Source organism: Trachypithecus francoisi, unplaced genomic scaffold (assembly GCF_009764315.1).
Source record: "Trachypithecus francoisi isolate TF-2019V2 unplaced genomic scaffold, Tfra_2.0 Lachesis_group4, whole genome shotgun sequence".
Lineage (NCBI taxonomy): Eukaryota > Metazoa > Chordata > Mammalia > Primates > Cercopithecidae > Trachypithecus > Trachypithecus francoisi.
In genome coordinates this window covers 137292072-137363514 of record NW_022681469.1, presented here as the reverse complement: position 1 = coordinate 137363514, position 71443 = coordinate 137292072, and the positions used below count along the sequence as shown (strand labels likewise).

Below are 71443 nucleotides of genomic sequence, written 5' to 3'. Positions count from 1 at the left end.
TTACATGTTTCATGGTTTGTAGAACCTTGGGCCGTCCACAGGATAGGAACTAAAAACTCTGAGAACTCCAGGACGGTGTTTTGTGGTTGGCCAAGATCAGGCCTGTTTGATGCACCCTAGCAACAGACAGGTCCCCGGAACTGAGGCACACACAGCAACAGCACAGACAGGGATGATGCAGAGAACAGCGGGGACTCTCCAAACCCCTGGTAACCTGACGACTACTGTGCTGTCAGCAACGTGTGTGAGCACCCAGCTCCCGCACCTATCAATATTAAAAGATTTTTCTTTCCAGTCATGAGACTGAACTCTGCAAGATAAATTTTGGCACTGGTGGAGAGCTATGCTCAGAATTTTTTTTTCCACTGAGGCATTTTATTTATAAATGTGTATTGTATGCTGGCTGGACACAATGGCTCATGCCTGTAATTCCAACACACTAGGAGGCTGAGGCAGGCAGACTGCTGGACTTCAGGAGTTCAAGACCAGCCTAGGCAATGTGGGAGACCTCGTCTCTACTAAAAATACAAAAATTAGCTGGGAGAGGTAACACCTTCCTGTAGTCCCAGTTACTCAGCAGGCTGAGGCAGGGGGATCGCTTGAGCCTGGGAGGTCAAGGCTGCAGTGAGCTGAGATCATGCTACTGCACTCCAGCCTGGGTAACAGAGTGAGACTCTGTCTCAAAACAACAACAACAACAACAGCAACAAAAGTTATATTACATCCCTAGAAAAAGAATCCCAGGATTCTCTCTCCTGTGTGTTATCGTCTTGCTTCTTCATGGCCCATGATACCAGCTAAGGTTATTAGTACAAGGAAACCAAACTGGCAGGATGGGAGCAGATTATTAGTCATTTTTCTAGATCTTTGAGTTGCACATCAAATCTGAAACTAATCGCTTCACATTTGTTTAACCTGCCTGTGAGGCTGGTAACAATTTTCCCAGCTCTGTGATCCTCAAGGATTTCAAATTCACAATGTAGCCATGCTTCGTCATCACAGTTAGAAACTGGACGACAACCTGAGAGTATGGCCTAGTAAGAACCTGGTGTTTGCCTCTCTTTTCGGCAGCACTGATGCTCTTGAGAACATCTGCCAGGGCATTCATGCACACCATTGTGGCGGCACTGAAAGATGGCAGGAAGAGTTGCACTCAGGATTCTAATTCCTACATCTCCAGCTAATATGAGAGTATGAGATAAGTAAGTTGCAAGTAAATAATGAAGCCCACCTATCACACAACCATCTGCACAAACTGTAAAAGGATCGCTACAGCGTGAAACAAACAAGTGATAATATATATAGCTGGATCCCTTGCTAATGTAAAATTTTACTGTGGATGAATATCTGTATAACAGTCTCTATCAACAGATCTACATTTAGAAGTATATACAACAGATTGGGTGTGGTGACCCACGCCTGTAGTCCCAGCACTTTGGGAGGCCAAGGTGGGTGGATCACCTCAGGTCAGGAGTTCGAGACCAGCCTGGCCAACATGAAGAAACCCCATCTCTACTAAAAATACAAAAAATTAGTCAGGTGTGGTGGTGCTCACCTGTAGTCCCAGTTACTCAGGAGGTTGAGGCAGGAGAATCATTTGAGCTTGGGAGGCGGAGGTTGCAGTCAGCCAAGATCGTGCTGCTGCACTTCAGCCTGGGCAACAGAACGAGACTCCATCTCAAAGGGAAAAAAAAAAAAAACGAGGTACATACACCAAAATATTAACAATGGTTATTTCTGGGTGATAGGATTATGAAGGACTTATCTTTTGCTTATTTTTTTTTCTAATTTCTCAGTGATAAATACATATTGCTTATTTTATAAAATAGTTCTTTTTCAAGGAAGAAATTCTAGTGACAGCAGAATTAATATGCACTGAAAAGTATGGGTATGTAAGTTATTTATGTTAGAAACTTTAAAATCATTTAAAAACATAATCCAAACAAGGTTTGGAGAGAAAAAAACAGTAAAATACATTTTTGAAGCAATCTGGAAAGTTTCATCATGGACTGGAGATTAGATTGCATTTGTCAAACTAGGGCCTGCTGCCTGTTTCAGTAAATAAAGTTTTGGTAGACTACAGTCATGCTTGTTTGTTTATGAGTAGTCTAAGGCTGCTTTCTTTTTATAACAGCAGAAGTTCAGTAATTTTGACAAAGAACTCAGAGCTCACAAAGCCAAAAGCAGTTATTATTTGGCTTTTTATGGAAAAAAATACTGATACATTAAAGTTATATGAAAAACATTCATAACTTTTGGAGAGTCAAATGGAATAATCTCTACATATTTCACTCTCATATCGAAGATTTGCTTCAATATATTTCAACAAGAAAGACTAAAGTAAAAAGGGATAGATGGAAAGACTCTTGATAATTGTTGAAGCTAAGTGAACACTATCTTAGGATTCATTTTGTTTTCTTCTCTACATTTGTGTGACTTTTTGTACAAGGAAAGAATAAAAAAACTGTTTAAGTCAGTTAATTAGTATACATGATAGATTATTTACCAAAGTGGCTGCAATTACTCTTCTCCATATCCTTCAGTTGGGGAATCCTGTGGTGTATCTGTACAGTGAAATATTACTCAGCAATAAAAAGGAAGAACTATTGATCCACTCAACAACGTGGATGAATTTTAAATGCATATTGCTGAGTGAAAAAAAGCCTGATTCAAAAGGCTGCATATTTGTATTCATCCATTCTTGCACTCCTAAGAAGCTCTACCTGAGACTGGGTAATTTACAAGAAAAGAGGTTTAATTGGCTCACGTTTCTGCAGCTGTTCAGGTAGCATGGCTGGAGAGGTCTCAGGATACTTTCTAAGGGAAGCAGGCACTCTTACACGGCTAAAGAAGGAGAACAAGACAGAAGGGGGAGGGGCTACATGCTTTTAAACAACCAGATCTCATGAGAGCCCACTCACTGGCATGAGAACAGCAAGTGGGAAATCCGCCCCCATGATCCAATCACCTCCTACCAGGCCCCTCTTCTAACATTGGGGATTACAATTTGACATGAGATTTGGGTGGGAACACCAATCCAAACCATATCAGTACTGCACGGCATTCTGGAAAAGGCAAAACTGTAGGGATGGAGAAGAGATCAGTGGTTGTCAGGGGTTGAGGGTTGTGGGAGGGGCTTACTACAAAAAGAAAATTTTGAGGGTATGGGAAGTTCTTAGTATACTGAGTATGGTGATGGCATGATTTTATGCCCAGTCTTGGGTGATTTTAGTTATTATCAGTTAATCACCAGTGATCTGAACAACTCTGCGTTAGAAAGAATATCCAACTTCTGAGAGGCTAACACTGTACCCCTCACTCTCTAATGAGGTGCTGGCCCTGAGAAGTTCCTAGCTCTTTACTATATTCCCTTTGATCTGGACTCCCCACACCATGAAAACTGTCCACGCCAGCTCCTCTTATAACTCTCTCTCATCGGAATGCCTTACTTCCCTTTGCTTTAGCCTCATAAACCTTTGTCTAAGGAATAGAGAGTGGTGTGTGCAGAACCTCAGATTGTCACTTAGCTATCTCCTGGCCAGTCCCTGAGGGACTTGAACCTAGTTCTTAAGGAGAAGGTGATTGAAATAAGCTGAATGAGTCAAAAAAAGATGTCACCTCAGAGGATGATGCCAGAAAGCTAAAGCAAAATCTGTTCTGTCTCATAACCTAATAACAACAACAAAAATTATGTCAACACAAGGTTGGAGTGTAAGAGAGACTAGTTCCACACTGGAAAAAGTTCTGACAAATGAACAACCAGGAGCATATACATGGTGACCAACGTGAGGCCACCAGTGACCTTTATGGTCCCAGGATCTGTGACTCATAGAAGCACAGGTGGGTCTACAGAGCACAGAGTGGGTCACAAGGGCACAGAAGAGTGGCCATATTGACTCCATGGAAGACATGCAATCTGCCCTAAGATCTTGTGACAAAAGAAGAAAGAGAGAGCTAGGAGACACTCAAGGAAAGGAATCTGTGACTGTGAAAAGTGCCTCTCAATGGTACCCTGCATTAGAGACCTGGGAAATGTGGCTGATGGATACTTTCTTTCCTGGACACCATTGTGACACTGAGTGTCACAACGATCCTCTAAGATTGAGACATTCTTATCCTTGCTGTGTGATATACTTTGGCTGTGTGTTTCCACCCAAATCTCATCTCAAATTGTAATCCTTCTTGTGTCAAAGGAGGAGCCTGGTGGGAGGTGATGGGATCATGAGGGTGGTTCCCCCCTACTGTTCTCATGATAGTGAGGGAATTCTCATGAGATCTTATGGTTTTGAAAGTGGCAGGTTCCCCTGCACACTCTCCTGCCGCCTTGTGAAAACATGCCTTACTTCCTTTTCAGCTTCTGCCATGATTGTAAGCTTCCTGAGGCCTCCCCGTCATGCAGAACTGTGAGTTAATTAAATCTCTTTCCTTTATAAATTACCCAGTCTCAGGTAGTATTTTTATAACAGTATAAGAAAGGACTAATACAGAGAATTGGTACTGAGAGTGGGGTACTGCTATAAAGATAACCTGAAAATGTGGAATTGACTTTGGGACTGGGTAACAGGTAGAGTTTGGAACAGTTTGGAGGGCTCAGGAGAAGACAGGAAGATGTAGGAAAATTTGGTGCTTCCTAGAGACTTGCTGAATGGTTTTGACCAAAATGCTGATCGTGGTGTGGACAATGAAGTCCAGGCTGAGGTGGTCTTAGATGGAAATGAGGAATTTACGGGGAACTGGAGTAAAGGTCACTCTTGGTATGCTTTAGCAAAGAGGCTGGTGGCATTTTGCCCCTGCCCTAGAGATCTGTGGAACTTTGAACTTGAGAGAGATGATTTAGTGTATCTGGCAGAAGAAATTTCTAAGCAGCAAAGCATTCAAGAAGCGACCTGGCTTATTCTGAAAGCATTCAGTTATATGGGCTCACAAAGAGATGGTTTGAAATTGGAACTTATGTTTAAAAGGGAAGCAGAGCATTCAAGTTTGGAAAATTTGTAGCCTGACCATGTGGTAGGCGCTCTCTCTCTCCTGCTGCCTTGTGAAGATGTGCCTTTCTTCCCCTTCGCCTTCCACCGTGACTGTAAGTTTCCTGAGGCCTCCCCAGTTATGTGGAATAGGGAGTAAATTAAACCTCTTTCCTTTATAAATTACCCAGTCTAAGGGAATATCTTTATAGCAGTGTGAGAATGGACTAATGCACAATGTAAGAAGGGGAGGAGAGGCTCCTGACCACCACAGGCAGCCTAAGATGCTAGCTCCTCAGGGAACAAATCCTTGCCACATTCCCTGAAAGAAGACATAGAGTTCTACCTGCACCTGTTCAGAATCCCTCTCATCTTTGGCTACTAGTGGCCCACAATGCAAAGCTCTCTTATCATCTAATTTTGAGTTTACTGTTCTGTATCTTCTTACATAATTCTTTTTAATTCTGCACTATTCTTTCTCCATCATCTTCTGGAATCCCTTACTTCATTCTAATGAATCTTCCTCTATCCTATCTTCTTAAAAGAACCCTCTCTCCCTGTCCATGTCTGGGCAACATCTCCTTCTCCTAGTCCTGCATTTTGCTTTCTTTTCTTCCACATGCTTAACCCCCTCCACCTTTGGTTATCTAACCCTATGTCTGTGCTGTAGATCCCCTGGCCACTTTTCCTCATTCACTGAGGACATTGGCACCTGAACAACAGTCTACCAGTCAAGTCCTATTATACCACCAGAACAGCCCAGTGCTCATGTCTTGAGGCCTACAAACACCCTAGGCTCGTAACATTTGTCCTCTGAACTCTTTGTTTTCTTCACCACTGTAAGAATTAAAGAAAGAGGAAAGAAATATGAAAGGTGGCTTGCCAGTCAAGACAGCTTTATTTTAGAGAAAATAAACCTGAGAGGAGCCTACTGGCCAAGTTAAGTCAGAAGCACACTCTCTTACAGACTAAGAATTTTTAACGATTCAGGTTGGGAGAGTTTGTTAGAGGCTTGGACTGCTTCTGTGTTTTTTTGTTTTTTGCTTTTTTGTTGTGCTTTTCCCCAGCCTCCTTCTGTGCCCACGCTGTCTTATCTGTGTTTTACTATCTGCTCTTTCTGGCTGCTTGTAGTTAGAAGAGAAGTGATTTTCTTGAAATGCATGAGGCTAGAAAGGGAGCTGGAATTTAAAGTGGTGGTGTTTGTCCGAGATGACGGTGCTCCTGCTCCATCAACCACCACTTCTCATTACCCACCCTTTTGTGACCACACTTAACATCAGTAATGGCAAACATGTGGCACTACTGCCAAAATGCCTGCATCCTGAGATCCTTGCAAATTGGTTGTGCCATTTTATTTATTTTTTATAGATAGGGTCTTGCTATGTTGCCGAAGTTGGAGTGCAGTGGCTATTCACAGGTATAATAATAGCACCTTATAGCCTCAAATTTCTGCCTTAAAGCAGTCCTCCCATCTCAGCCTCCTGCATAGGTGGGACTACAGGTGCATGCTACCATGCCCAATGGTCATGTCATATTTTCCCCAACCTGGATGGGGCATTAGAACCATCCCCACACAGTGCAAACTGGGTGGATATTATCCATGTTTCTACATTATGTCATTACCCAGAACTTCACAGTGCCTGCAATCTTAAATTCCCATGAACTATTCTCTGTCATTACCACTTGCTCTTCAAATTCATGGAGAACTCTATCACTCCATTTACCTCTTTCAGACCTACTTGGCATCCTTGTACCCTTACCTTTCTTCTGTGACTATCCCAGCATCCTAAACTCAGGATCCAAACTAACAATTCCTTTTCTCTGTTCCTTTCTGGTGTTGCCTGGCACAGCTGGGAGAGATTTATACAATCATACTAAAACAAAAGCATGATTGCCAACATCAAATGGCCCTTCAGTACCATTTGGAAATCTTTCTATCTGCCATATTTTCTGCCTGCCCCACACATTTTAAAACACCCTTTTGGGAAATTTGAAAATATGCATTCCCCTCTTTTCTGGCCTCCTGTACAACTAAACCACAGGCTTATGATCTATGTATTCCCAGGTAACTCACCCTTGCGAGATCTTGACTTGGAAGTCAGCAATGTAAAGAAACAGGCATCGGTTTGTGAGGCATCAGTTTGACTGGTGAGGGCAGCAGCAGAAGCCTCCAGCTGTTGGAATAGGCAGTGGCTACAATGTGGACAGGAGTCCTTTCCACCAAGGGCCAAGACAGACACATAGGGAAAGTGAGAGAACATGTCCCATATTGTATTATAGTAAGTTATTTGACTTCCTGCAATTTATTTTTACAACTTCTGTCCCTATGTACTTGGCTTATAGTAGGTGCTTAATGTATTTTTAGCATCAAAGACTTGCCCAAGATCACTCAATGGGTAGAGGAACCAGATGTCAAGCTCATGTTTTCTGACTTTAAAGCCACGAATCTTTCCCAGATGTAATTAGCAAAGCTATGTCCTCTGTCTGACTCCCATTGGGCCTGGGATAAATAGAGATGGTTGCTTGCAATAAATTACTCAGTCTCTGGCTTTCCTGCTTTTGGCGCAGCAGCAGACATAGTGGGACCATTTGCAGAGGTCACAGGGAATTCTATATTTGCTAAAAGGGATGATTCACTGCGCCCTCTAAGAGGAGCAGCTGAACTTATGTTCCTCTAAGAGACTCGACCTTGAGGAAACTGTGAGCAGGCACTGCGGGAAGCCTGGCTGTTGAAAAATGATGAGGGGCTTGGAGGACTTCCAAATGCCAGAGAACGTTGCAAGGGAAATGTTCAGGGTTAAAGTAAAACAGTTATCTCCCATTCCTAAAACAGAGAATAACAACAGCTTGAAATGAATGCAACTCTTCAGTCATTTCAAAAGTCTTTTTATAGCACTGTTCCTCAAGACTTTCCACAAATGTACTATGAAACTGTTGGCAGAGACAGTGCTCTGTGTTGACCTATTCCTTTCTTTTTTATCTTAGTATAGCAAAACTGCATTTCCCAAGCTCCTCTTCTCTCAATGGGTCACATGACTTGTTCTAGCCAGTAGAATGAGGATGGAAGTGAAGTGACCAGTTTCAGCTGGCCCCTAAAGTCTCCTGTGAGATACTCCACTCTTACTCTCCTCTCTCTGCATGGCTGGAAGTGAATACTCTGATATCTAAAACCACATGATAAAGGAGCCAGGACACCAGGATGCTTGAACCCAGGAGGCAGAGGTTGCAGTGAGCTGAGATCACTCCACTGCACTCCAGCCTGCGCAACATAAGTAAATAAATGTTTGAATAAATAAGCAAATGAAAATAAGAGATAAATCTCACATGTAGAAGAATCCAAATAGTTGATGTAGGTAATTTCCCTTCAAGGACATGGAGTCTACTTCTTTACCCCTTGAGTGAGTGTGTGCTTAGTGACTTGCTTTCAAAGAGCAAAGTGTGAAAAGATGGTGCAGGGGGAAGTAAGTTTACTGTAGAGAAGTCTGGAAAAAACTACCTTGGCCAAGTGATTGAGGCTAACATTATTAATAATAACTCATACTGAAAAATGTGTACTCTTATAGTAAGAGTACTATATGAGGGAAAGGCATTTCACCTCTGAGGTTTCCCTCCCAAAGACATATAACGCTGGTGTAATAATAAGAAAAGACATTAAACAAACCCAGCTTGAGGGGTATCTCTTCCTCAAAGATCATCAGAAACCAGGAAAGCCTGAGAAACCATTTTAGCTAAGAGAAGCCTGTATTAGAATTCTCCAGAGAAACTTGTGATTACGAAGGCTGGCAAGGCCGAAGTCTGCAGAACCGATAGCCCAGTTCAAGTCTGAAGGCTAGGAGGTTGCCTGGAAAATGAGGAAGAGACAACGTCCAGTTTGAAGGCTGTCAGGCAGGGGAAATTCTCTTACTTGGTGGAGGGTTAGTCTTTTGGTCCATTCAGGTCTTTGATTGATTGGATGATGCTTACCTGTATTATGTAGACCATCTGCTTTACTCAGTTTTCCAATTTAAATGTTTATCTCATTCAAAAACACCCTCATAGAAACATTCAGAATAATGGGCACTCCATGGCCCAGTCAAGCTGACACAAAGTTAACCATTACAGAGCCTAAGGAGACATAACAACTAAACATAATGTGATATCCTAAATCAGATCTTGGAACAGAAAAAGGACATCGAAACCAGGTATGGTGGCACATGCCTGTAGTCCTAGCTACTCAGGAGGCTGAGGTGGGATAACTACCCGAGGCCAGGAGTTCAGAGTTGTAGTGCATTATGATCGTGCCTGTTAACAGCCACTACACTCTAGCCTGGGAACCATAAAGAGACCTCATCTCTCAGAAACAACAGCAACAGAACGTTACACAAAACTAAAGAAATCCAAACAAAATATAAATTTTTAGCAATAATAATGTACCAATATTGGTTCAAAGGTAAAAAATGCACTGTACTAATGTAAGTTGTTAATAGTAGAAGGAACTGGATGAGGGGTCTGTGGGAACTCTCTGTACTCTCTTTTCAACTTCTCTGCAATCTGAAACCATTATAAAATGTTAAAAGTGTACTTGTTTTAAAAAGTGATATAGTTTTGTATACAGGAAACACCACATCAGTTGATGAGTGGCATCAAGAATGGCTTATGGAAGAGGTGGCTTTTGAAATACTCATTTTAAATGCAGGTGGGTGTCATATTATAAAAGCCTTTGGCTGGGTGTCATATTATAAAAGCCTTTGGCTGGGTGTGGTGGCTCACTCCTGTAATCCCAGCACTTTGGGAGGCTGAGGCGGGTGGATCACCTGAGGTCAGGAGTTCAAGAACAGCCTGGCCAACATGGCGAAACCCTATCTCTATTAAAAATACAAAAATTAGCCAGGTGTGGTGGTATGTGCCTGTAATCCCAGCTACTTGAGAGACTGAGCAGGAGAATTGCTTGATCCCGGGAGGCGAAGGGTGCAGTGAGCTGAGGTTGAACCACGGCACTCCAGCCTGGGCAACAGAGTGAGACTCTGTCTCAAAATAAATAAATAAAGACTTTGAATGCCAGATTGTCGAGTATTTATGCCTGATGGTCTTAGTCAGAACTCTAGATATTAAACATTAGATCAGTAAATGAGTGAGGAAAGGGAACCTAAATTGAGAAATGATTTCTGGGTAAAGGCAGATCCAGTGTGGAGCCAACTATGGGAATGGAAAGAAGGCAGTGGCATTGGACACTATATTTTCATACTGCTATGAAGAAATACCCAAGACTGGGTAATTTATGAAGAAAAAGAGGTTTGATGGACTCACAGTTCCACATGGCTGGGGAGGCCTCACAATGATGGCGGAAGGCGAAGGAGGAGCAAAGGCATGTTTTATCTGGTGGCAAGCAAGAAAACACGTGCAAGGGAACCACCTTTTATAAAACCATCAGATTTCGTGAGCCTTATTCACTATCATGAGAGCAGCATGGGAAAGACCTGCCTCTGTGATTCAATTACCTCCTGCCCGTCCCTCCCACAACGCATGGGGATTATGGGAGCTACAATTCAAGGTGAGATTTGGGTGGGGACACAGCCAAACCATATCAGACACCAAGGAGTGGCTTGACAGGATTTAGGAACTTATTGCACAGGACATGTTAGGGAAGAATTCAGAGGATTTTAAATAATTTTATGGGACTTTAACTTGCATAACTTGAAAGATGGTGATGATCTAAAGGAAGATGTGAACGTTAATTTTGCAAATTGAGTCATTCTTGTCATACCCAAGCAAATCAGAGTCGAGGGACCAGGGAAAAAAGCACTCACGGCACATGACACGGCTCCAATAATTAAATTTTCCACAAGCCCAGCAGCTGAAACCATGTGCTGTGTCTCTGACTGGCGTTACCACCACCATCTCTCACCAATCAGAGCTGGCCAGCTCCCTAAAGCTTCTCTAGTGCCTACGAGCTTTCTTTAGGCTGGGCGCGGTGGCTCAAGCCTGTAATCCCAGCACTTTGGGAGGCCGAGATGGGCGGATCACGAGGTCAGGAGTTCGAGACCATCCTGGCTAACACGGTGAAACCCCGTCCCTACTAAAAAATATAAAAAGCTAGCCGGGCGAGGTGGCTGGCGCCTGTAGTCCCAGCTACTTGGGAGGCTGAGGCAGGAGAATGGCGTAAACCCGGGAGGCGGAGCTTGTAGTGAGCTGAGATCTGGCCACTGCACTCCAGCTCGGGCGACAGAGCGAGACTCCGTCTCAAAAAAAAAAAAGCCTGACATTTCTGTTTCTAATGAAACTCCCAGCCTTCTCTTTGTTCTTTGAGCATACGTAAGATCACATTGTCTGTGTGTTTGCCCTGAATCTCAATTCTTGCTTCTCAAATAAAATGTTTTAACTGTTGAGATTCATTTCTATATTTTATTTGACTTCAACGAGGGTAAAACAGGAGCAAGGGCAGATTTAGGAAAGAATGAAATGTTGAATTTGCACTATTCTCAACTCTCCAGACAAGAAAGTCTGGAAGGACTTGGGAAACACATATGGGGTACTTGGGAGGACATGTCTGTTTAGAGATACAGGTCCCTGGGTCCTCATCAGAGTTGGGAAGTAGCTGCAGCCCTGAGTGTAGAAAAGACTTCCCAAAGGAGGAGGAAGGAAGAGCGTTAAGGCCAGTGTGCCAGAGGACACCAACCTTTTGGGGGAAGTACGGGGAAACAGAGTGTTTAAAGAGGTCAGAGTAGAACCAGAAAATGGTGTGCAACCAAAGCTTGAGATTACCCTCCTGCCCCCTACTTGAAGAAACAAAGTAAAAGAAAAAAAGAAAAAACAACAAAACCCTGTAAGATGCACTGTAGATAGATGATTCTAAACCAAAAATTCAGGAAAGGAGAAGATGCAACCTATTCAGAAGTCCTTTAATATTGAGAAAAAGACCATTGTAGGTATGGTTAACAAATTGAAGACAAAGACAAAAATGGTTTAGGGGGTGTGTGTTGGGGGGTGGTTGTTGATATAATGGAGGGAATATTACAATAATAATCTATAACTATAAATTCCAAATACAATGAGCAAAGATTGAATCACAGAATTAAAGACATATTTATATTTAAAGAATACTTTGTGATAAAACAATAAAAGTTATTGTTTCAAAGGTATCACAATACTGTTTTATCCTGATATACGTTTGTTATTACTGGATACATTTGAAAGCAAATGGTTTCAAACTAATGATTTAAAGCATGATTTCTAACATCTATGTTACTTCAAAAAAGAAAATAAATGAAACATAGCCTATGTAAGATGAAAACATAGTATACAACAACAAAAAAGTAAACAACAAAGAAGAATAAAAAGCAGGACACCTTAAAGGTATCAGAAATATAGAAAAATATACCAATTTCACTATGAGTGTAAGCAATTTAATCAAAACTATTAAAATGCAAAAATATTAGATTAGGCTAAAAACACAAGAAAAATTTAGAAACAGACAAAGATACATTCATGAAAATGCAAAATGAAGGCTGGGGGTGGTGGCTCACGCCTGTAATCCCAACACTTTGAGAGGCCAAGGCAGGAGGATCACCTGAGGTTGGGAGTTTGAGATCAGCCTGACCAACAGGGGGAAACCCTGTCTCTACTAAAAATACAAAATTAGCCTGGCATGGTGGTGCATGCCTGTAATCCCAGCTACCTGGGAGGTTGACGCAGGAGAATCGCTTGAACCAGGGAGGCAGAGGTTGCTGTGAGCTGAGATCGCGCCATTGCCCTCCAGCCTGGACAACAAGAGTGAAACTCCGTCTCAAAAAAAGAAAATGCAAAATGATTTATGCCTAACGCCCATCATTTGGACACTGGTTGGATAAACATTCACACAATGGAGTGCTACCCTCTCTTCTGCCTTTAACAGGAATAACGATGATCTCTATGCCCTGCTATGGAGATGTTCCCAGAGCAGATCCCTGCAGTCGCCATTTAGATTATTCTCTCCCTCCAGACAATGGCAAGAGTTTGCTTCTCTGCTATAGGATAGAGAAATAACGAAGTGTTTTCCCTACTCTCTATTCTCAGTCACTCGATGCAACACTTCTGCCACCGATTGTACAGGGGTTTTCCCCACACGAAGCAATTCTTTCCCCACATGAAGCAATTTCATGTCCTCTCTGTCTCCTCCAGGCACCTCCATGTGTTCAGCTGTGTGGAAGCTCCCTAAACCCAGTCGTTCTGGGTTTTTATGGAGGCTTCATTACATAGGCATGATTGATTACATTAATGCCCGGCCGGGCGCGGTGGCTCAAGCCTGTAATCCCAGCACTTTGGGAGGCCGAGACGGGCGGATCACGAGGTCAGGAGATCGAGACCATCCTGGCTAACCGGTGAAACCCCGTCTCTACTAAAAAATACAAAAAACTAGCCCGGCGAGATGGCGGGCGCCTGTAGTCCCAGCTACTCGGGAGGCTGAGGCAGGAGAATGGCGTGAACCCGGGAGGCGGAGCTTGCAGTGAGCGGAGATTGGCCACTGTACCCCAGCCTGGGCGACAGAGCGAGACTCCGTCTCAAAAAAATAAATAAATAAATAAATACATTAATGCCCATAGGTGTCAACTCCACCTTCAGCCCTTCTGCCCTCCCAGGAGGCTACAGGATGGGACTGAAAGTCCCAACTCTCTAGTCAGGCCTAGGTCTCTCCTATGACCAGTCACTGTACCGAAGCTATTTAGGGGCTGCTAGACACTAGTCATCATTAGCATATAAAAGACATTCTTATCACTCCAGGAGCTAGCTCTTATCACTTTTAGGAGCTGTATGCCAGGAAATGGGGACAAAAACCAAATATATAATTCACAATATCACATCCACCCACTTGAATTTTGTCTTGCCAATAAAATGTAAGTGATGTGCACCACTTCTCTGTGAAGTTGCTAAAAGGAAGCATGATTCACCTTTCTCTCTTTTCCCTTTGCCAAGGCTGCACAATGTTCTAGATGGTGGCTGCTCCTTTAGCATGGATCCAAGTCAGGATGACAGGGACACTAAACAGAGCTCCTGGCTGACTGGCAAAGGGCATGGAACATGAGCCAGACATAGACCTTTGTTGTATAAAGTCGCTGAGACCTTGTGTTAGTTTGTTGCCGTAGCTTAACGGAGTCTTCTGACAGATACATAAACAGACACCCAGAAATAGAAAGCATTTGGGATATAGAAAATGATTCCCCCAAATATGGCACTTGGGCGTACTGCGTGCTCTTGAAAATTGAGGCCCCATGCAGTGGCTCACACCTATAGTCCTGGCACTTTGGGAGGCCGAGGTGGGAGGACTGCTGGAGCCCAGGAGTTTGAGACCAGCCTGGGCAACATAGTGAGACTCCCCATCTCAATAAAAAGGAAAAGAAAGAAAATTGAAAGGGCTCAGAAATAAGCCTCAGAATCAAGGTCCCTCTAACCTTGTCTTTTCTCCTCCTTCCTCTCCCCAGCAAAGAGAGGGACTGTCTCTGAAATTTCCTTATATAACCAAGAAAGCTTCTTGCCAAAAGAAATACAATTGCCTGTTCCCTCCCTGTTACCTCATTATCTACAGTAGAAAAGAAGATTGAAGAACGTAACCATACCTGGATAAACTTTTCCACAAGATAATACCTGCCTCTCCACCTCACATTCTAAAGATAATCATCATTTACAAGCTAATTTCTGTATCCTTGGTCCCTTCATTTTCCCTAATAATCATTTACCAACCCTTAAAAGAACTGGCTACATTCCCTGTATCCTTCCTCCCTTATGAAAAAGGTATAGAAGCTTCTGTATCCCATTAGGAGATTGGGGTAATCACTGTTTGATTCCCTCACCCACATGTTAATAAATTTTTATGCTTTTTCTCCTATTAATCTGCCTTTTGTCAGTTGATTTTCAGTGAACTTGTAGAGAATGCAGGGGAAGTTTCCCTTGGCCCCTACAGTTTGCACCGTGAGCAGGATAACAAAACTGCTCTGCTCTTCTGGAAGCCACAGTCAAGGGAGCCCAGGACTCAACAAACCAGTAGGATAAGAAATTCTTACCAGCCAGTCTCCAAGCCTCTCTGTGCAATCTGGTCTAGTAGACAGTAAAAGTCACTGTCCTTTTTCCTCTTCAAAGTCTTCCTTTTTTTTTTTTTTTTTTTTTTTTGAGACAGAGTCTCACTCTGTTGCCAAGGCTGGAGTGCAGTGGTGTGATCTCGGCTCACTGCAACCTCTGCCTCCCAGGTTTAAGCAATTCATGTGCCTCAGCCTCCCAAGTAGCTGAGATTACAGCCATGCACCACCATTACGTAGTGGTGGTGCTAATTTTTGTGGTTTTAGTAGAGATGGGATTTTGCCATGTTGGCCAGGCTGGTCTCAAACTCCTGACCTCAGGCGATACACCCGCCTGAGCTTCCCAAAGTGCTGGCATTATAGGAGTGAGCCACCGTACCTAGCTGAAAGTCTTGATTAATGGAGGAAAAGGATTTGTGAGCCTAGTCTTAGGTGTAGCAACTCTGGTATACTTTTTGGTATGAAAATTCATCTTGACTTTTTCCTCCCAGAAATAGTCTTTTCTTTTGTCTTTGTCTTTCTGTGTTGTTCTGTCACAAAGAGCGATTGTGTCAATATGAAATAATAAGAAGGGTCAGAATCTAGTTTTAAAGAGTTTAGTCAAGAGAAAAGCTGGGAATGGCCATTTTGGGACACACAGATTTCAGAGATATAGGATCAGTGCTCTGAAGTTAAAAGTTAAGTTTTTGCTTATATAGGAAGAAGACAAAGAAATTTAACAGGATTTTATTTCCTATATACTGGTTTAAGAGTTATAACAAATTAATTAGTTACAGTTTGTTTTCTTTTCTGTACGGCTTGTTTTGTTCATAGCTGATTTTCATTTCCTTTCCAGTGTAAAAGAGTGTGTTTAACATTCCATCTTAAGACAATGTGATAGTCATGAAGTCTTTGTGTGAGAAAGGTGAGAGGGAGGTTAATCTATAATGAAGATCAACAGAGGAGAAGGAAGGGGTCTTCCTTGGTGCCCTTCTGTCATTCCTGTCATTTTATTAACGCAAAACAATGCAGGTGAGGAAGGAGGCTTAACCTATAATTAGAGAAACAAAGGTTACAGCTGTCTGTTATGTGTGGCAGACCCATAATCCCATTCCTTTAAGGTTCAAAATAATTTTAGAGTTCCAACACCTTCAATTTGGATTATTTATTTTTACATTTTTCTTCTTTTTGGAGGAAAGTTCTTCAAGAACTTTTTGAAGAAACCATCATAGATGAATTTAATGGTTGGACTCCTTTTATGTTGAGAAATTTTTTTTTTTTTTTTTTTGAGACGGAGTCTTGCTCTGCCGCCCAGGCTGGAGTGCAGTGGCTGGATTCAGCTCACTGCAAGCTCCACCTCCCAGATTGACACCATTCTCCTGCCTCAGCCTCCCGAGTAGCTGGGACTACAGGTGTCCGCCACCTCGCCCGGCTAGTTTTTTGTATTTTTTAGTAGAGACAGGGTTTCACCATGTTAGCCAAGATGGTCTCGATCTCCTGACCTCGTGATCCACCTGTCTCGGCCTCCCAAAGTGCTGGGATTACAGGCTTGAGCCACCGCGCCCGGCCTATGTTGAGAAATTTTGATCCCACGTCACTAGGAAGGCTCATTCCTAAGATGTCATGTCCCATAGCAAAGGATGATTAAACCAGCTGTAAGCTGATGTAGTATAGGCTGAATTTGAGTCAACATAAAGAAAGTGATTTTGTGTGTCAGGCTAAATAGCTGTATCTTCAATTTATGCAATTATTTGGGTGACCATTATTTTAATCTTTTCAGTCACATGTTGACTCCATTTTAAACAAATGCTGTAACAACAGTGTAGACAAAACCAGAACAAAACACAATATACAATTATAATTCCTAGAATAAGTAACAGCTTTTGCTGTTAAGTTACCCAAGATCCTAACCATCTACTTAGCTAGTCACTTAGAGAAGATTTGGGATCTGAAAATTTGGTTATTGGGGTTTTCATATCAGCCACTAATTTGCTGATGTTACTAGACTCATCTAGGATAGAAACCCAACATTCAGGTTTTATGATGGTACCTTGGGCTGCAGTGAGTGTGTCTAAAGCTTGCTGTGCAGTACAGCCTTTCTTGTAACAGCAACTTCATTGGGTAATAACAAAGTACTGATGTGGCTATCATTTAGAGCCTTTTGTGTATAATTGATCAGGGCCTCTACATGCTAAATGACATTCTCAAATATCCAGTTGTGGGATGAAGATGGAAGCTGAATGAACATACCAATGGAACACAGAACAAGCCCATCAGGATTGTAAATGAGGAACATTTGCAGGTTTTGATAGGATATGAACTATTTGACCTTGTGCCCAAGCATAACCCAAGGAACATTGTCCTATCCATCCTGGGGGTAGCCATGTCCATATATTAGTGCCACATGGCCAAAACTTTCCATTTGAAGCTAACCAAGAATTACTCAGTTGTTGTGTCTACTCAGTGGCAGGTCAGTCAGTATTTTGTAATAAAATGGTATGAAAACACTGTTCTTTGGGTATCCATCCCATATTTCTGGTGCAATTAGGCCAGGTATCGTAAATGTAATTTCTCTGTTCCCAACATAGACAAAGTAGCTGAGTTGACAGGAGGGAATAAGCCAGATAAACCCATCTAAAATTTGTGTTATATGGTACTGAAGTAGAGTTTTCTTATAACTGAGTATCCTATTTTTAAGACTTTTTTCCTTTTCCTTCTTCAGTCCTTTTCTATTAACTTTTTAGTAATAAAATAATGTCCTTTACTCTCCTTCTTTCCACCAGGCACTCCCTTGCATTGCTAGCTTATCTAACTATGTTTACTTAGAAGTTCCAGAGATTGAATCTTGAGACAATCCAGGTGCCTATGGAATTATCCCCCACCAGGAGATTACTTCAAGGCTGCAACTAATTTACAACCTGGTCTAGCCTGAGATGGCACCAGCTTATTCACAAGTTGGGGCAATAACTCAAGATAAGTCATCAGAACAAGTCACCTTGCCACCCCCTACTAGCGCATTTCCTCCATACCAAACTTTCCCTTCTTAAGCTTTAGCATTTTGCCTGAGAATTTTAAAGTGGTTTCATAAGGCAGGAGACTGAACTATTTCCCACTGTCAACAATGGAACATAAAGTCACTTCGCTTTCTTTCTATCGCAGCTTGTCCTTGTTACTTGATTCTGCAAGTGACAAGCGGCCAAATCTGCATTCAGTTACAATTTTTGGTGTCCTGTACAGGGAAGCTGTGCGTTCTGGGTGATCCTAGTCTGTCAGTCCGGCTTCATGCTACCAAATGGGCCAGGGGGCTGCCTGTGAGCACCAGCTGCTTACAACTAGCTGACACTATGGCTGAAACCCTGGGGAATTTCCCCCAAAACTGACAGGACACTTTTGTCCAGGGGAGCCTCCCTGCTCTTTCCACCATGGCACTGGCTGGCTTCTACACTTCACTGGTACAAAGAAAATGACCACTGAGTAAGTTGACAAACTTTGGAAACTGAATGAAGCAGCTGGTGTGCACCCAACTTAGCTCTGTCTTTTTGGGTAGTATTGCTTAGGCTCTGGTCTGCTTAGACTTAGCTGCTCACAACACAGTTTGGGCATGTACACTATTTGTGTTTGTGATGCCACTGGAGCTTTGCTCTGTTTGGACTCTGCTACTCCTGGAGCCATTTGTGATCGGGACGGAGGAGGTTTCCAGACACTTTACCCAGCCCCTTGAGAGGGGACTTGTTTGGGAGAGCACCATTTGAAACTGTGACTGTGTGAGTGTGTACCATTTACATTTGGGGCATTATCTTTCTTTATTTCTTTTCTTTTCTGTCTACTTCGATCTGCTATTATTAAGTTACTAGTACTGAGATTTTGTTTTTCTTATACAGTTCAGCCACTTCTGACTAAAATGTAAACAGTGAAAATTCATTCAAAATTGAAGGAAAAAAATTCAAATGCCAGAAATATTGGCTGCTTTCCTAGCTAAAATCTGGTAATAAAAGATTTGAAAGGATTTTATTTTGAGAGCTTTATAGTTGAAAGTTGACTTACTTAAAACTGATATTTAGGATATATATTGTTTTAAAGACCCTGCTCTCTCTCTTTAAACACTTCTTAGTCAGCAGAATTCTGTCTGATTCTCCATACACTCCTGCCTGTTGTTCCTTCCTCTTTTATCTAATCTTTTTTACTTTGTAGGGGGAGGGGGGACAAGAAATTACTTGGCATTATGAGAAAAGTTTGACCTTGATATGGAATAGCTAGATTTAAAAATATACTTTGTAAAATGACTGACGGCAGTTATAATAAATAATTCTTCTTACAGGGCCATACAACTTTCATTGGGCATTTAAATAAGCAGAGTATGCTCTTGGACAACTGGAAGGTATGGAATGGGGGATGGGCTGATTACAGAATGGGCTGATTGGCTTTGTGTTGCCCACCAGCCTCACAGAAATGTCCTTTTGATGGGATACACTATGAAAGCATTGCACTATCTATCCGGTAGCATTTCCCTCTTTGGGGGACCCAGGATTTGGTGGAAAAATGAGATCCTTGGTTTGGGGAGGTCTGTTGGCCTTCCAGCTGTGCCTGCTTGTTAGGCCTACAAAATGCATGTTTCCTGGCCCTGTTCCTTAAAAGTTTCCACCTTAAAGCCAAAAATCCAATTAAGAAACTTAGATCTTTTAGAAAATTTCCATTTGTAAGAGTGTCTGCCTTCGTCGGCTGTCGTCGGCTGTCTTGACTGAACTTTTACCCACACCATTTTTCCTCACTCTAAATCAAATATGAGTTCTCTATTTTGTTTCACCTAATAAATATTTCTATAAAAATGTAAATTTGAAGCTGTCTGGCTGACAATTGTTTGGGACAGAGAACAGGTAATCAAGAGACTGATCATCTAAAATGAGAAGAAGAAATTTAAAACTGGCAAATGAAAAATCATATCACCTGTCTCTGTCTCTCTGTGTATTTATATGTATTGTATGTGTGATGTTTCACTACCAAAATATAGAAAAGAGCTCTAATTAATTGGCTCAAAAAAAAATAAGCAGCTAAACAAAATATTTTATTAGAAAAATAGAAAAGCTTTAAAATGTCATGTGACTTTAGTAATCTTTGGGAAAGAGAGTGGTAAAGATCATTGGTAAAATAAAATAAAGTTGTCTTCAGAATTTAGACACTTACTCTGAATTAGGCAAGCCAGATACTGTCTTTGCTTGATGTTTTAAGATCACAAACTGCTTCTATGACGTTTTAAAGATTGTTGGACTCACCAGTTTTGGAGCCATTAAATTCTAAGTAAAGCCAGGGGACACATGGATTTAGTTATGCTCCCTGGCTATGCTGGAAAAAGTCAAACATTATCTGAAGTTCTATCCTGTCTCCTAGATTCTACACCTAGTATATAATTAAAATTGCTTACTTCCTATATCTTTCACTAAGAATAAAAGTTGCTAGGAGTTTACATTATACATATGTAATTGGGACTACTAGAAAAACAGTTTTACATACAAGTTGTCTAAAGAAAGTAGAATATGTCTTGGTAAAAAGTTATAAAAAGGTATGGAAACATGGTTTTTTTATTAAAGATAAAGTAATTTTGCCTACTTTAGGTGTTTAAAGATTGTTTTAAGTTTTTTAAAAAAGAATAAAACCAATTTTAAGCAAGTTATAAAAGTTTATAGAAGATTAATTTTTTTTCTTTTGAGATGGAGTCTCATTCTGTCACCCAGGCTGGAGTGCAGTGGTACGATCTTGGCTCACTGCAACCTCCGCCTGCCAGGTTCAAGTGATTTTCCTGCCTTAGCCTCCCTGGTAGCTGGGATCACAGGCACATGCCATCACACCTGGCTAATTTTTGTATTTTTAGTAGAGATGGGGTTTCACCATGTTGGCCAGGCTGGTCTTGTACTGCTGACCTTAAATGATCCACACAACTTAGCCTCCCAAAGTGTTAAGACCACAGGTGTGAGCCACAGTGCCCAGCCTGATTAATCTTATAAAATAAATTCTGTGTGTGAACAAGTTGGCTAAAATTAAAGGATATTATTTTGTATATCCATAAATTGAGCATTAAAATAAAAGGACACTGATGTAGGGCCAGAATCTGTGCCCATGTGTCAAAATAACAGAGGTTTCTTAGAGCATTGATCTGCTCTTTAACAAAAAATTATAAAGAGTTATAAAGGGTTTATAAAAATCTTACCTTATGGTCAAATTAATAGATCGGCTTTCAAGATTTTATAAAAAATTAAGTTTAGGCCAGGGATGGTGGCTCAAGCCTATAATCCCGGCACTTTGGGAGGCCAAGGAAGGTGGATCCCATGAGGCCAGGAGTTCAAGACCAGCCTGGCAAACATGGTGAAACCCTGTCTCTACTAAAAATACAAAAATTAACCACGTGTGGTGGCATGCACCTGTGATCCCAGCTACTGGGGAGGCTGAGACATGAGAATCACTTGAACCTGGGAGGTGGATGTTGCAGTGAGCTGAGATCATGCCACTGCACTCCAGCCTGGGTGACAGAGTGAGACTATGTCTCAAAAAATAAAAAAAGAAAAGAAAAAAAACCCTCAATGTTAGTAATGCAACAATACAATGATGAAATTTGTTTTTCTTTTTTAGACAAAATTTTCATGTAACACTGAGAGATAATGAAAGGGTTTTCTTTGTCTTTTGAGTAAGCTACAGAAAAAAAAAAAAAAGAAGACAGAAAGAGAGAAGAGACAGACTTAGCTGGCCTGGTGATTTCTTTATTTGGTCTTTATATTAGGCTTTTCTTGCTATAAAGAAATACCTGAGACTGGATAAGTTATAAAGAAAAGAGGTTTAATTGGCTCGTGGTTCTGCAAGCTTTATAAAAAGTATGGTGCTGGCATCTGCTGGGCTTCTAGGGAGACCTCAGAAAGCTGACAATCATGGCAGAAAGCAAAGGGGGAGGAGGCATCTCACAGATCAAGAGCAAGAGAGAGTGTGGGTGCCACACACTTTTCAACAGCCAGATCTCATGAAAACTCACTCACTGTTGTGAGAAAAGTATCAAGGGGATGATGCTAAACTATTCATGAGAAATCCACCTCCATAATCTAATCACCTCCCACCAGGCCCCGCCTCCAATGCTGGGAATTACAATTCAACATGGATTTGGGTGGGGACAAATATACAAACTATATAAGTTTGTTGTTTAGAAAACTGAGTATCCCCTCTATCAGTGAGTAAAGGTTTTTGTCTTTTGATATTTTGAGTTGTCATTTCAGCTAAATGAATAACCTGTGATTCCATTTTGTGTTATCAGATGTTTTAAGCCATTGATATTTGACAAACCTTCCAAAATTGAAATTCTAAGTTCTAAATTAAGTCTTTTTAGATCTCATTAACCTTTTTAGATATTACATCTCCTGAAGTCTAAAAGAGACATATTTGGCTTATTTGGAAATTAAAATCATGCAGGAAGCATTGTGAAATATAAAATAATGTTTAACTTTCTTGGATTCATTACACATTCATATAAATGTATTACTAATATCTGTCTCAAAACTGTATAAGGTTCCTATAATTCTGATATGTCTCAGTATATGCTGTCAGTAATAATGATTGCTATGTTAAATTATTGTGTGCCACAGAGATTATGAAATTTCCTTGTCAATTGTGTCTTCAGCCATGGCTGCTCTGAAATTGTTTCATCCATAATTGTTGTTTTATTTTGATTCTTTTCAAAAGGTGGATTTATAATCAGCTATAGGACTCTGATCCTATAGGTAGGTGCTCTTGAATGCAGGTTTCTGATAACTTTTGAGATTATGACATTAGAATAAAGTAAAAAACTTCCAAGACTCCCATGAAGAGCTAATGTGTTCATGAATATCAAGCAGAACAAGAGTTAGTTACACAGACTGAACTAATGGAAGACCAAAATAATCTTTTTATGACTTTTGTTTAAAGTATTGGTAATTCTTTTGTTTTTCAGAGTCCAGAAAATCTTTGTTTTTCTTTTGAGTGATTTACAGAGTATGTTCTTGTGAAAAAAATTTGAAGCATTTCTGTCCTTTACCTGAGATCTCCAGAATTTGAAAACTATTTGTAAGTATACTTAATTTATGGCGGTATAATTATTTGTATAAGTTCAATAAAAATCTGTCTTTTTTTTTTTTTTTTAAACAAGACACCATTGGAGGCACTGGTCATTTTAACAAGGCCTTGACAGGAATGGCATTGTTTCAGTTATAAACAGACTGCTTTAAGGAATCAAAGTTGACTTATAGAACTGATAAAAGAACGCTAAGTAAAACTGGCCTCACCTCTTGTCTATATAGTCCGTATATAGGTTTGCTGACCTGTGGTAAGTAAAAAATGTCACTTTCTGACAGTTCTAGGAGCTCCAAGTTTTTATGGGATCTTGAAAGGAGAAGAATTTACCCAATTCATACAGATATTTGCAGGCAGATAAATCCATGGCTGAACTCGAGGCTTTAAAAAGTCTAATCTGAGATTTCTTATGAAAAAATAGCATTCCAGCAAAGTCAATTTTTTTAAAAGGGCCTAGACGGCAAATAATTATTCTTGCTGCACTTTGTACAAATAATGAGGCTAATCAGGCCAAATATAATAATACTAAAACTTGTTTTACAAATAAATTTGTTCTGTGATTTGTCTGTAGTAAAAATGGGGACTGAAAAAACAAAATTTGTATTTAAAAAAAAAAAAACTGTAGTATACCTATTGTTAGAGTCTAGTCTTGTCCATTGTTTTTGATTTTTTTTTTTTTCTCTGCAATTTGGATTGAATCTTGATTTTTTCCAGGCAACAATTTCCCAAACGAATGCTTTTAAATTTATTTTTCCCTTTTTTTTGACTTGGACTCAATAAAATTGCTGCTACCTTTTTACTGAGGCCCTACAAGCTAAAGCTTATTCCTTGAGACACAAGTGAGAAAAATGTGTCGGATTGCCACTGCCTTCTTTTGAAACTGAAGATAGCTTGTGCCCAATATCAACCTTTGTTTTTCTTCTGTTTCCATAAAAATGCTTCTTATTCACCTTTATCACATATTGAGACCTAGTCCATCTGCAATGGCACCTCCTGGAATGGGAAACAGCTGTTTAACTAAACTGATCTGTTCTTAAGAACTAGACAGGGTTTATCACCATCTTCAATAATATTCATAGTTCCTCCTGTAATCTGTTAAATATACATATATATGTACACATCACATATATACATATATACATAAGACATGCATACAATTCAAGCCATATTAGACCCAGACCCTACATTGTCATTAGATGGTTTACATCCTAGTTTGGATCAGGACCATCCTGATGGGAACAGTTACTGGTAATTCTCACTGTAATTGTGGGAAATAGGGATACTTCTTTGCTGTGGATTTTACTGCTGCTATACCTTTTGCATGGGATACAAGATAGACTTTCCCAGGGACTTTCAAGAGTCTTCACCATAATGCTGCAACAGGTTTCATCTGTGAGCCCACATGAACACTTTCACCTCCAAGTAGATCAGTTCCATTTCAATACCTTTTAACTACACCCCTTTGCAGTAGGAAGTCGCTAGAATGAATATGTCACTTGTGTTCCATAGAAATAGAATGGCATTTGACAGCGAGGTGTTGTAACCAAGGACTCTGTTTTTTTTTCTTTTTCCTTCTGCAGTCCTTTGTACAAATTATTAGTAATAAAATAATAAGCTTTACTCTCCTTCTTTCTACCAGGTACTTCCTTGCATTGCTAGCTTATCTAATTATGTTTGCTTAGAAGTTCCAGGGTTTGAATCTTGAGACAATCCAGGTGCCTATGGAATTATCCCCCACCAGGAGATTACTTCAAGGCAGCAGCTAATGTACAACCTGGTCAAGCCTGAGATGGTGCCAACCCATTATTCTCAAGATGGGACAATAACTCAAGATAAGTCATCAAAACAAGTCATGTAGACCAGCACCGCCTTGCACGCCCCCTAACCTACCCCCACCCACTACATATCCTCCAGAGCAAACTTCCCCTTCTTAAACCCTAGCATTTTGCCCAAGAATTTTGAAGCAGTTTCATTAAGACAGGAGCCTGAACCACTTCCCCACTGTTAGCTTTGGAAAATGAAGTCACTTTCCTTCCACTGAACCTTGTCCTTGTTATTCAGTTTGGGAAGTGGTGAGCAGCTGAACCTACGTTTGGTTACAGTCTTATTTCTTAATTGGGGCAGTGTCTGTTTCATCTCTCAATTGGGGCAGCACAGCATTAAAGCTAGTGAATTAGTTTCTTTTACAGAAAAGTTCTTCCCTTACCCTTTATTTTGTAAGGTATCGGTAATAGACCAGTGATGGTTATTATGTTTAGTCATACTAGTGTTAAGTACCAATAACTGTTCTGGGGAAACACTGATATACAATATTTCTGATATTCTATCCAATCTTGCCCTTGAAGAAGAGATTTCCACCATGGGAAATCCAGAACTACTGGAAAGGGACTTGAGACCACATACCCAATGAGCATCCTTTTGTAACCTATTAGCATAGTGTTGGGCCCACTGCAAAAAGAGGTTGCTTTGTGGGCAAAAAGTGGTATAGTGGTACCAAGGCATGAGAACCAAGGAGAGAAAAAAAGAAGTTTATAGAAGCTTGTAAAATAAAATATTCTCCATCTATTAACGGTTGTTAATATTAAGCATTAATTTACATACAGACCTGGTCCAGGTCTTGGGACACCCAACCACGTCTGCTGCCATCTTCTTCTCAATTGGGCGTCACCTTATCTTAAGTAGAAGATTACTCTCTGGTGAAACAGTCTATTCAGGAGGCTCAGCTTTCCTTAAATATGAGATGTGAATCCAGGAGTCTATGCCTTCTAATTTAGCAGCACAAGGATTAGGAAGAAGTACCTGGTAAGGCCTGTTGTATTCTGGTTGGAGAGAGTCTTTTAAGAAATGTTAGGCCGGGCGCGGTGGCTCAAGCCTGTAATCCCAGCACTTTGGGAGGCCGAGACGGGCGGATCACGAGGTCAGGAGATCGAGACCATCCTGGCTAACATGGTGAAACCCCGTCTCTACTAAAAAATACAAAAAACTAGCCGGGCGAGGTGGCGGGCGCCTGTAGTCCCAGCTACTCGGGAGGCTGAGGCAGGAGAATGGCGTAAACCCGGGAAGCGGAGCTTGCAGTGAGCTGAGATCCGGCCACTGCACTCCAGCCTGGGCGACAGAGCGAGACTCCGTCTCAAAAAAAAAAAAAAAAAAAGAAATGTTTCCAGGCCGGCGCGGTGGCTCAAGCCTGTAATCCCAGCACTTTGGGAGGCCGAGACGGGCGGATCACAAGGTCAGGAGATCAAGACCATCCTGCCGAACACAGTGAAACCCCGTCTCTACTAAAAATACAAAAAACTAGCCGGGCGAGTGGCGGGCGACTGTAGTCCCAGTTACTTGGGAGGCTGAGGCAGGAGAATGGCGGGAACCCGGGAGGCGGAGCTTGCAGTGAGCTGAGATCTGGCCACTGCACTCCAGCCTGGGCGACAGAGCAAGACTCCGCCTCAAAAAAAAAAAAAAAAAAAAAAAAAAAAAAAAAAAAAAAGAAATGTTTCCAATAGACAAAATCTCCAGGTACAATTCTGTGGTTCTTTAGATTTATGTTTCCAAGAAGCTTTCTGTGAAAAGATTATTTTACTAAGTCACAAGGAAGCACAATTTCTAGGAGACATTTTCATAGATTTGCCTGTTATTTTATTTTATTTTATTTATTTTTTATTTTTTTATTTTTTTTTGAGGCGGAGTCTCGCTCTGTCGCCCGGACTGGAGTGCAGTGGCCGGATCTCAGCTCACTGCAAGCTCCGCCTCCCGGGTTTACGCCATTCTCCCGCCTCAGCCTCCCGAGTAGCTGGGACTACAGGCGCCCGCCACCTCGCCCGGCTAGTTTTTTTTTTGTGTGTGTATTTTTAGTAGAGACGGGGTTTCACTGTGTTAGCCAGGATGGTCTCGATCTCCTGACCTTGTGATCCGCCCGTCTCGGCCTCCCAAAGTGCTGGGTTGCCTGTTATTTTAAACGGAGATAACTGGTATTTACCAAAAGGAGTAAATCTTTTGTTTAGCAAAACCAATGGAAGGGATTTTGGCCAAGGAATTTTAAAGGCCTCAGTTAATTTCGTCAGTTGGGTTTTTATTACTCTGTTTGTGCATTCTACTAACCCAGATGATGGTGTGTAATAAACACAATGGAAATACTGAAAAATAGGCCAGATACTACAGGCTGATTGAATTATCTCTCCAATGAAGTGGGTACCTCTGTTGCTATGAAGCTCCAATGAAATACCCAGGTTGGAATAATTTTTTCTACAATAATTTTACTTACTGCTAAGGCGATTGCTCTTCTTCATGAAAATGCCTCTACCCAATAAGAAAACATGCAAATAATTACCAGGACATATCTGTAGCCTTATGAAAGTGGCAATTAGAACAGAATCTAGTTGCTGTATTTCAAAGGGAGTCTCAGATAAAGGAAAGTATCTTTGGGAAGTAAGTAATGCTTTTCCTGGATTATATTTTGGGCAAATATGACCGCTTGTGTACCTTATGGGCTATTGTCGGAAATGGTTTCCGGTAATATTATTTTTCCAAGGCAACCATTTTGGCAGGACTCCGGTAAGTTAGATCATGCACATATGTTAAAAATGATAGCTGTAGGCCAGGTGCAGTGGCTCGCACCTGTAATCCCAACACTTCAGGAGGCTGAGGCAGGAGGATTGCTTGAGGCCAGGAGTTTGAGACCAGGCTGGGCAACATGGTGAGACCCCATATCTACAAAAAATTTAAAAATTAGCCAATCATCATGGTGGCGTGTTCCACCTACTCAGGAGGCTGAGGTGGGAGGATGGCTTGAGCCCAGGAAGTCAAGGCTACAGTGAGCCATGTGCATGACACTGCATTCCATCCTGGGTGACAGACTGAAACCCTGTCTTTAAAAATATGATGGCTGTAATTCAGCAAGAAGTATGGGCGAGTCGTCATTCTTCATCTTTTGGTGAATATTCTCCCCGTTTTGTGTCCCAAACTTTTTGCGCGCATTTTGGGACTCTGGATTGAGTTAATTTTATATCAGTTTCAAGTGCTTCCTTAAAAGTTAATACAGGTAGATTTTCCTGTTTAGATGTGTTTAGAGTAGCGCTCTTTGTGACCTTATCAGATCACTAATTTCCTATGCATTCTGGAGTATCTTTTTTGGAATGACCTGGAATTTTAATAATGGCCAATGATTTGGGCAATAATATGACTTCTAGTAGTTGTGAAATAAGATGTCTTTTTTTAATGGATTGACCTGAAGAAATTGAGAATCCTCTTTGTTTCCATAACATATCAAAATCGTGGGCTACTCCAAAAACATATCTACTGTCTGTGTAAATACTAGTGAATATATTTTTCTGCCAATTGACAGGACCTAATTAATATTATTAATTCTACTTGTTGAGGTGAAGTGGCTTTTGGAAGATAGGCACTTCCTGTTTCTTCAGTTAAAGGCACTATAGTATATCCAGCCCTATAGAATCCAGATTCATCCATTAAGTAAGGTCCATTTATAAGCCAAACAACAACATCAGTATTTGCAAGGGGGATTTCTCATAGATATGACCTGGGAGAAAGACATTGATCAATTAGGGCTATGCTGTTGTGCAGCAGCTCATCTTAAAACAAAGGCAAAAGAGTTGCAGGGTTTACATTGTTACACCTAGATATGGTGATATAAGGAGCTGAAAGAACTAGGACCTCATGTGAGGCCAGTCTGAGAACTGAGTAATACTGAATATGGTGTGAGTTCAGCAGTGCCTCCATAGAATGAGAGATGAAGATGGTAAGGGGTGTTCCCATTGCAATGTCTTCAGTTGTCTTAATTAGCAAAGCATTAGCTGTTAATGGCTTGCATACAAGGTGGCCATCCTCCTGCTACAGGCTCTTTATTAGCTATAATACCCCCAAGTCTATTTCGATCTCCATGTTTTTGAGTTAGAATCCCAAAGCATTTCCATCACTTTAGTGTTTGAATACTGAAAATTGAAGGTTATATAATAATTTGGATGTACCAAAGCTGAGGATTTAGCAAAGTCATTTTTGATAATTTCTAACGTTATTTGATTTTTTTCTGTCCTGTCTAGAAGGTCTGTAATGCCCAGTTATAATAGAGTATATAAGGGCTGGGTGTTTCGAAGAAAAGTTGGGGATCCAATTTCTACAATATCCTGTCAGTCCCCAAAACCCTCTCAATTGCTTCTTGCTTCTCGGTGGTGGAAAAGCTAGAATTCCTTTCAACCTAGCTGGATTCATAGAAAGTCCTTCCTTGACTGTTACATGGTATATTAGACTGTTCTCACATTGCTATAAAGAACTATCTGAGACTGGGTAATTTATGAAGCAAAGAGGTTTAATTGACCCACAGTTCCACAGGCTATATAGAAAGCATGGCTGGGAGGCCTCGGAAGCTTACAATCGTGGTGGAGGGTGAAGGGGAAGCAAGCACGTCTTACCACGGTGGAGCAGAAGAGAGAGAGAGAGAGTGAAGGGGCAAGTGCTGAACACTTTTAAACATTCAAATCTATGAGATCTCACTCACTATCACAAGAACAGGAAGGGGGAAGTCCGTCCCCATGATTCAATCTCCTCCCACCAGGTCCCTCCCCCAACAATGGGGATTACAATTCAACATGAGATTTGGGTGGGGACACTGGGCCAAACCTTATCAGATGGTCTAAGTGTTTTACTTGATTTTGACAGAATTGAAGTTTTTCCTTTATAAACCTTATCACTCTTTAGGGCCAATTGTTGTACATGAAAGCCCATTGTTCTTTAATCAAGGAAGTAAATAATCTATATATTATATTAAGACAGACTTCTCAATGAAGTCAATGTCTGAGTGGTCTGTTTTTAATGTTTGTAAAAAGTAAGTCAGGCTTTTTAGCGTATCCTTGGGGCCTGACTGTCCAGGTATGTTGTCTATCTTCCCATAAGCAGTTAAACAGAAATTAGCTATCTTTATCTAAAGGAATACTGAAGAATGCAACTACATAAATCTATGACTGACCAGGCACAGTGGCTCACACCTGTAATCCCAGCACTTTGGGAGGCCGAGACGGGTGGATCATGAGGTCAAGGGATCGAGACCATCCTGGCCAACATGGTGAAATCCCTTCTCTACTAAAAATACAAAAAATTAGCTGGGCACAGTGGGGCACGCCTGTAATCCCAGCTACTTGGGAGGCTGAGGCAGGAGAATCGCTTGAACCTGGGAGGCAGAGGTTGCAGTGAGCTGTGATCGTGCTACTGCACTCCAGCCTGGTGACAGAGCAAGACTCTGTCTCAAAAAAAAAAAAAAAAAAAAAAATCTATGACTGGAAATTTCTGCATTAGATGGGGTGGCTGTGAGAAGTGTGTGAGGATTAGGCACAACTGGATGCCGTGGAATTACTGTGTTGTTTATTGCTCTCAAATCCTGTACAAACCTCCACCCTCTCCTGGTTTTCTTACCAGGAGAATCGGTGCATTACAAGGACTTGTACAGAGAATGACCAGTACTCTTTCTATATAATCTAAGATTATATGTTGCTTTTTTTTTTTTTCTGGGGCTTCAGTTCTCAAGGGATATTGTCTGCTATTTGGAAACCATTTCCAATGAGTCTAATTAAATTTTTATTGAAGTAGTTAAAACAATATTTTCCTGTATCAATGCAGGACTTTGACCACAATTGATCAGCTATTGCCTTATTGCATTTTGTAATTCATCACTTAGTAAGTCAGTGTCTTTGATGGCAAGATGGATAGCAATTGGATTAGGTTTTGAAAAAAATCTTTTTCTCTTTTTTTTTTTTTTTGAGACGGAGTCTGAGTCTGTTGCCCAGGCTAGAGTGCAGTGGAATTATCTCTGCTCACTGCAATCCCTACCTCTCAGATGCAAGCAGTTCACCTGCCTCAGCCTCCCAGGTAGCTGGGACTACAGGTGCACACCACCATGCCTGGATAATTTTTGTATTTTTAGTGGAGATGGGGTTTCACCATGTTGGCCAGGCTGGTCTCAAACTCCTGACCTCAGGTGATCCACCCACCTCCGCCTCGCGAAGTGCTGGGATGACAGGCGCCCAGCTGAGTTTGAAAAATTTTCTGTCTGTTAATTCTGTTTTATCATGTATAGCATCGAATTCTAAATACATTTCACCTTTCTAACAGAAAGAAATATGGGTACTACATAGTTCTGAGAAGTTTTCTTATTGGATGGAAACTAAAGAAACCAAAAGTAAAACATGTGTCCCTTGTAAGGGACCTAGTCGAAAAGTTACAGGTTGAGACTTACGTGCTCATACAGGAGTATTTATAACACCCACCATTTGGACCAAGTATTTACTCTGAGGAATGGGACCTTGTAATAAGGTGGGATGTATTAAAGATAATGTTTGGAACCCAGGAGGGGCCTTGCCAAGGGCTCCTGCAAACTTTGGCAAAAGTCAGTTGGATAAAAACAGTCCTGCTGGTACCAGGTGTTGATTGGCAAAGCAGCAGCGGTCAAGGCAAGATTCATTTTGGGTCCCTTCTTGGGTAGCCAGATAGATCAACCTGAAATAATATAATTAAAAGGGTCAGAATCTAGTTTTAAAGAGTTTATTCAAGTGAAAAGCTAGGAATGGCCATTCTGGGACTCACAGACTCCAGAGAAATGGGATCAATGCTCTGAAGTTAAAAGTTAAGTTTTTGCTTATATAGGAAGAAGACAAAGAAATGTAATAGGATTAACTTCCACATTTTCTATACAAGTTATAGAGTTATAATAAATTAATTAGGTACAATTCGTTTCTTTTCAGTATGGCTTGTTTTCTTTATAGCTGGTTTTCATTTCCTTTCCAATTGAAAGAGTGAATTTCACCTTCCACTTTAAGACAATGTGATAGCCAAGAGTGAATTTCACCTTCCACCTTAAGACAATGTGATAGCCATGAAGTCTTTGTGTGAAAAAGGTAAGAGGGAGGTTAATCTATCATGAAGATCAACAGAGTAGAGGGAAGGGGTCTTCCTTGGTGCCCTTCTGTCATCTACAACTAAAATGTTGTAAACTAAAATTGTTATAAAACTAGGCAGGTAAGGAAGAAGGCTTAATCTATTATCAGAGAAACAAAGGTTACAGCTGTCTATCATGTGACTCAGGTACCATAATCACATCCCTTTAAGGCTCAAACATAATTTAGAGTTTCAGCAGCTTAGCATTTGAATTATTTATTTTCACAGTACCATAGGGTAGAACATGCGCCTAAAATCTCTATAAGCCTGTTGTTCAAGCTGGCCTTGCAAACTGGACAGTTTTGTGGTTTTGACCAGACTTTTGTCTATTTAGACAAATTTTGCTGTGAGTCTCCAAAATAAAACCGGATGAGGTTCCCCTCTCGTCTTATTTTATATCCTTAAGAGTTTGAGTCGTGACCAAGTGGGAGTGCTCTCTTTTGGTCTCTGCCATCTGAGAGGCATGATGTTCTGGTCACATTCAGTGGCCAGACTAAACAAAATGGAAACCCCAAGACAAGTAATATTTTAAGCAGCACACTCTTTGTTCCAAACCTGTCAGGCTTCACGATAGGTTGTCTTAAGTAGTTCCATCTGTAAGTGGTCTCAACCCTGGTTGCCTGGTTAATCCTGGGGAGATTCAATCCTAGGAGGGACCGTCTGGTGACTGGCAGCCCCACACAAATTTGTGAGATATCCAAAGCAATGAATTAATGGGTTTGTGATGACCGGTGGCCCCCTACAAATTTGTAAGATACCCAGAGCAACATAAGCACAAACACCATTCTTAATTGTCTTTAGCTACAAGAATCTTTTGCCATCTTAGTCTATTCCTGGGAATAAATTCCGGGGGCTCATGGGGACTGCATCTTCTATGCCCTCTCCATGAATATCTCTTACTCCAAAATGGAATCATTAGACTAGACATTTCCTTTCAAGCTATTGTTACCTATTCTGCTGTAAATATCCATATTCCATTAGAGAGACTGACCAATACAGAGTTTTAGAATTTTAAAAGTACAGCTGACCAGGTATAGTGATTCATGCCTGTAATCTCAGCACTTTAGGAAACCAAGGCAGGCGAATCACTTGAGGTCAGGAATTCCAGACAAGCCTGGCCAGCATGGTGAAACTCCGTCTCTACTAAAAATACAAAAATTAGCCGGGTGTGGTGGTGCATGCCTGTAGTCCCAGCTACTTGGGAGGCTAAGGCATGAGAATTGCTTGAACTCAGTAGGCAGAAGTTGCAGTGAGCTGCGATGGCGTCAGTACTCCAGCCTGGGTGACAGAGCAAAACTCTGTCTCCAAAAAAAGAAAAAGAAAAAGAAAAATTGCAGCTTTAAAATTAGTACGTACTAACTCTAAGGAGGCAGTGAGGAATGTGAAGAAAGAGCCAAGACTGAGTTCAGACACCAACTTCCCTCCATGAGCTCTGGATTGTGGGCAAGTGTTTTCATCTTCCCGTGAGTCATGCTTCACCATCTATAAATCCCAAGGCAATCTAGCATAGTGTTAGACTCCCTAGGATTAGAGTCTGGAGTCAGTTTAGGCTCAAATCTCAGCCCCTTTGCTGGTTTGACACTGGCAAAACTTTTTTTTTTTTTTTTTTTTTTTTTTTTTGAGACGGAGTCTCGCTCTGTTGCCCAGGCTGGAGTGCAATGGCCGGATCTCAGCTCACTGCAAGCTCCGCCTCCCGGGTTCACGCCATTCTCCTGCCTCAGCCTCCTGGGTAGCTGGGACTACAGGCGCCCGGCCACCTCGCCCGGCTAGTTTTTTGTATTTTTTAGTAGAGACGGGGTTTCACTGTATTAGCCAGAATGAACACAGTGACCTTGTGATCCGCCCGTCTCGGCCTCCCAAAGTGCTGGGATTACAGGCTTGAGCCACCGCGCCCGGCCGACACTGGCAAAACTTTGCTTCGACACCCAAGTGTACGTCACAGGGTTACTTAATTCCTACTGTGAGGCTCTATTCCACCAGAGGACACAACTGCCAGCTCGGGACAGTGGGTTCCCTTTGTGCCCAACACACACGTACACACATGCACACACACAGCACACTGTCTTTCCCACAGATGCTTTTACTTTTTTTCTTTAATTTTTGGAGGGCTTGCCTAGTGATAAGGGAGAGAGAGAATGGGGACTCTCGGCATCCAATGAGAAGTCATCAAACTTCTGGCCCTTAGTCTTCACATACCTAGAGTCTCAACGGTCATCCTTGGTTCCTGTCTGCATGACCTCATCAGGACCAGAGACTGCTGTGGTCCTTTACTTCTCTGAAACACCGCAAAGGGCTGCACCGGCTTAAAAACACCACACATCCACTTCTTCCTGGGAGTCTTTCTGCCTCCCTGGGGCTCCATCCAAAAAGCTTACAAGCAACCCTCCCTGCAGGGGTGGACTGTGGCTGGGAACTGGGTGAGGTGGACAGGACAGGGATCTTTTTCAGACTCCTGCTCTCTGACAGGGTTGTCCAGGGGAGAGAATACAGTCATGGGTTCTTAGTTTCTGTTTCTGGTTGGGCCAGTAAAGCCCCTTCCTCATCCCTCTTTTCTGCTCATCACTAGAGACAGAAAGTAAAAACCATCGCTTCAGGCTGCTAAAAGCCTAAAACAAAACAAAACTGAACAGCAACAACAAAATAAGGTGGGTTGGACAAGCTTGCTAGCTTCCCTCATACAACCTCCCTCACCCTCCTCTGGCCCAGGGCATTTTTGTCTAGTTCTTGTGGCAGGAAAGCCCAGCTACTAAATAAACATGTGTTTTCCCCAATCATTTTTCCAAAACTTTAGTTCTTTGCTTTTTCCCCCAAAAGGCTAGGATTTTGAAATGTTTCCCACCCCAACTTTCTGCTTTTCCTTCCTTGGGAAAATGAATAAAATGCTCTGGCTCTCTGAATCAGATGAAGGCCAAAAGACACAAGAAAATGTCATAGAAAAAAATACCAGTTAAAATTTTATAATATTGTGCCATATAAAAATTTAACAAGTAGTGAAGAAAGAAAAATAGCTCTGAGCAGCCTGAGCTATGTGAGTACTGCAAAAGTCTCAGAGAGCCTTTGCAGACCTTTGTGAAAGGCCCAGAGAGACAGGAACATGGGCCTTCAGTCACAGCCCCATACCTGGGGCAATTGTTTAAGGTTATTTTGTTCCTGATTTGCTGCCTCACCCATTATCTTCATGTTCCTGGAATATGTATTACAAAGAACAATGTATAGCCAATCAACAGTTTGTGTTATTTAATGCAAATTCCTGGTAAACAACTTAGAAGCTGCTGCTTCTTTTTTCCTTTAAAAACCTGCTTGTGGCCAGGTGCGGGGGCTCACGCTTGTAATCCCAGAACTTTGGGAGGCGGAGGCAGGCGGATCACCTGAGGTCAGGGAGTTTGAGACCAGCCTGACCAACGTGGAGAAACCCCGTCTCTACTAAAAATACAAAATTAGCCAAGCGTGGTGGCGCACGCCTGTAATCCCAGCTACTCGGGAGGCTGAGGCAGGAGTATCGCTTGAACCCGGGAGGCGGAAGTTGCAGTGAGCTGAGATTGCACCACTGTACTCCAGTCTGGGCGACAGAGTGAGACTCTGTCTCAAACAAACAAAGAAAACCTGCTTGTAACTGCTGCTAATCTGAGTGTAGTTTCAGGGCAACTTGAATTTATGTTCCTGGGCTGCAGTTCTCAAACTTGGCCCAAATAAACTCTCTACTAATACTAATTTAGTATCAGTTTTTTTCTTTATGTAAACAATAATTTATATAAAACTCTTGGCACAGTGCCTGATGCATAGTAAACACTAATAAATAGTGACCACAATTATTACTATCTGCTCCATAATATTATTTTAAGGATTAACGTAGGCAGAATGCCTGACACATAATAGGTGTTGAGTGAATGCCACCCATCATATTGAAGAAAAATGATTTTGAGCTCAATGTAAACAATATATTAATAAAAATATTATTTTTAAAATATTAAATATCTGTACATATATTAATAAATACATAATTTTTGAATGAGAAAGTTTACTGGCAATAACTTTTTCAAAAGCTTTGAGAATGTGTCTTACCTATTGCTGTCTTTAACCCCCTATAAACTACATCCTATGCTAACTAGAAGTACATACTTTGATTTCCCTGGCCTTCATACTCTGCAAGACAAAATCAGCAAAAATAACCATTAAACCTTTGAAAAAACATATGACATATGACACTGGCCATGAAATCATCAATATATTTGACTGAATGGAATTTTTTATTTTGTCTAAATCTAGTGGCAGAAAAACATGAAAAGCAAAATTATAGTTGGGGCTGTGGCGATGGCAGGTTCAGACACTCAGGCTTCTAGACATATGTATTAGTTCATTCTTGCATTGCTAGAAATACCTAAGACTGACTAATTTATAAGAAAAGTTTAATTGGCTAATGGTTCTGCAGGCTGTACAGGAAGCACAGCAGCATCTGCTTCTGGTGAGGCCTCAGGAAGCTTCCAATCATAGCGGAAGGCAAAGGAGGAGCATGCACATCGCATGGCTAAAGCAAGAGCAAGAGAGCGAGGAGGGAAGTGCCACACACTTTGAAGCGATCAGATCTCATGAGAACTCACTCATTACCATGAGGACAGTACCAAGAAGATGGTGCTAAACCATTCCTGAGAAATCTGCTCCCAGATCCAATCACCTCCCACCAGGCCCCACCACCAACATTGGGGATTACATTTCAATGTGAGATTTGGTGGGGACACAGATCCAAACCATATCAACATATTCCAGAAAAGTATCAAAATGAACCAGACTTCTAGGATATTGTCCTAGGTCCTACTCCTGGTTTAACCTTCAGGTGTAACAATAGAGAATGCATTCCTCTTCCTAATAAGCGCAAGCCTTGAGGCCCATCCTCTCATGATGAAGCTGCATTACAGACTTCCCCTGAACCTGGCATCATTGCATCCACAGTCTCCTCTCCTACTTGATAATTCCTAGCAGCATAAATACATGTTGATCTCTCAGTTTGCAGCACACACACTTACAGACACTCATACACACAGTGGCCTCTTAATTCCCTATCTTCCTCTAGCTATTGCTTCATTTCTCTACTCCCTAGCAGAAGAAAACTTTCGGGAAGAACTGTCTAGGAACACTGCCTGTACCACCTTAGCAAACATCTTCTCTTTAGCCCACTCCAATCTGTCTTCTGCCATCAACACTGAAATAAAATCACTTTTGTCATCTTGCAGATAAATTCCATTTGCCACAATCCTTGGGTACTTTTCTGTCCTCATCTTCACCTCCCAGCAGCATTTGACAGGGTGGCTGGTTTCCTCTTCTTGAAATGCTGTCCTTGGAATCTGTGGCGTGACAGTCTAATGTCCTCCTCGACAGGCTACCCTGCCTCAGTGCTCAGTTTAGGGCTCTCTCTTTTTTTTTTTTTTTTTTGAGACGGAGTCTCGCTCTGTCCCTGGGGCTGGAGTGCAGTGGCCGGATCTCAGCTCACTGCAAGCTCCGCCTCCCGGGTTTACGCCATTCTCCTGCCTCAGCCTCCCGAGTAGCTGGGACTACAGGCGCCCGCCACCTTGCCCGGCTAGTTTTTTGTATTTTTTAGTAGAGACGGGGTTTCACAGTGTTAGCCAGGATGGTCTCGATCTCCTGACCTCGTGATCCGCCCGTCTCGGCCTCCCAAAGTGCTGGGATTACAGGCTTGAGCCACCGCGCCCGGCCAGGGCTCTCTTCTTTCATAAGTACTTGCTGTGGATAATCTCATTCATTTTAATGGCTTTAAATACACTCCATCTGTTGACTGTTTCCAAATTTACATACTCACATATCCATTAGCCTGCTTGCCATCTCAGTTTGGATGTCCAATAAGTATTTCAAATATAGCTCGAAAATGGGTATCTTGGGTTTCCTACATAATCTGCCTTCACCTCTCACAGGCTCCCTAATCACATCCTCTCTGTTACTCAAGCTAGAAACCTGGGAATGATCCTGTTTTCCCCTCTCTTGCATTTCTACAACCAAGTCATCACCAATTCCTCTTCTGAAATATGTATCTCTATTTCCCCTAGTTCTTTCTGTCCTTGGCCACCATTCTGGTTTACGCTACATCATCTCCAGCCTGGATTACTTCCAGAGACCCTTAGCCTGACTCCCTAGATCCATTCTTGCCCCTTCCCAGCACATTCTCCTTACACTGGCATCCCTTCCTGTCACTCCAAACTGAATGCCACTTGGGACTCAGGATATGTTATGGGGGTAGAGTCAAAGGAGTTGCTTATGCGGGATGCGAAGAGAGAAACCAAGAACGAGTAGGATTTTGCTGGAGCAATTTCATTTTTGTCAAGGTGGGAAAGTTTGGATGAGGTACAAGTTTGGCTTAGTGGGGTAAGGGATAGGGTGATCAGCAGTTCCATCTTCAATATGCTAACCCGAAAATGTTCATTAGTCAATCAGGGGTGGTCTATGGTAGGAGAAATGTTAGACGTATTTGTTGAATGAATAAGCCAACCAAGCTAGGTTATCAGAGCAGCAAATTTACAGGGAGAGATTTGGAAAAGTTAGGCTATGATCTACTGAGACTTCTGTGACGTTCTAAAGGAAATCTTGTATTATTTGGAAACGTGGGTCTGGAGATTAATAGAAAAATGACACCTAGATACATAGACCTGAGGGTCATCACTGCATGTTTAAATTATGGAAGAAAATAAGATGGCTCACTGAGACTTCTAGAAAATTAAAATATTTTCATGTCACATTTTTTATTCAAAAAAATTAGTTTTATTGAGTCTGATAGAGGAAAATATTGAGCATCATTCCTGGCTTCTACCCACTGGAAGCCAGTAGCTCTCATCATCCTTCAACCCCCTACCCCAGTGTGACAAACAAAAATGTCTGTAGACATTGCCAAATGTCCCCTGGGATGGGAAGGGGGATCATCCCTGGTTGAGAACTACTGATTAGAAGAATGTCAATGAGAAAATCAGTACTTCTTTTTAGTCACCGAAATGTAATATTGGGGAATACTGGAGAAGAGTTTTTATCCTGAAAAATGCTCTTGGAAGGGACTTTAGAATTAAGCTGGATGCATGTACCCAAGGATGTACGATTGGGAAAGAAGAGGGTCAAGGAGGGCACACTGGCAGAGAGCAAACTGACCCAGGGCAGAGGAAGAGAAGCCCCTGGACACAGTGGTAGGGAGGCTCAGTTTTGTTGGCAGCCTCTAGCTTTCACTCAGCGTTGCCGACAGCCTTTTCTCCCCCTGCAGTAATCCTGTCTGCTAGCCACAGGCTTTTGGCTTTGGCAGAAACAGACAATGTCCCCAGCATTGCTGGACCTCATGGTTTATTATTTCACTTGAGAATTTCAGTGCAATTCACCTGCTGCCCCCTAGTGGAGCAGTTTGGTAATGCCTAGTAAATTGTAGCAGTTCCTGATATGCGTTTAAAGGCTGAAACTGTCAAGCTGGCTCTGAGCTTGAACACTAGGGTCCAGAGACTAGAACTCGTTAACCCTCTAGCTTTCCTCCTGTCCTTCCTCCAATTTGCATACCTAATGCTTACTAGAGACTCCACAAACATGGAGGAGGTGAGTGCACAGACAGTCACCGGGGCCAGCAGAGGAAAACAGGGGCAGGGTAACACAAAGGTTGGAAGTAAGGTAAAGAGTAGCCCAGGACATTCCACTGAGCACCAGGGAACATCTCTCTATTTGCCTTAGCTGTTGTTGTTCTGGATACCCTTTGAGGAAAAAACAAGAGGACAGCAGGTGGAAGCGACAGCATCCTGTTTACAAAGGCAAGATGGAAATGGTATTCACTAATCTAGACCATGGAATGGCACTGCTCCCTAAGAGTTGCAGTTGAAGACAGAGCCTCTATGTGTACTTGCCAGAAAAACACTAATCATAGCAGAATTCCTTAGCACAGATTTAGAAATATTGAGGGGAAAATCCTGCCCCTGAAACATAATTGCATATGGGAGGGTGGTGTAGAAAACAGTTCTCTGAGGAGAGTGGGAGGGCAATCGCCATATCACCAATATTACAAAGGCCTCTACTCATTGTACTTTAAAGAATAGAGTTTTAGCTTAAAAGTCACACTACACAAATTATGAAAATATCGTATTTTTAAAAGATCACAAGTTATTTAAATTGGGGTCATCCATAGTGCACCAAAACTATTTTTGGTTTTCCAAGAAAAAATATGCATAAATCTTCACGTTAAATGGTCAGATTCTAAGTGTATATCGAGGGTAGAGTCAATGGGATTGTTGGATTTGCTCGCAGGTTGGATGTGAAAGGGACAAAAGGTGGGATGTCAGAATCAAGGACGACTCCTTCCAAAATAACCTGGTAAAGTGTCTCAACATCTTCATGTTGTAGGGAATGAGTAGGGACAAGGGAATTAATTTCTAATTCAAAACCTGAATCAGTTACATAATTGGTTTAATTCCAACTCATGACTTTCTGCCATAGTAAAAACTGGAGGCATGAAGTGATAGAATGTATTATAAAGAAAACTTGGAAGGGACAACCCCTTCCTAAAAGTGAAAGTACTCTCCTCTATGACATGGTTTTCTGACATGAACTAGATATCTGGTTTTGCTATCTAATAATTGCCTAATTTGGGGATGCAATTTATAATAAGTTTCTCTGTTCATGAATTGAAAATAGAAAACAGTCACTCTGCCCACGTACTCTCACTAGGTAACCTGCATAGAGAGCCTCTGTCTTAGCTCAAGCTCCTGTTAAGAAATTAACAGAGTGTCTTAAACGATTCATCTCTCACAGTTCTGGAAGCTGGAAAGTCTCACATCAAGATGCTGGCAGATTTCGTTCAGGTGAAGACCTGCTTCCTGATTTGTAGTCAGCCTTCTCCTTGGGGCCTCACATGGCAGAGGGCAGAGAAAACAAATTCTTGTCTCTTAAGAGCATCAATCTTATTCATAAGGGGTATACCCTTATTCCCTAATTACTGCTCAAAGGCCTGACTTTCTAATACCATCACATTGGAGGTTAGGCTTTCGATATAAGAATTTTTTTTTTCTCACATCTGTAGCAGTCAGATCAATATATGAATACATTCAGTCCGGACTATCAAAGGACAATTTGTTACCTGGAGATACACTTTGCAACCTATTGGTCAACTGAGGATACTGAGTAGACAGTTGAATATATTCAGCCCCAGTGTTCATGAACCATTGATTCCACCTCAAGTATATCTTTGACACATAGCATGTGTATGACTTCTCAGGGTTAAAAATTAATTATCTGTAGAAGTTTGTCTAAATAATAAGCAGATAACCAATTCCTCTGGAATTTCAACTTTTTAATGCTTGGTTTAAGCTCAGCCTTGAAAGAGCTATTTGCTGGGATTCCAACACTTTGGAAGTTTTAGAAATTTTTTATTGAATTGCACTTCAACATAACACTGGCCTATATTGTACCCAATGAAATTGGTGATTTTACCTCTAGGAATGTTAACATAGATTGCGCCATTATACAATTTTCATTATGAAGCCCCATGAGATAAATATACTTCAGGCCTTAGTACCAAGATAGTGATGCATCTTCTAGATTATCTGTCTGTCTTTGTGAAGACTGATCCATGCAAGTGAATCTTCCTTCTTTCCAAAGAAAAAAAAAGTTCAGCCTGTAATCCTGGCACTTTGGAAGGCCAAGCTGGGCAGATGACCTGAGGTCAGGACTAAAAATATAAAAATTAGCTGGGCATGGTAGGGGGTGCCTGTAATCCCAGCTACTTGGGAAGCTGAGAACAGGAGACTTGCTTGAACCTGGGAGCTGGAGGTTGCAGTGAGCCGAGATCACACCATTGCATTCCAGCCTGGGCGACAGAGTGCAACTCCATCTCAAGAAACGAAAAGAAAAAAAATGTTGAGTCAAATATGCTGCCTCATATAGTACGTGTTCAGGATACTGTGGCATGTATTTTTGCTGTAAATACTTCCCTGGGCTTTCTCTTGTCTACCGATGTTCCCTTTAATTCCCTAAGTTGCTTATCATTGTGTTTTTTTTTTTTTTTTTTTTTGAGGCGGAGTCTCGCTCTGTCGCCCAGACTGGAGTGCAGTGGCCGGATCTCAGCTCACTGCAAGCTCCGCCTCCCAGGTTCACGCCATTCTCCTGCCTCAGCCTCCCGAGTAGCTGGGACTACAGGCGCCCGCCACCTCGCCCGGCTAGTTTTTTGTATTTTTAGTAGAGACGGGGTTTCACCGTGTTAGCCAGGATGGTCTCGATCTCCTGACCTCGTGATCCACCCGTCTCGGCCTCCCAAAGTGCTGGGATTACAGGCTTGAGCCACTGCGCCCGGCCATCATTGTGTTTTATATAGCTACCTCACTTTTTTCATTTTGAATGAGGCAGGAAATAAAATAGCAAATCTTGGGCTCAAGGTGGACAAAGGAATGAGAGACGTAGAAGAAAATAAGAAATGAACTGTAGAAAGTTAAAGGCCAGGCATGGTGGCTCATGCCTGTAATCCCAGCACTTTGGGAGGCTGAGGAAGGCAGGATCGCCTGAGGCCAGGAGTTTGAGACCAGCCTGGCCAACATGGTGAAACCCTGTCTCTACTAAAAATACAAATATTAGCTGGGTGTGGTGCCGGGCGCCTGTAATCTCAGCTACTTGGGAGACTGAGACAGGAGAATCACTTGAACCCAGGAGACGGAGGTTGCAGTGAAGCTGAGATCAGGCTATTGCACTCCAGCCTGGGTGACAAGAGTGAAACTCCGTCTCAAAAAAAAAAAAAAAAAAAAAAAAACCCAAAAAGTTAAGTTAAAGAGCTTATTGTTACAATGAGATAAAATTGATAAAATGTAAAATAAACTAAAAGGACATATTCAAAGAAAAATGCAAAGAACATTCTTATCACATTTTCAGTGTGCTATGGAATCTGCTCACATCTTTACTAGTAATCTCTCTTCCAAACCATGGGCTATCTCATATATTCTGAATATGATTGTGATTTAATATAAAATGTAAAGAAGTACTTCTATCACCTAAGTAAATTAGTATGTTTCATAGAAGTAATTTCCTCCAAAAGCAATTTTAATTTGCTAAGACAAAAATAAGAACAGAACTTTTCTTACTGCCACAACTACAATCTTAAAAAACAATACCAAAAATGCAAATAATAACCTATTTCCATGTTTTACTTAAATGAAGTTATCTGTGTTAAGTATTCGTGTCTAAGAAAAAGCACTGGCAAACAAAACCAAAGCCAAAACAGAATTCTTGCTATAAATTTTAATTTTTTTATTTTTGTTCTGGAAATTTTAGGTTCACTTAAAACCTTGTATATAATAGAAACATAATCCATTGAGCCTTTGGATAAACAAAATTTTCAGAGTTTACTCATAATATATTCTCCAAATTATCCCACACAAAACTGCTTAGAAAGAATGTGTTAAACTATACTGATGATTTAAAAACAAGCACAACAACATAAAGAATGTTCCTCTATTTCAGGAGAAATGATTTACTATGAAGTTATCCTTTTAACATCTTTGGTGTCAATTCTGGGTAAACCAGGATGGTCGCTTTCTGTCTCGTTCAATGATCCTCTTGCCTTGATCTTGTTCAGATGGCGTCTCTCCCGTGTACAGCACCATAGTCTCTACGGTGGGAGCCTTAAAAGGGCCCCCTTCTTGTTTCCCTATCTGTCGTCTGATTTCTGCAGTCTCCTTGCGCACCTTTTCATAGCAGTAGGCACAAAGGACATGTTTCTGTTTCAGGTGACCACATTCAGGACAAACGTCTATATTGTTCTTTAAAACAATAAACAAAAACATATTTTAACAAGAGGCAATATAACGAACAAATAACCACTGACAGGAGCAATGCTTATATTTTAACTTTCTTAGAATGTTCAGGCTACATGAGGTCATCACACATCATCTAGTTCCACCTTGCTTTAACGGAAGACAAGCAACACTGAGTTTGAATTAGAGAAAAACTAGAACTAGAATTTAGCCAATCTAGTACATCTTTACGTAAACACAGCAGTTGTAGTTATGTAAAAAACAAAAAACAAAACTCATTTCCCCTAACTCCAAATACTAAATATCAAATAAGGAATTCACCAACATAATTAAGTGACCCATACACTCAGCATCTTAAATAAGACACCAAGGAAAAGTGAATTCCCTTTGTCTTTCAATCTATCTTAGGGAAAACAAGATAAGAACATTACAAGTTGACCTCCTCGGTTTTCTCTTTTTATCACGGTGTAATTCAAATTCCTGTATAGAATACAGGTTTGGTATATGGTATAATTTTTCTTTTTAAAAATGAACACTGATTATTCCTTAATGTAAAATTATTTTATGTTACAGTCTTAGGGTATTTTAATGTATAATACCCTTTTACAACTTTAACTATAAAATAATTGTAACCACTAAAAGATTTATCAACTTATTCTAGACATAGGTTTGAAAGAAAATACAAAGAAAAATACTAAACAGGAACATTAAAGAAGCTTTAAACACTTGATAAGATTAATATACTAATGTCTGTGAGGCAGATAACAAAAGAATTTCCTTTTCCGAAAGGAAGAAAGAGGCTTGCATATTACTTGCCTAACCATATTCGCATTTTACTCCACTACTGGAAACTGGATTGCATGTACAACTGAAGGTGTGAAGACACCCACAGTTAGTAGGTCTTCTTTTCATGATCAAAGTACCCAACATAACACACTATATAGCGTATGTAACAGAAAATAATTCAAGGAAGAAAATAAATGCACAGGATAAGAACTATTCCCTCAGAATAAATGCATCAGGAAAGTCACATAATAGAACAGTGCAAGATCTCAGTCCTAAGATCTTACGTCCTCTTGAGCAAATTTATGAATTACTGTTAAGTCTTAAGTAATAAAGTGTTTTTCAGTTCTACATTTAAGTTCAGCCCCAACCATCACTCAATAATGCTTTCTGGCTTAAGTTCTAAGGTTTTGCTTAACAGAATGTGGACGCTTATGCAAGTCAGTTTTCTGTTCTTGAGTTTCATCTGTATGGTGCTGCTGCTGTGGAACGCCATGAAGGAAACAGTAACTGAAATCCTCACTGTGAAAACCATACACGAACAGATCAGAGGTAATACACATTGTCATTTTTCTTTTTACTAGATCAGTGAAGACAGTACATCCATGTTGTCAGAGAGGAGAATCTGAAATTGTCTTGAGGATAGGAGAACACAAAGAAAATCTTCAAAAGAACATGAGGTCAAAAATCAGAGCTCGAAAATCTACTGTTTCATAACTGTGTGACCACAGGCAAATTCTTTTTGCCTCAGTTTCTTCATCGTAAAAATGAAGACTATCTTACTTGCTTTGGAGGGCTATTGTGAAGACATGATGAGATATAATAAACATAAGGCACTGAGATACATCATAGACACTTAATTGTTGTTAGCTATTTTATTACTTATCTTAGGGAAATGATTAAAAAAATAAATATGTAAGGGCTTGTAAAACCCAAGATTCAGTATACCTACTGCTTCTAGCTTTAATTCTAGGCTCTGCCATAGTTAGGATGTTTACTCATCTGTAGTTCAAAACTCACACAGTTCAAGACTGACACAGCTCAAAATTCAAAAGTCATGTAGGCACCTCACAGCCTCGTTCCTTGCCCAGTCTCCAAACTCACTCCTTCCTTGACTGTGTTTCTAATACTCAGGCTAGAGGACAGCAGGCATATATAATGAGAATACTGTATTTCATTTAGGCCAGAGGAAAGTAGACACATATAATCTGAGAATAATTTATTCCTAGGCTATAGGAATCTACCATGAGCTTATTCAATGGAGGACCTGAGGAAAAGCACACCCACAAAAATCAATGCATTACCTTAACTTTAATAAGCTTCTGCGGGTTTCTTCTCCTACACCGGTTAACTTCAATGGTGCGTCTATTTTTGGGAGCTGCCATCCAAAACATACTATCCAAAAGGCTGGAATTCTCTTTACTTCCGCTAGTATCATTTGCTGGCTCTGTAAATATGGCTGGGCCCTGTACTGCTAATGCTGGTCCTAGGAAATAAAACATAAGGGATACAGAATTAGTTTCTAGCTTCTAAATTACTATTTACAGATATCATTTTCCTTAATCAATGGTAAAACACACACACACACACACACACACACACAGAGACTACATATAAAATTGAGAATGTGAAACTCAATAATGGGATACCGTAGCTATTAAAATACACTAAAGCTTATACAATACAATTTTAAGGAACACAGAATTTTTTCTTAGTGGATCCTGCTGAAAAGAGATCAGTGAAATTCCATCAAGTTTCTTAACTCATAAAATACAGGACTCTGATAGGCACCTAACTTGAACAAAACAAGCAAAGAATCACTCAACTGTCCACATTCTATTAATACTTGGTGAGTAGTAAATACCTGATTAATTTACAAGTAAATCTAGACAGATTTCCTGAATAAACTTCTGATCAGCACTGATGTAACTGCCAACTGGCCCTTTCTTATATTCAAACTGAGTCAGGTCCTTTATGATACAACCCCTTAAGTCACTTAGTTCCTCTTAATATTTGATCTCGATTCCTGTCTGCTCTCTAAAGAGCCAGCTCACCATTTCTCTGTATGGCCGTATTTATGTGACTATGAATTGCTTATAAAAATCAAGAGACTCCTTTACCCTTTCCTTGCCATTTCTTAGACGTGCCATACTTTTTTCTTTTCTTTTTTCTTTTCTTTGAGACTGAGTCTCACTCTGTCACCGAGGCTAGAGTGTGGCGGCATGATCTCCGCTCACTGCAACCTCTGCCTCCCAGGTTCAAGTGATTCTCCTGCCTCGGCCTCCCAAGTAGCTGGGATTACAGGTGTGCACCACCAGGCCTGGTTAATTTTTGTATTTTTAGTAGAGACTGTGTTTCATGATGTTGGCCAGGCTGGTCTTGAACTCCTGACCTTAGGTGATGCACCCACCCTGGCCTCCCAAAGTGCTGAGACTACAGGCGTGAGCCACCGCGACCGGCCGTCATACTTCTTTTGATTTTAAGAACTCTTAAGAATGCACAAAGCTCTCTAACACCTAACAACTGGCATTTATTTTCAGTATGTCCACAAGTATTGCCAAGCATGCCCCGGTGATTAACAACACAGGCTCAGGAATGTGAACTTGGGACCATTGCGAGCCTACTGCTTCAGTTGGAAAGTGTATACACCTAATGCGACTGTTGTGAAGATTAACCCAGGAAGTACATGTAGAAAGCTTGGCACATTGCTTGGCATACAGTGACATATATTTTCTTAGTATATTTCTGGATATTATCACTTTCAGGCTGCTTAGAAATGGAGTAGAATGTAAATGCCAAAGCAATGACAGTTTCAACATCCAAGATACTTCCAATTAAGATTAATTCCAAGTGAAACATGGGAAACAGAATTCATATCCTCAGAGCTCAAACACCACAGAAAACATGTACTGCGCGGGAGGGAGGGAGGGAAGAGGGGAGGGGAGGGAAGGGAAGAGTAGAAGGGGAGAGGGGAAGGGGGAAGTGAGGTGAGGGCAGGGCTAGAAAGGAAAGACAGATCTAGAGAGTGGTGGGCCTTGATGCCAAGTGAGACCTGCAGAACTGTCCTCTCAGGACAACTCTGTACAAATCCCTGAACTCAACAGACTTGACCAAGCTCTAGCATAGTTTCTAGCAGCATAACGCTGTATCCTAGGATGACCTCGGCCCCCCTTTAAAGTGCCTGCCTGAGAAAGCTCAACGCTGCCTGGAAAATTTCCTATTTATTTTAGCCAACATACCCCTGATAGTAGGTCCCTGAACTCCCTTAGAGCATTTCCTGGAAAGGGCACATAATTGTAAATAAGTATCCCTTGCAACTAACTCGGAAGCGTTTCTCTTAAGTCCCTGAGAGCCATTCCTTCGAAATCTAATCATTAGGAAGGATAGGGTCTTTGTCTCCCAGTCTCTGCGGGAGGATGGAATCCTACCTAAGATAACTGCGAGCTAGCAGACACAGCCGGCTAATCACATTTGCACTGACTTCACCGTATTACACTTCTCTGACTCTACAGACTCCCTACACTCCCGCCTCGCTCATTCTCCCTTTAAAACGCCCAAGTCACCTCTGCACGAACCGGGATGGAGCTCAGTTCTTTACCTGCAGTAGTTACTGAATAAAATCCGTTTCAGCACTTTAATTACTGGCTGGTTATGAGTTATCTTTGACACAAGCTTGGGTTACATTCTGTGTACGAATGGAACAAGCAGAATTTTTTTGTTTGTTTGTTTTTGCGGCGGAAGGAGCGCAAAAACAGCCGTTGTGTTCTCGCTAATATATGAATGTCACGAACTACGTCCCGGACGTGCGGCCGCGGATCAGAACCCGGGCAGAGGGCTAAGACTGTAAGCTGCGTCTCCGACGCTGCCCGAGGTCCCGTCATCAGTCCCCTCTCCCACGGAGTCCTTCTTTACCTACCCCACGGAGGACTGGGAAAGCCTGGCCGGCTCTGCGGAAGCTTCCGCAGCAGTCGCTCCCAGTAGTTTCGAAGCAGGCCCCGGGCCGCAGGCCACGGCGGAACCACTAACACCAGCATGGCCAGCGCCATTTTCCCTGCTGGAAGACCGCCCCGGTCCCGCCCCTGCTTTCGGCATGCGCACAGGCACAGAATCGGGCAAGCCTCCCTTTCTAGAACTACAACACCCCGCATGCTCTTGGAGCAGCTCTGACTCTCCTCCAATCATAGAGAGAAAAGGAAAGGCGAGGGGCGGGGAAATGAAAGAAAATCGGCTACAGTGCGCATGTATGCGGATGTGCCTTGGCTCTTCGGGTAAAGATGGCGGAGCGCGGGTACAGCTTTTCGCTGACTACATTCAGGTATGGAAGGGGCCCTCGAGGTCCTCAGCGTAGTGGAGGTTGCAGGAGCTCTGTCGACTTAGTTTTTCCCATCCTGACGTCGGGATTGGTGCTTCTGGAGGGTCCAGTAGAGAATGGAGGTGGAAATGCGGCTTTGCAAAGTCATTTGCCAGGCCGGCCCGGGATTCCTGGAGCTTCCTTGGTCGGAGGCTGCTGGAGGATCGCGGGGCTGTGGGACGGTGAGGCATATAGCCAAGGATTCGCTTTCACTTTGGAGACTAGAAAAGAAGGCAATTTTAGCTTAACCATCTTTGGGTGGCCTGTTCCGAACCCAGGATTTTTTTTTTCCTGGCTCAAGTGGACCTGATGCAGTGGTTTCTGAAACTCGGAATCATGGTCAAATATGTGGGATCCCCTTTTCTTGGAAAACTCTCAGCTTTACAGTTAAGTCAGAGTCTTGGTCTCCGTTTGTAACTAGTGTCTTTCAAAACCTCCCGCTCTCAGTTTCTTCAATGCACGAATTAGAAACATAAGGAGTAAAAACCGAAAGCGCCTGTCAGTTTTTTGTGAACCCCTAGCAACGAGGCAACAGTTTGAGTTTTGGCCTTTTTTTGGTGTGTGGAGGGGGAACGTGGAGGGGGATGTTTACTTTAAACAAGATTGTAGGCTTTTCTATTGTAGAACAGGGGATTAGAATAATAAGTTTACTTTCCAAAATACAGTTGAGGCGAACCATAGCTCCCAATGTGAGAAAACCATCACCGAAGACTTTTAAAAATTGACTGGGGAAGTTTTCTGACTAACCCATTTTCTTAAGGATCAGTAATGCCCAGTTTACTTCAGATGTACTCCTGACAACTGAAGGCAGGCAGGATCTAACTTGTTGAGTACTTTCTGTATAGGTACAACTTAACCTTAACCTGCTTCATCTCTTTCCACTGCTGTGATAAATGTTATCTCAGCTTCTTACAGATGAACTAACCACAGCTTGTACAAATTAAATAACTTGTCTGAGGTCATCGGTGAATAGCTGAGGTTGACATTCAAACTGGATTTTTTTCTGATAACAAAAAATAATACACTTTCTAGTACATAATGTCTTAAATTCCAGAAGTACCTTTCTCTTGGCAGTTTTCAATAAGCAGTGAGTGCACGTAATAGTTTTCTTGTAACCTTTGAACAAGATTAATTTATGCAATAAAAAGTCTCACATATGACAGAATAGTATGTGCAGGATGTATTCACTCTTCATATTTGTGAAGAAAACAAATGTGGTCCTCTTTTTAGAGACAGGGACTCGGCAGCCTCCAGCTCTTGGGCTCAAGGGATCCTCCTGCCTCAGTCTCTGCAGTAGCTGGAACTAGAGGTGTGCACCACCCTGCCTGCTTTTTTTTTTAAGGCATGGGGTCTTGTGATGTTGCCCAGGCTACAAATGTGGTCTTTTATCTCGAAGAAAGTGTAATCCTAGTGGAGCCGAAAACATAAAACAATCATATACCTTCAGGACTCAATCTTTTTGTAACAAATTTCTTTATTAAAATAAACTTTTGGCCAGGCAGGGTGACTCACAACTGTAATCCCAGCTACTCAGGAGACTGAGGCAGGAGGATCACTTTAGCCCAGGAGTTTAAGACTAGCCTGGGCAACACAGCAAGACCCTATCTCTGAAAAAATTAAAAAATTAGCCAGGCATGTGCCTGTAATCCAAGCTTTTGGGAGCTTGAGGGCGAGAGGAGCACTTGAGTCCAAGAGTTTAGGATGCAGTGAGCTGTGATTCTGCCACTGCACTCCAGCCTGGGTCACAAAGCGACACCCCATATCTAAAATTTTTTTTTTAAAAAAAACCAAACTTATGTTTTGTTTGTTTGTTTTAAACATAGTGGATTCAGCTGTTTTAAATAAAAAGAAAATATTTGTTTCTAGCCTCTCGTAATCAGAATTAAACTAATGGTGGAAGGGACTAGAGACCATACAGGATGAAACAGTTCTTGTGGAGTACATTTGGTTGGGGAATTGACAATAAATGAGTAAACAAATTGGTGCCTACTAATAAATTCTCTTACTAAGGAATTTTATTTTAAAAAGGGTGTAGAAAGGAATATTACTTTAGATTGAGTAATCAGGAAAGGCTTGTGCTTGGGGGTGATTTTTGAGACTGGAGGATTAAAAGTAGCCAACTATTTGAAGATTTAGAAATAAGGAGACTTGTAGACAGAGGGAACAGCATGTTTGAAAGCCCTGAAACTGGGAAGGAGCTTGAGCTCTTAAAGGAATGAAAATGAGGCAAATGTGCTATTGTGAGCAAGGAGGTGATGTGGGAGAGGGCTAATCGTGTAGGGCTTTGTAGGCCAGAGAAGGAAATTTTAAGTGAACAAAGAAGTTCTTACAAAATCTAAGTGGAGGTGACATGGTACAAAGGTAACTTTGACTAGGGGTAGAAGTAAGTTGAGGAAGGAAAACCAGATAGAAGGCTATTTCAGTTATTCCATGTAGGGATGCTGATGCTATGGAATGGGACAGTGGCATTATGGAATATAAAGATGGTTGATTGCTCAGCCAGCTCACAGGTCAGTGAGCTTTCACGCAGTGAAATCACGTAGTGGTAAAGATAGGTAAGTACAGTTAATAGGAACAGAGAAAAGGTAACTATTAAGTTTATATGAGCCTTTAAATGTTACCCAGGGGTATATGAATTAGGTATTGAACAATAATTGAAAGCTGGATGGACCCAGAAAGTTGTGATATGATTATTGAAATAGTGACTATTAAAGGAAAAAAAGTTCGGCTTAATTTTTTAATTTAAATGTCAGTTGATGTTGTTCTGCTCAAATTAACTAATTATATCAAGAGCCTTAGAGCTGTCACCCTTAGGTCTGTTTCTTTAATTGGTCTAGATGTGTCTCTATCAGCCAAATGATTGTAGATTCCTGGTACTGGGTTATGTGCTGGAATCCTGACTGAACACAGCTGACTTTATTGAGGAAGACAAATATTGTAAAAATAATAGAGGCCAAGGCAGGAGGATTGCTTGAGACCAGGTATTTGAGACCAGCCTGGGCGACATTGCGAGACCCTGTTTCTACAAAAAAAATTAATAATAATTCAGATATGATGCATCTTAGGCAAAGAGGAAGTACGGGACATCGCAGGCATCAGTGAATAGGTATTCAACTTAATCTGAGGGGTCAGGGCAACTTCCGTTAGGACATGATTGAAGGAAAAGAGTTCACAGGGCAATAGAGAAATGCATTTCAGATGGAGGGATTAGCTTGTGAGTGAGGTTTTTGAAGTTTGAGAGTAGTCTATGTGTTTGGAGCAAGGAGGGATGGAGTTGAGATTTGGGTGAGCAAGGGAATATTTGTAATTATATGAAGAGAAAATAGGGGCTTCTGAAATTTTCAATAGTAGATGGGAGATAAGGATCTAGCTGTGTCACTTTGGACAAATTACTTTCACTCAGACTTTATGAAATTAGGTTGGTTTGTGATGATTCTAATTAAACAACTAGGTTGAAATAAAGTATAACTCTAAAAGGCCAGTTTAAGACTTGTGTTTAGCTACCAAATCCATGGAACCAGATCTGTTAAGTGTGACCATCACGTGGCTTCTAGAAATAGTTGTATATTATGTAGAGAATACTTAATTGTGAGTGATATCTAGGTGTTCTTGTCTTAGGCCATGTCTGTGTTCTAAAACCACCCCCCTACTTGAAATATATGCTGCTATTTGGTTTTTAACAAACACATACATGTTCTTAATAACATTACTAGTCAGTATGTGCTTGTTACTGATTTTGTGCCAGACAGTTTTATAGGAATTACTTCACTTAATCACAACAATGCTTTGAAATAGGTACAGGACCCTTGTAGGGGATGGTGATTTCAGGACTCTCACAAATACCAAGTCAAGGCGTACTCAGGTTCTATAGTCAGCCCTGTGGAATCCACTGCTACGGAAAACCAGTTGTGATTACTGTGTCCTCATTTTACAGGTGAGAAAACAAGCACAGAAAACTTAGGGTGAAAAGAAGCAACAGTAATACCACTGCTCCATGTGGCAGACAAAAAACAAAGAGAAAGTAGTGCTTCAGTAGGAGTATGTTCTGATTGCCTTGTAAACTTGGTTTCGTTTGTTTTTTCTTTTCTTTTCTTTTCTTTTTTTTTTTTTTTGAGATGAGGTTTTGGTCTTGTTGCCCAGGCTGGAGTGCAATGGTGCGATCTCGGCTCACTGCTACCTCCACCTCCTGGATTCAAGCGATTCTCCTGCCTCAGCCTCCCAAGTAGCTGGGATTACAGGCATGCACCACTATACCCAGCTAATTTTTGTATATTTAGTAGAGACAGGGTTTCACCATGTTAGGCTGGTCTCGAACTCTTGACCTCAGGTAATCCACCCACCTCGGCCTTCCCAAGTGCTGGGATTACAGGCTTGAGTCATTGTGCCCAGCCGTAAACTTGGTTTCTGTGCCACTTCATGATAGAGGTCAAAGGCCAGCTACTCCTTTGACCTGAATGTCTGTACTATCTCAGAAATGTTCTTACAATAAATATTGGATGATATGTGAACTTAACAAATACCTGTGTTCCTTTTAAGCCCGTCTGGTAAACTTGTCCAGATTGAATATGCTTTGGCTGCTGTAGCTGGAGGAGCCCCGTCAGTGGGAATTAAAGGTAATTAAATGCTTCATTCATTTCAGATGCTTGTTAGTAGTTATCTTAATTATTTTGGAGTTAATTAGTAATTAATTTATACAGAGCTGCAGTAGTATGATTTTTAATAATTTTTTGTTAATTTACAGTGTTTTGGAGTTTAAATAGTAATAAGTCTAAGATCATTCAAATTTCTTTTCAAAGTAAATAATAACACCTTTATCTATTAGTTGTAATATTCACAGTCGTCTTTCTCATTCAGAAAACTGAGTGAGAAAACTGAGTCTTTTTTTTTTTTTTTTCCACTGATTATGTCACTACTTGCTGGCAGTTTTTATCCTTATAATTTAGGAAAGCTTAATTATAAAACATAAGCTACACATGTTGTGTTTCACTTTAAAAGGCTGTATCATTTATTGTAAATTTCATGTTATGAGACTATTGGGACAAGGAAGCAGAAATCCATTATTTTAAAACGTGAACTCTCAGGTATCCTTAGAGTGCTTACAAAAGGTTATGTAATACCTTTAGCTGTAGGGACGATTTTTTTGTGTAGTACTAATGACCAGTGAGGGAAATGCGGACTTACCATTTCTTAGGTAATTTTGGTAATAGGACTCCGGAAGAAAAGGTTTTATAAATTAAAGGAAATAAAGGGCTTTGAGTTTAGCGCATCCATAATAGAAAGCTGTTAAAACAGTCTTATAAATGATTAAACATTTAGGTCTCTCTCTTTTTTTTAAGCTGCAAATGGTGTGGTATTAGCAACTGAGAAAAAACAGAAATCCATTCTGTATGATGAGCGAAGTGTACACAAAGTGGAACCAATTACCAAGCATATAGGTTTGGTGTACAGTGGCATGGGCCCTGATTACAGGTACTTTATACTTTTTATAGTGTTTCTCACCATCTCATGAATTGATTGTAATCTGTATTTTCAGGAGAAAAACCAAGGTTGTTTTCCTTTTATCTTCCAATTCCTCTTTTTTTGTGTGCTTTGTTTAGCAATAGCAGCCTCATTGAGAGCTGAGTTTAGTTTGCCTGTGTAGGTTACTTTAAAGAGAATAACTCAGATGTGAAAGAGGAGGTAGATAGATTACATAACTCCTCTTTTCTCTGTTTAGTGGACTTTCCCTTCTGACATATTCTTCTTCTACTATCCAGGAACTGGGCATAAGGGCTTTAGTTTTCGCCAGTGCAGTTTAAAAATGATAAGAGCAATTTATGTTATAATAAACTATATTCTAAAAAGTATGAGGCAACAAAAGAAAGCATCGCCATCCAGAGTTATCCTTATCTGTTTTCCTGTTCTTCACAAAGGAACAAAATTCTCAAACACCACTGCAAGTTATTGAGTGTGGCAGCCAACCAGGATCCCAGTGCTCATATAATCACCCCTTTATATTTCACAGGAAGAGAGAATAATCTTGTTACTCAGGGTACCAGCAAATTGAAAGAGATTGACAGCTTTCTGTGTCTGTCATTTAAACAAGTAAAAGGAGTATTACTTTATTGCTCATGATTTTGTGGAGCAAGATAGGTAGATGCAAAGTTTCACTTCAGTTTCACTCCTATTTCACATCTGAGTTGTTCTCTTTAAAGTAACCCAGGGTCTTGCCCAGGCAGGTCTCAAACTCCTGGCCTCAAGTGATCTTCCTACCTCAGCCTTTTAAAGTGTTGGTATTACAGGCGTGAAACACTGCACCCAGCCGAATTTTACATTTTTAGTTACAAGTAGTTTCTTACTGTTTCTTAATCTCTGAAGGGTACTCTTTGAAGCACAGGCAGAGAGATTAAAACAGTCTGCAGGAAGTAGTGACCTGAAGTGAGAAAAATATGCCCAGAATTGTGTGCGTGTGTGTTTATGTGTGCTTGTATGCGTGTGTGGACTGGGGTGAGCTATAAAAAGACAAGTGGCTGCCCTTGGATAAGGGGGATAGTCTTGAAGTCATGGAGTGAGATAAAGTTCTCATTTTTGTATATTAAATCTGTTACTTTTAAGCTAACTGGTACTCTATGATGCTTTGATATTTTCTTCGATATCAACTGGAATCCAATGTTAGAGTAAGACTAGCTTTGATCCAGTAGCCACCATTAAAGCAATACATGTTAAACTGGTGCTACAGGTACGTGCCTGTAAAAGAAGAATGAGTCTTTGGGTAGTAGAGCATCTTCCTTGTAATTAAATCTTATTTTTTCCTTGTTAGAGTGCTTGTGCACAGAGCTCGAAAGCTAGCTCAACAGTACTATCTTGTGTACCAAGAACCCATTCCTACAGCTCAGCTGGTACAGAGAGTAGCTTCTGTGATGCAAGAATATACTCAGTCAGGGTAAGTTGCTTTTTTTACTTGAAATGTGCCATGAATTTTAGGGGGAAGTCATTTTAAAGAGTAGATGTATACATAGAATGGGACTTACCATTCCTATATTTGCCTAACAAGTGGACAAAATCACTATGATGAATATTTCTGATCTTATCTGGATCTAGAATATTTACTTAAGGAAAAAAAATGTGTTTTCTTGTTGCTCATATAATAGCAGAAAGCAGCTTCTAGATATAAAAAGTTCTTTTGCCAGTGATTAAAACACTTTATGGGCAGAAAATCATTGCTACTTTTAAATTTTTTTTTTTTTTTTTTTGAGTCAGAGTCTCACTCTGTTACCCAGGCTGGAGTGTAATGGCATGATCCTGGCTCACTGCAACCTCTGCCTCCTGGGATCAAGTGATGCTCATGCCTCAGCCTCCTGAGTAGCTGGCACCACAGGCATGCATCACCATGCCCAGCTAATTTTTTTATTTTTTATTTGTATTTTTTTGGTAGAGATGTGGTTTTACTATGTTGGCCAGACTGGTTTCAAACTCCTGACCTCAAGTGATCTGCCTGTCTTGGCCTCCCAAAGTGTTGGTACTACGCCTGGCCTCTACTTTCAAATTTGTTTCTAACCAGAAATGATTGTAAGCACATGATGAAAGCAGCTCTTTGACACATTCATATTTCTTTTCATTCCCCAGCTTCTTTGGGTGTGGATGAGATAGCATATAGGTAGTTGTTGATATGTAAACCTAGTGGAATAGCTGCATTAACTGAAAATTGTCATTTTGTAATAGGTAAACCTAGTGGAAAAGCTGCATCAATTGAAAGTTGTCATTTTGTGACAAGTAAACCTAGTGGAAAGGCTGCATTAATTAAAAGTTGTTATTTTGTTAGGACACTAAATGTTACTCCACACTTATTAATCCCAGTGTCTTAGGTGACACTCTGTTCAATCCAAATTTTTTTTTGTTTGGCTACCATTCCTCACTACTGTAAAGAGAATTAGTTTTGAATTGATTCATTCAGAAAGGTGTTAAATACTTTTTAAGGAACTTACAAGTCTGATTTCAGTTTGCCTGATAATTTGCTTTATTTGAGAGTACTGATAAATTCTTGAGGATGACTTTCATGAAAATGCCAAGTAATTTTCATTTTCCTCTCTGCAGTGGTGTTCGTCCATTTGGAGTTTCTTTACTTATTTGTGGTTGGAATGAGGGACGACCATATTTATTTCAGTCAGATCCATCTGTAAGTATCAGTAGATGTATTTGAGGGATTTATCTTTAAAAGTGCTCTTTGAATATCTAACAGAAATAGAAGCCATAAAAACTTTACAATTTAGCAGTATTTTCTTCTTTTTCACTTGGGCTTTAGAAAGTATGAGGTCATGCATTTTTGTGTGTATATTTAAAATTTTGGTAATTTGGTCTTCTGATAAGGAAGCTGTGTTCTACCGTCTTCTGCCATGTTCGTTAACTTCATACACTTGGGTGATTTGTTGAAATAGTTGTTATCAAATGTATTTAAACCTGTAACTTTGGGAAATATTGCAATTGAAGATGTGGATCTGGAGGACAGTGTTTTGGTGTTTGCCATCAGTTGAATCTTGGGGTTGAATTGAGTGACTTTTCCAGCAAAAACATTAATCTATCTTGAATTCAGTGTTTTGCAAAAATGATTGTGAAATTGGTACCTTGGGTGAGTTGTCTGCTGTAATGCAGAAGAATGGTATCTGAATAGAAGGGGTTTGTAAAGGATAATACTACTCCACATCTGTCCCGTTTGCTATGAGAACCTTAAGACAAAATTCAAGATTAGGAAATGATCTTTCATGTTTTATGGATTATTAGATAATTATGAGTTCACTCAATGCAGACCTTATGATCTACTCTTAAAATCTGAGATGGCAAAAGAAAAATATTTTGGTTGTTACTTAAATCAGAAAAAATAAGTATTTGGGGAACTTTGATAGTGTTGTTACTCCATCTCTGAGTTTCCGAAGCTAAATGACAAGCCCTCTTATCTTCCTTTTCAGAAGGTAGCAGAAGCCACCATTTCTGGAATCCAGATGTCTTCTTTTGTCCTATTTTCCTCTGTTGTATCTAAAAAACACTTGTTTTCATTTAAAACATGGATTATGTTTCTTTTGGTATTTTTTCTGATGAGATGCTCTCTTTTTAATTTATTCACTAATGATCAAGAGTTGGTCACCATTTTTCAGATTTATACGAGAGACTTTTAAATCCCTTCAGTCTGTGAAGCTAAAATACTACTCTTGATTATTTGTTTAAGTTAACCTCAATTTCGTTTAACTGGCTTTGTTACATAATTTATGTACACTTAATTGCATCATCACCAGCTCATCAGTTTGATGAGTTCTGATATATGTAAATGTCTGAAGAAACCACTACTACAATGAGGATATCAGAAATTTCCAGAACCTCCAGAAGTTTCTTCATGCCTCTTTGGTTTCCATCTTTCTAGCCTTCTTAAAAAAATAACCTATTCTGTGATGTTTTCCATTCTAATAATACTCTGTGACCTTCAAAGTTAGAGAACAATTAATAAAGCTAAAAATTAAATGGCAGGGCAATATAATTGTATTTGTGTTTTAAAATATGGTTCTTTACTCTTTCTATCCTGATTAGGGAGCTTACTTTGCCTGGAAAGCTACAGCAATGGGAAAGAACTATGTGAATGGGAAAACTTTCCTTGAGAAAAGGTAGGCTTACTCACTGTAACTGCATTCATTAGCAAACTCACTTTATGGTTTTTGGTGCTCTTTAAGTAATTGATATCATGGGACTAAAGAAACTTGCTGTATTACTCTGTATATTAATCTAGTTACAGATAAATCAAAAACTTATCTCCCTCCTAGTTTCCTAGCCTTCAGTATATCAAGTGGTAATTAATATTCATTTCCTAAGGAGTTCTCTTTCTACATTCCGTGGTTTCCTAAATGCTTTCTTTTTGTTTGTTTTACTTTTTACTTCACTTTTTCTGCCATTTTAGGAGGGAGAAAAAGAACATTGAATCTGGAATAAAAAATTTGGGGAGACAGATTTTTAAATGATTTAATGATAATAGTTTACATTACGACAGTAAAAAAATTTGTGAAACCAAATGCCTGGAGTTGAAGGTATATTAAATATTTGATATGTGTGCTTGATAAAAAGTGGAGCACTATGTAAAAATCTGTCGGTGCCCAAGTACAAGCTGCTCTCACTTATTTCCAGCGGTATTCTAGTCTCAGTGTTACTGTAGCCCTTCAAAACTCTCCAAGCTTTTGAAGAGGAAAATGTTTTATTTCTTGATATGTAATAGTTGCACATATTTTTGCAGTATATGTGATATTTTAATACCTGTATACAGTGTGTCAAATCAGGGTAATTGGATATCCGTTACCTCAAACATCTGTCTTTTCTTTGTGTTGGGAACATTGCAGATCTTCTAGCTATTCTGAAATAGGAAGAAGAAAAATAATTTCCTGACTGTACTATTGGACACCAGAACTTATTCCTCCTATCTGACTGCATTTTTATACCGCTTCACCAACTTCCTTCATTTCTTCTTCCCTTCTCCCTTCCCAGCCTCTGGTAACCACTGTGGTACTCTCTCCCTCCAAGAGATCCACTTTTGTTAGCTCCCACATATGAGTGAGAACATGAAATATTCATCTTTCTATGCCTGGCTTGTTTTACTTAACATAATGACCTCCATTTCCATCCATGTTGCTGCAAATGACAGGATTTCATTTTTTCATGGCTGCATAATAATAAAAAATTCTGTAACTCCGTTTAACAGATGAGCCTCCACAGTACATTTTTCATGTTAAGGTTATTAAAAATCTTAGGCCTGGGTTTAAATGGTAAATTTAATCTCAGGCTCTTAAGGTACTTTTTCATTTTTCTTTTTTATATTAATGAGTCTTCCGAATATTTCACATTGTTATTACATGATATGCTTTATTTTATTTTTGTTTCAGAGGCATTTTATTTAGAAAACTAAAAATAATTAGATGTTCAGAACCAGTGTACAATGAAAGAGAAATTAAACCAGTTACTTTATCATGTATTCCCTCTTTACAACCAAAGCACAAAACAACAACAACAAAGACATTCTGCTTTAAGGGAAAGTCAGACAAATAAGCCAATATATTTTTCTTCTCCATAATGATATAAACAGCTGCAAGAACTTTTAATTGTAATAAGAGAAGTCAGATGTTGTCTTGTACATATTCATTAAAAAGATGACAGGCCATTGTACTACAAGAGGATAACTCAGCCTCCCTTCATCTGATCCTCTTGAGATTTCACTTACAGGTAACACCAAGTTAGTTGTTCCAGCAATGGAGCAAATTCATATTCCTCATTATTTAGTACTGCTTTTGCCTTAAGCAGAGAGTAACTCTGGAAAGCTGATGTTTTTCTCTGCTTGCTCGTTCTAGTCCAGTTGTATATTATCTGTGGCACATGCTTGATGCTCAGGCCTTAACTTGAGGAGTTGAAGAATAGATGGAATCTGAATTCTCTGAAGCAGTTTCTTCTAGCTCCTATTCTCTTGTCTCTGCAAAACCAATCTTTGGCTTCTCCAGCTCACTGCTATCTTCTTCAGGAAGCACACATTTCTAAAGGCTGTATGTTTTTCCTACCACGGTTTGCCAGTCTCAGTGTTCCATCTTCAGAACCACTGGCATACAGTTCTCCATCAGGACCAAATCTCACTCAGTGAATAGGACTGGAGTGTCCTTTGTAGAATTCTAATTCTTCTCCACTATTGTCATCATAGTGACAAGTTTAACATCTTCACCACCTGCAAAAAGAAATTCTGAAGGTGAAGAGATTCAGAGTTAATGGTTACAGGAGCTTGAAAGGATTTAATTGGTTCCAAACTTACTGTACTGTCAAAAGCACTGGATCAGCCATAAGTTATTACCAAAATCTCTCCCTCAGGAATATATTCCATACTACTGGCTGACATATTAAAATTTAGAGATTTCATTTCTGTCATAGTAGCATGATCCCAGAGTCTAACAGTTTTGTCATCAGAAGAAAGAATCTGTTTATCCACACTGCACCATAGGGCCTTTTTTATATCAGAGCTGTGATCACTAACTTCCTCAGGTTCTGCTTCGGGTTTGTTCAAGTCGTATATGCGTAACAGTTTATCCTGTTCCCTGGTTAACAAATAATTACTATCCTCCATGAAATCCATAGTCTTGACAATGTTTTTATGAGCCAGGGTCATCAGTTCATCTCCTGGGATAGCATCCCGCACTTTGTGAAATCTGCAGCTGCTGTGGCAGCTTTGATGGCATCCATATTCAGTGTTGCACCCCAAACAGCATCTTTATGACCCAAAAGGATTCCAAATCAGTCTCCTGTATGTCCCTGGCATAGCATAGGTTTGCCATCTTTGCAAGCAGTGATTTAGAAATACTCGTAAGGCTGGCCGGGCGCAGTGGCTTGCGCCTGTAATCCCAGCACTTTGGGATGCTGAGGCAGGTGGATCACCTGAGGTCAGCAGTTCGAGACCAGCCTGGCCAACATGGTGAACCCCACTCCCCCCCCCGCCTCTACTAAAAATACAAAAATTAGCGGGGAGTGATAGCACGCGCCTGTAACCCCAGCTACTCGGGAGGCTGAGGCAGGAGAATCGCTTGAACCTGCCTGGGAGGTGGAGTTTGCAGTGAGCCAAGATTGTGCCACTGCATTTCAGCCTGGGTGACAGAGCAAGACTCTGTCTCGAGGGAAAAAAAAGCCCCTAAGGCATGATGCCACTGAAGGCCAAGTCAGCCACGGGCCGTGTGTGGCCAGAACAGGTGAGCAGCATCAGTCTCATTGCTATGGAGGTGGTGAACCCAGTGATTGGGCTGGTGGATTGAGGGTCATCCTTGTCTTGTCTTCTCTGCTACAGCACCCGGGGTTCCTCCAGGCCTCACCCTAACACTGGGGCTGGGCAGGGAAACAGGAAAAGGTGGCCTCGAGATTAGGAAGGAGCTAGGGAGGGGCTGGGGAGTCGGGGAAGGGTGAGCAACAGTTGACAATGGAGGGAGGAAAGTAGGGGATGGGGAGAACCAAAGAAACGAGCCAGCCACTATTCACACTGTCCACACTGGTATCGGCAGGAAGTGACATGTTATGTTTTAGCTTATAAGAAAAAGATGAGATTTTAGCAAAGTTCTGATTTTTCTGTTTTAAAAATTATAATGCCACCACATCCTGATTGTTAAAATATTTATACTTAAGAAGTTTCCTGGCTGGGTGCAGAGGCTCACGCCTGTAATCCCAGCACTTTGGGAGGTCGAGGCAGGTGGATCATGAGGTTAGGAGATCGAGACCATCCTGGCTAACACAGTGAAACCTGTCTCTACTAAAAATACAAAGAAATTAGCTGGGCATGGTGGCAGGCACCTGTAGTCCAAGCTACTTGGGAGGCTGAGGCAGGAGAATGGCATGAGCCCAGGAGGTGGAGCTTGCAGTGAGCCAAGATAACTCCATCTCAAAAAAAAAAAAGAAAAAAAGAAAAATGTTTCCTAAACTAAACTCATTTTAGGGTCATACCCTTCATGATGTTGGGAATTGAGCACCAGATATTGTCAGTTTTTTTAATCTGGGGACAGCTACAAGGAGGTGATTAAAAGAATGTGTAATTTAGTATTTTTAAGATGTTTAGAGTTTTAAAAACTTACATTGTTGCTGTCATTGTATTTAAATAAAGAATATAAACAATGATATAAGTAATTTTTTTTTAATCAGGTATAATGAAGATCTGGAACTTGAAGATGCCATTCATACAGCCATCTTAACCCTAAAGGTTAGCTCAATATTCAACAACTGGATTTACAATGATTTCATGATTAACTGCTTAGAAAATTGACCTTTTTTCCTCTGTCCTCAATAGGAAAGCTTTGAAGGGCAAATGACAGAGGATAACATAGAAGTTGGAATCTGCAATGAAGCTGGATTTAGAAGACTTACTCCAACTGAAGTTAAGGATTACTTGGCTGCCATAGCATAACAGTGAAGTGACTGAAAAATCCAGAATTTCAGATAATCGGTCTACTTAAACATGTTTAAAGTATGTTTTGTTTTGCAGACTTTTTGCATACTTATTTCTACATGGTTTAAATCAACTGTTTTTAAAATGACACTTATAAATCCTAATAAACTGTTAAACCCACCTTCCAGCCTTTTAGGAGTTGCTAAAATTTTAACAGTTACTTCCTGCTTTTTATCACAGTTGATTTCTGAAGACTACATTGCGAAGCAGAATGATGAAATCACTTTTTCGTTGTCAAGCAATTTTGGTTAAGTTAAATCTTATTGCCCTCTTCACTATCAGATGTTGCTTGTGTTTCCATAAAGCAAAATGCTGATTTTGGTGAAAAACATCATTGCTTCTAGAGCTGGGAGGATCTGCAGACTTTCACAGATTCATAGGACAAGAAAAGCAGCATAGGTGCTTTTAGGTGCCATTAGGTATTGATCAGTGAAATCCTAGGGTGCTCTATGAGATCGTACTAGGCCTGTGAAGAGTGGTAAGCCAAATAGGTCTCCATGGGAGATACAATATGTAAGTAAATAAACAATGGTTTGCTGGTTCCTGTTGGTGTCTCCATCACAAGTAGGTTTTAAAGGAACCTGGGTTCTTAGATTTTGTTAGACTTTTTAAACTCAAGGATGAGCATAAGTGCTTGAAATAAAATTCTAATACGTAAGTGTCAAAACTATGGCTTAAGACTCTTGTTAATTCATTAATGTAATCTCAGTATAATAAGTACCTTCACTATAATGAAAGTTATAATTAAGTATCTGAACTCATGTGAAGGCAGTGCTTAGTTTTGTTTTGTTTTTTAATTTTTTTTAAGGCATCTTAGGATAAAATCATTAATTTTCTTTACAGAACATAGGGAGAGTTTATAAGCATAATCATTCTTACCAATGTGAAAGTATAGTGGGCAATTCCATGATTTAAATGTAGCTCAAAATATTCTAAGATTTAGTTAAGGGCAAAAGAATCTTATTTTGGAGATTTTTCTCAGGGTCCCCAGTTCTGTTACCTACCATCACTATAACACCCATATCTTGTTTTAGGTGGCAAAAGCATTATAGGAGATGAAAGATGGTAACTTTGACTTCCTGTTTCAAGATGTTTATCTTGACCTCGTCTAATAATCTCTCTTATGGGCTTCTGATAATATTTTCACTTTAGCACACTAGAAAGCGGACATAGTAGCAAAAAGGGTCTTTGAAGTCAAGTCTCAGCTATCCCACCTACTGGCTGAGTGACTATGTGAGGTAATTACCTCAGGGTTTGTTTGTTTCTTGAGACAGAGTCTGTCACCCAGGCGGGAGTGCAATGGCATGATCTTGGCTCACTGCAGCCTCATCCTCCCCGGCTCAGGTGATCAGTCCTTTTACCTCAGCCCCCCGAGTGGCTGAGACTACAGGCATGTACCACCGTGTCCGGCTCATTTTTGTATTTTTAGTAGAGACGGGGTTTCACCATGTTGCCCAGACTGGTTTCCAACTCCTCAGCTCAAGCGGTTCACCCACCTCGGCCTCCCAAAGTGCTGGGATTACAGGCATGAGCCACTCTGCCTGGCCATATCTCAGGGTTTCCTAAGGACTAAATTTGATAACACAAGTTAAAGCCTGGTGTGGTTAATAGTTAATTACTCTGTTAGCTGCTCTTGAATTTGTTTAGTCCTTCTGTAATGTCCAGTATCAAAAGACCAAAGCAATGTCAAAATTCTACAAATCAAAGCAGGGAAAATTAAAGGCATATAATATTTCAGAGGTAAGGAAGACTCATGTAGGTTTTTATTGTGTGCCAACAAAATTAGTCCTAAAGAATAAAGGGAGGAGAAATCAGCGGAACCAGATTTGATCCAGGTTCTGTTTTCTGCCTCCTGCCCCCATTAAATGCAAAGCCCAGTTCCAGTTCAAGCTGCCTACAACACTTCTTCCTTTGTTCTGTGTATTCTTTCCACGAACCTTAAAATTAAGTTTTTGTCCTACTTCTTAGGAAAGAGTTCTTTGATGTAGCAACCCACTGCATCCCTAAACATTCCAAAACTCTTGAACCATTTCCAGCCTGTGGATTTTAGCTTAAGTATCATAATGTTCCTAATGTTCACAGCCTCTCCCTTCTTTTGGTTCTTTTTGTATCTTCTAACCCTTAAGACATTTTAACTCCATTTTTTCTACTTCTTCCCAGTTCCCTACTGAACCATGGATTTAAATTTGCAAAGCAGTTATTAGCAATGAAACATGGAGATGTTTAAAATTCACATACATGGGGAATAAAAAAAAGTCTAATACAGAGCCTTATAATTATCAAGTGCTGATACACTCAAGCATCCCTGAAAAAAAAAACCTGACCTTGAGATAATTACCTTGCACAGTCTCTCAGACATCAAGTAGGTGATAAATGAACACTGAAGGGTTTTCATCTATTGCTCAATTTTCTTCATAGAATGAAACTGCCTACTCTTAGTATTTACCTCACCTTTTTTTCAGGAGTCTACTCGTCCATGTAGGCAAGCTCTCTGAGCCCCCCATTGCAAAGAAGAGCAAGTTGATGTTCAGTGAATTGCCCAAGAACATATAGGAGTTGAGAGTTCCCTTGGATTAGAATCCTAATTTCCTGAAAACCAGTCCTGGTGGTTCTGTATGAAAGTCACATTGCCTCACACAGTTCCTTCAATTTAGAGCTCTTCCCTCTACCCTGTTCTCAAGAAACTTAACGGAACTAGCAATATCTGTCTGCCAATTAACTGATAACTTCCTAAGCATGAGCATATTTAAAAAGTTAACACGTGAGTGCTACTCCCTGAAAGCCATCACTTCTGACTTTTTTAGGTATTTCATCAGGTACTTGCGTCCGTATTTCAAAATAGTCAGATTATATGCCTTTTTCTTGGATTCTTGGAGTTGAGCTGCCAAACTTCCCATTGTGCAAGATGAGAATTTAGAATCCTCATATCACACTGACTTCCTTCTCCCTACCTCAATTAAATCATGTTGAAGATTTTTCTTTGACCAAGTGTACTACTATTACATTTTCTGAACAACTTTCCTGGGGGTGATAACTGCTTTTATTTTTTTATTTTTATTTTTGAGACGGTCTCACTCTGTCACCCAGGCTGGAGTGAGGTGGCACAAATCAGTTCACCGTAGCCTTGACTTGGGCTCAAACAATCCTCCCACCCCAGCCATTGCAGTAGGTGTGAATACAGATGTCAGCCACCATGCCCAGCTAATTTTTTTATTTTTTGTGGAGACAGATCTCATCGCTACATTGTCCAGGCTGGTTTTGAACTCCTGTGCTCAAGTGATTCTCCTGTCCTGGCCTCACAAAGTGTTGGGATTACAAATGAACCATGGCGGCGCCCAGCCCACTTTTTTGGTTACTTTATTTTCTGTGTAGCTGTCACCAATTCTTGCCAGATTCCCCCAACAGAAATTTAACACCTTCTGCTTACTGTTTTCCTCATCAGTCAGATATCAGGCAGCCTGTATCAGTTCTCTTCCCCACACCTCAGAGAAGTTTCTCTTAGAACCCCCTGTCTTCCTGTTCCAATCCAGGCTAGGTGCTTGTTTGAAACTATCTTTATTCTCCTTGCTTTCTCTCTGAATTGGCTGGGTTTTAAAACTCAAAGTTAGAAATAAATTATCTCCACATTTTGAAAGCATTACTCCCTTCTAAATTCCAGTGTTGCTGATAGGAAGCCTGATACTATTGTGTATGTGATGCCAAGTCCTTTGTAAGTTTTCCCCTCTGCAGCTCTTAGTTTTTCTCTTATCTGCTGTGTTCTGAAACTTAACAACCATGTTCCTTTGTGTGGGTTTCTTAATAGTCATTGTGGTGAGCACTCTGGGCCCTTGCACTGTGAAAAACGTTTCTGTCTACTAAATTTTCTAGTATTAGGTTTTTGAAAAATTTTCTCCTCATTTTGTTTTTGTTTCTAAACTCCTGTTAATTGGATACTGGATCCTTTTGTTTTTGCACCATTTTTCATCTGTTTCTACTTTCTAAATTTTTCCAAAATTGGGGATATCATTTTTACTATAGAAGAACCATTTCCTGTGCTCTGCTGTCTCCTCTTAAAAAAAAGAAATCCTCTTGTTTCATAGCTGAAATATCTTTTATTTGAAGATGCTAGTTATAGAATACTTTTTGAGACCATTTTTTCCCGTTTTCCATTTCCTTCAAATACCAAACAAAAATGTTGGGAAATGCTGTGTTTGTGAGGCTCACACCAGGGGATGCTGAATGTTGGTATCGTCGAGCCAGTTCTCTAGGGTCTTTCGTCTACTCATTTCTTCAGAGAAAAATAGGGTTATGGGAAGAGAGTGGTGGGGAGCGGTGGAGGGGTGCCTGCATTATGGGAGGGGCAGAGAAGGTGGCTGCTAGCATTGCTCTATTCAGTAGGTAAACTTCATGACGGCACCTCTCGTCCTTTGTTAGTCTGTGTGTCTGGAATCCCTCTGATGCCCTGTCTTTAGCATCTTAAACTAGTCTTCTGCCTGAACAATTTACATTTTCAATCCTGCCTGCCCTCCCTTCTACCTTCAAGGCACCTGAAGCTTTCTGGGGTTCTGCTTTGTGAATCACTGGCTAAATATCCCCTTCTACAGGCAGTTTCCTCAGTTCTCCTGACACCTCCATCTGCAGAGAGGGTGCTTGTGTTCAGGAACCTCTCTATGGCTCACTTATCTGTAACGTATACTTAATATCTCCCTTTTAGGTTGTTTAAAGGATTGAACAATGTGTAAAACACTTAGAACAATGTCTGCCACGCTGTAAGGAATGAGTAAGTTATTGCTCTTGTCCTCCACAAATGTGTTGGTATAACCGGTCTGCAGTCATCTCTTCTCGTTCTTTTTGCCTTTGTGGGTTTGTTCCCTTTGTCATTGCTTTACCGTTATTTAAGGTTTGGAGAAGGAGAAGGATACACAGCATTAATTATAACTGGAAGTCCTCTTTAATATTTTAAATTAGCTTTACTTTCTTACAGCCCTAATCTTTCTGGGTGACTCTGGACACTCTACTAGGCTAATATGCTAATATGCAGAAGCCATGCAATCATTTTTTCTCTTCAGAAGGACAGCACATCTTCTATGGAGGGCCCAGGACAATGCAGTGGAAAGTACTTTGGTTTGGAGGCAGAAGCCCCAGCAGCAGTACTTCTCAGCTGTCACCTCTGACAAGCTTCTCCAGCGTGTTTCTTCTGTTAAAATGAGCCCCAAAATGCCTAGGACCCGGTTGCGATGGAGTGGCCGACGCCTCCATTGGGAGTGAGGCCCAGCACGCGAGCTCGGTCCCTGTTCCTTCCTGGAGCCAGGTGGGTGCGCGCTTCCAGGCTCACGCGGCGGCGCAAGCGGGAGAAGCCAGGTGCCCTCAACAAACATGGCCGCCGCGCCAGCGTCAACTCGGCTCAGGAGGCCGCGCTGCCGCTTGGGAATCGCAGGTTTGGCGTCAACCGGCCCGGAACCACGTGACGCAGGAGGCGCCGGAGGCGGCTGGGCTCGCGCCGGTGGAGCCGCCTCGGCGTTCGAGTGGGGTGGGGGCTACCCGGTTGAGATTTCCTGGCGGGTCCTGGCCTCTGCCTGCACGCGCTTGCGTGCTCGCGCTCGCGGTTCTGGCGCTGCCGGTGAGGAGCCGGGGAGCGAGGCGGGGAGGCTGGGAGCTGGGCGCCCCTTCTGAGGCCAGAGGGGACTGGGCAGGGCCGACCCGGCGGGAAGGGGGTCGGCCGCGCGCTCTCAGCGCCTCGCTCCTGAGCCGCGGCGCTAGCGGTGGGGGCTTTTCGGCCCCGGCCCCTCCTGGCAGGGCCCGGCTGTGCAGGTGGGCGGGCAGGGCCGAGGGCCCCGCAGCCCACCGAGAAGGCCCAGCCGGCCTCTGGCCCGCCCACCCGGCGACCTGCGCTGTGGCCGCCTGCACGGCCGCCACGAGGTGCAGCCTTGGAGTTTAGTTTCATCTTCGGGTTTTCTTTCGAAGTGGGAGTGGCGCGCAAGTTGGTGGTCTTCGATCTTTTAAAATAGTCTGGGTTGACGTCAAATGCAGAAATGAGGCAGTGTTGATTTTTTTTTTGGCGTAAGTACCCCGAGCCTTGGGGGAAATCATGAGGCAGCCGGTTGAAGGAGACCAACTCAGGAAGGAGGAAAAGGTTAGGGAGGCCGAGGTGCTCAGTTTAGGACACACACTTGCTTTGGACAGTTTGCTAAGTAGCCAGTCTGGGTGTATTTTTGTTTGCAGCATTTTTGTCTTGACTGTCCAAGCCTTTCATTAAAATTTCTCAGCAGTTAAACAGGCCGCTGATAGACATAAGGGAATTATTTATATAGCAGATTGCCCAACTCTTGCATTGTATCCTAACCTAGGACCATGCTGTGTCCCCATGGCTTTCAAGCTGAAGAAATGAAGGTCTTAGGTCACACATACTTAAAGAGTTCAGAAGTGTAGCTTCCTTCCTTCCCTTAGCTATCAGAGGAAGGAGCCACTCCAAAATGAGACATACACAAGCCCAGGTTCATAGACTCAGCCTCCATAAGCTGTGTTGCTAGATTGAAGTTTTTAATCACCAGTGAAGAATTGATTGTCATAATTTTAGGAGACTACTCAAATTTGCCTTGTTTCTTTCCCTAGGAAAGGAATAATGCTGACAGCATGTCTGCACATTCCATGCTTTGTGAACGAATCGCCATAGCCAAGGAACTGATCAAGAGAGCAGAATCACTTTCTAGATCAAGAAAAGGTGGCATAGAAGGTGGTGCAAAGCTGTGCAGCAAATTGAAGGCAGAATTAAAATTCTTACAGAAAGTAGAAGCTGGGAAAGTAGCTATTAAAGAATCTCATTTACAAAGCACTAACCTAACACACCTGAGAGCCATTGTGGAATCAGCAGAAAACCTGGAAGAAGTTGTTAGTGTTCTTCATGTCTTTGGTTATACAGATACCTTTGGAGAAAAGCAAACCCTTGTGGTAGATGTAGTTGCAAATGGTGGTCATACTTGGGTGAAAGCCATTGGCCGGAAGGCTGAAGCTCTTCATAACATCTGGCTGGGCAGGGGCCAATATGGTGACAAAAGCATCATTGAGCAGGCTGAAGACTTCCTCCAGGCCAGTCACCAGCAGCCAGTGCAATATAGCAACCCTCACATCATCTTTGCGTTTTACAACAGTGTCTCCAGCCCCATGGCAGAGAAGCTGAAAGAAATGGGCATATCTGTGAGAGGAGACATAGTAGCAGTCAACGCTCTGTTAGATCACCCTGAAGAGCTCCAACCGAGTGAGAGTGAATCAGATGATGAGGGTCCTGAACTTTTGCAGGTGACCAGAGTCGACCGAGAAAATATACTAGCAAGTGTTGCGTTTCCAACAGAAATTAAGGTCGATGTGTGCAAAAGAGTAAATCTGGACATTACAACTTTAATTACATATGTATCTGCCCTCAGCTATGGAGGCTGCCACTTTATTTTCAAAGAAAAAGTGCTCACAGAACAAGCAGAGCAAGAGAGGAAAGAGCAGGTTCTACCTCAGCTGGAGGCCTTTATGAAGGACAAGGAGTTGTTTGCTTGTGAATCTGCTGTCAAGGACTTTCAGTCTATTTTAGATACCTTAGGAGGACCTGGGGAGAGAGAGAGGGCCACTATGTTAATTAAGCGAATTAATGTGGTACCAGACCAACCTTCTGAGCGAGCCTTGAGACTAGTGGCCAGTTCGAAAATTAATAGCCGCTCATTAACAATTTTTGGGACAGGAGACACCCTAAAAGCCATCACAATGACTGCTAATAGTGGTTTTGTCAGAGCTGCAAACAACCAGGGTGTTAAATTTAGTGTGTTTATCCATCAGCCCAGAGCACTTACTGAGAGTAAAGAGGCTTTAGCCACCCCCTTACCAAAAGACTACACAACTGACAGTGAACACTAAAGATACCCTTTAAATATTGTCGTGGAAGTAAGTTATTTATACCAAAGGCTGGGTCTTCCCATCTAAACTGGGGGGAAAAAAGGTCTATAGTAAAAGTAAAACTTAGAACTCTTAAACCAGTAGAGTTTCTTTGTGTCACATCTAAAGTATATAACCTCCCAAAGTAGAAAAAGCACAAGAGACAAGCTTATCTATCAAACTGTCTGTATTAGTGCAATTAAGAACAGAAATATATCTATATAAAGCTTTCAGCTGTATTGTAATACTTTGTTTGATTCGGTAGGGCTACAACTTCCCTACTGCTAACCACGTTTCATGGAATATGGCTACATTGCATCTTGCATTAAATATCTGGAGAAACCTCAAGCCTGTTTTTCATTGTATTGCTTTATATGGTGATTCTAAAGTTAATAACCATTAATGAAAATCTTACTTGATTGCTGTATGTCAGGTGCAGCCTGATAGGTATTTTTACAAAAAGTACATAATACAGAAGAAATGAAAAAGTGAGTTATGGTTATTTGAGTACCATGAACCCATTGGTAGACCTTTGTGAAAAGAAAGCCAACAATCTTACTACTATAAGATAAACCCAGGACACTTAAGGTAAAATACTAATTTGAATGAATTGAAAAAGGATTATGTAAAAGATTTTTTAAATTCCAGTTTTATTTTTAAATACAAAAAGCCCCCATATTGTAAGTATTTGAACAATGAAT

General features: G+C 41.0%; 3 protein-coding genes and 1 pseudogene across 4 annotated transcripts; 2 read left to right on the top strand and 2 right to left on the bottom strand.

Annotated features, from left to right (window-relative positions):
- Nucleotides 1-43213: 43213 nt before the first annotated feature.
- MRPL32 (mitochondrial ribosomal protein L32) lies at nucleotides 43214-48754 on the bottom strand. Its single transcript, XM_033193911.1, has 3 exons — nucleotides 48443-48754; nucleotides 45831-46012; nucleotides 43214-43749 (listed from the first exon to the last, which is right to left on the bottom strand). The coding sequence occupies exons 1-3, from the start codon at nucleotides 48672-48674 to the stop codon at nucleotides 43495-43497; spliced, it is 669 nt and encodes a 222-aa protein (XP_033049802.1). The 5' UTR covers nucleotides 48675-48754; the 3' UTR covers nucleotides 43214-43494.
- PSMA2 (proteasome 20S subunit alpha 2) lies at nucleotides 48727-63513 on the top strand. Its single transcript, XM_033193910.1, has 8 exons — nucleotides 48727-48841; nucleotides 53414-53490; nucleotides 54214-54346; nucleotides 55677-55799; nucleotides 56951-57032; nucleotides 58433-58506; nucleotides 62543-62600; nucleotides 62688-63513. Exons 1-8 carry the CDS (start codon nucleotides 48801-48803, stop codon nucleotides 62802-62804), a joined length of 705 nt encoding a protein of 234 aa, XP_033049801.1. The 5' UTR covers nucleotides 48727-48800; the 3' UTR covers nucleotides 62805-63513.
- Nucleotides 59738-61921, bottom strand: LOC117073361 (annotated as a pseudogene).
- Nucleotides 63514-68275: 4762 nt separating the features above from the next.
- Nucleotides 68276-71090, top strand: CUNH7orf25 (chromosome unknown C7orf25 homolog). Of its 2 annotated transcripts, none has more exons than XM_033193909.1 (2): nucleotides 68276-68445; nucleotides 69438-71084. In XM_033193909.1, exon 2 carries the CDS (start codon nucleotides 69459-69461, stop codon nucleotides 70722-70724), a length of 1266 nt encoding a protein of 421 aa, XP_033049800.1. In that variant the 5' UTR covers nucleotides 68276-68445; nucleotides 69438-69458; the 3' UTR covers nucleotides 70725-71084. The 2 variants fall into 2 exon arrangements, with proteins under 2 accessions (XP_033049800.1, XP_033049799.1); XM_033193908.1 differs by lacking the exon at nucleotides 68276-68445 and adding an exon at nucleotides 68458-68885 and having other exon boundaries at nucleotides 69438-71090.
- The last annotated feature ends 353 nt before the right edge of the window (nucleotides 71091-71443 follow it).

Coding starts and splice junctions, on each gene's coding strand:
- MRPL32 (XM_033193911.1), bottom strand. CDS start 48,674: ATGCGGGGTGTTGTAGTTCTAGAAAGGGAGGCTTGCCCGATTCTGTGC. Junction 46,013..48,442: donor CTTTCCCAGTCCTCCGTGGG/GTAGGTAAAGAA, acceptor TTTATTTCCTAG/GACCAGCATTAGCAGTACAG. Junction 43,750..45,830: donor AGAAGCTTATTAAAGTTAAG/GTAATGCATTGA, acceptor ATTGTTTTAAAG/AACAATATAGACGTTTGTCC.
- CUNH7orf25 (XM_033193908.1), top strand. CDS start 69,459: ATGTCTGCACATTCCATGCTTTGTGAACGAATCGCCATAGCCAAGGAA.
- PSMA2 (XM_033193910.1), top strand. CDS start 48,801: ATGGCGGAGCGCGGGTACAGCTTTTCGCTGACTACATTCAG. Junction 54,347..55,676: donor GGCATGGGCCCTGATTACAG/GTACTTTATACT, acceptor TTTCCTTGTTAG/AGTGCTTGTGCACAGAGCTC. Junction 55,800..56,950: donor CAAGAATATACTCAGTCAGG/GTAAGTTGCTTT, acceptor TCCTCTCTGCAG/TGGTGTTCGTCCATTTGGAG.